Source organism: Bufo bufo, chromosome 2, assembly GCF_905171765.1.
Source record: "Bufo bufo chromosome 2, aBufBuf1.1, whole genome shotgun sequence".
Lineage (NCBI taxonomy): Eukaryota > Metazoa > Chordata > Amphibia > Anura > Bufonidae > Bufo > Bufo bufo.
This window is the reverse complement of record NC_053390.1, coordinates 92,938,216-93,010,304: the sequence shown is the minus strand read 5'-3', so window position 1 is coordinate 93,010,304 and position 72,089 is coordinate 92,938,216. Positions and strand designations below refer to the sequence as shown.

The 72,089-nt window shown below is 45.3% G+C and overlaps 1 long non-coding RNA gene across 1 annotated transcript; it reads right to left on the bottom strand.

Annotated features, from left to right (window-relative positions):
* Positions 1-53,977: 53,977 nt before the first annotated feature.
* Positions 53,978-69,133, bottom strand: LOC120991345. The gene is made up of 2 exons (XR_005776635.1): positions 68,989-69,133; positions 53,978-54,008 (listed from the first exon to the last, which is right to left on the bottom strand). It is a non-coding gene; the product is annotated as an uncharacterized LOC120991345 (long non-coding RNA).
* Positions 69,134-72,089: the final 2,956 nt, after the last annotated feature.

Genomic DNA, 72,089 nt, shown 5'->3' with positions numbered 1-72,089 from the left:
AATATACTGCAAAATCTGGGATAAGACGTGCATAAGTGACTGTCACATTTTGGCCAGAAATGCGGCTTTTTGGTTACTGGGGTGAAAAAACCCTCTAATATATACTGCACATCTGGGATTCGACATACATAAGTGACTGTCACATTTAGGCCAGAAATACGGCTTTTTGGTTACTGGGGTGAAAAAACCCTGTAATATATACTGCACATCTGGGATTAGACGTGCATAAGTGACTGTCACATTTAGGCCGGAAATATGGATTTTTGGTTACTGGGGTGAAAAAACCCTCTAATATATACTGCACATCTGGGATTAGACATGCATAAGTGACTGTCACATTTAGGCCAGAAATACAGCTTTTTGGTTACTGGGGTGAAAAAACCCTCTAATATACTGCACAACTGGGATTAGACGTGCATAAGTGACTGTCACATTTAGGCCAGAAATACAGCTTTTTGGTTACTGGGGTGAAAAAACCCTCTGATATACTGCACTTCTGGGATTAGACATGCATAAGGTACTGTGAAATTTAGGCCACAAATTCTGCTGTCATATAGAGTTAAAAAAATAATAATACTACCCTACATCAGGGTTTTTATTGGCGGTTAATTATTTTAAACAGACTTAACCACTTTTTACTTTGCTTTGTGAACGCTAACTATGAGGCAAAGATCTAATAAGGGACGCTGTCATGGTCGTGGTGGTGGTGGTGTTGGTGGAGCCTCTGGTGGAGCCGTTCTGCCACAGCTATACGTCCTACTGAACCTACTACCTCAGGTCTCAGTAGCCGCCAGAATCTACAGCGATATTTGGTCGGGCCTAATGCCGTTCTAAGGATGGTATGGCCTGAGCAAGTACAGGCGCTAGTCAATTGGGTGGCCGACAGTGTATCCAGCACGTTCACATTATCTCCCACCCAGTCTTCTGCAGAAAGCGCACAGGTGGCGCCTGAAACCCATGCCCATCAGTCTGTCACATCACCCCCATGCATATCAGGGAACTTGTCTGAGCCTCAAGTCATGCAGCAGTCTCTTATGCTGTTTGAAGACTCTGCTGGCAGGGTTTCCCAAGGGCATCCACCTAGCCCTTCCCCAGGGGTGGAAGGCATAGAATGCACTGACGCACAACTACTTATGTTTCCTGATGAGGACATGGGAATACCACCTCAGCACGTCTCTGATGATGACGAAACACAGGTGCCAACTGCTGCGTCTTTCTGCAGTGTGCAGACCGAAAAGGAGGTCAGGGAGGAAGACTGGGTGGAAGACGATGCAGGGGACGATGAGGTCCTAGACCCCACATGGAATGAAGGTCGTGCCACTGACTTTCAGAGTTTGGAGGAAGAGGCAGTGGTGAGACCGAGCCAACAGCGTAGCAAAAGCGGGAGCAGGGTGCAAAAGCAGAGCAGCCGTCACCAAAACAGTTTGCCTGCTACTGGCCACCGTCACCAGGAACCGAGCACACCAAAGGCAGCTTCAAGGAGTTCCCTGGCATGGCACTTCTTCACACAATGTGCTGACGACAAGACCCAAGTGGTTTGCACGCTGTGCCATCAGAGCCTGAAGCGAGGCATTAACCTTCTGAACCTTAGCACAACCTGCATGACCAGGCATCTACATGCGAGACACGGGCTGCAAAGGAGTAAGCACCTTCAAAACCAAGAAAGGGCTCAGGCCCCTCCTGCTCCCTCTTCTGCTGCTGCCTCGGCCTCTTCCTCCGCCTCTGGAGGAACATTGGCACCTGCCGCCCAGCAAACAGAGGATGTGCCACCAACAACACCACCTCCATCACCAAGCATCTCCACCATGTCACACGGAAGCGTTCAGCTCTCCATCTCACAAACCTTTGAGAGAAAGCGTAAATTCCCACCTAGCCACCCTCGATCCCTGGCCCTGAATGCCAGCATTTCTAAACTACTGGCCTTTGAAATGCTGTCATTCAGGCTGGTGGAGACGGACAGCTTCAAACAGCTCATGTTGCTTGCTGTCCCACAGTACGTCGTTCCCAGCCACCACTACTTCTCCAGGAGAGCCGTGCCCTCCCTGCACAACCAAGTATCGGATAAAATCAAATGTGCACTGCACAACGCCATCTGTGGCAAGGTCCACCTAACCACAGATACGTGGACCAGTAAGCACTGCCAGGGACGCTATATCTCTCTAACTGCACACTGGGTAAATGTAGTGGCGGCTGGGCCCCAGGCGGAGAGCTGTTTGGCACACGTCCTTCCGCCGCCAAGGATCGCAGGGCATCATTCTTTGCCTCCTGTTGCCTCCTCTTCCTACTAGGCTTCCTCCTCCTCTTCTACTACCTCCTCATCCGGTCAGCGACAGACCTTCACCACCAACTTCAGCACAGCCAGGGGTAAACGTCAGCAGGCCGTTCTGAAACTGATGTGTTTGGGGGACAGGCCCACACCGCGCAGGAGTTTTGGCGGGGTATAGAACAACAGACCGACGAGTGGTTGCTGCCAGTGAGCCTCAAGCCCGGCCTGGTGGTGTGCGATAATGGGCGAAATCTCGTTGCAGCTCTGGGACTAGCCGGTTTGACGCACATCCCTTGCCTGGCGCATGTGCTGAATTTGGTGGTGCAGAAATTCATTCACAACTACTGATCGCCCCTGATCACCCCTGATCACCCCATATAGACTCCCTGATCACCCCCCTGTCATTGATTACCCCCCTGTCATTGATCACCCCCCTGTAAAGCTCCATTCAGATGTCCGCATGATTTTTACGGATCCACTGATAGACTGATCGGATCCGTAAAAATCATACGGACGTCTGAATGGAGCCTTACAGGGGAGTGATCAATGACTGTGGTGATCACCCCATATAGACTCCCTGATCACCCCCCTGTCATTGATTACCCCCCTGTCATTGATCACCCCCCTGTAAAGCTCCATTCAGATGTCCGCATGATTTTTACGGATCCACTGATAGACTGATCGGATCCGTAAAAATCATACGGACGTCTGAATGGAGCCTTACAGGGGAGTGATCAATGACTGTGGTGATCACCCCATATAGACTCCCTGATCACCCCCCTGTCATTGATTACCCCCCTGTCATTGATCACCCCCCTGTAAAGCTCCATTCAGATGTCCGCATGATTTTTACGGATCCACTGATAGACTGATCGGATCCGTAAAAATCATACGGACGTCTGAATGGAGCCTTACAGGGGGGTGATCAATGACTGTGGTGATCACCCCATATAGACTCCCTGATCACCCCCCTGTCATTGATTACCCCCCTGTCATTGATCACCCCCCTGTAAAGCTCCATTCAGATGTCCGCATGATTTTTACGGATCCACTGATAGACTGATCGGATCCGTAAAAACCATACGGACGTCTGAATGGAGCCTTACAGGGGAGTGATCAATGACTGTGGTGATCACCCCATATAGACTCCCTGATCACCCCCCTGTCATTGATTACCCCCCTGTCATTGATCACCCCCCTGTAAAGCTCCATTCAGATGTCCGCATGATTTTTACGGATCCACTGATAGACTGATCGGATCCGTAAAAATCATACGGACGTCTGAATGGAGCCTTACAGGGGAGTGATCAATGACTGTGGTGATCACCCCATATAGACTCCCTGATCACCCCCCTGTCATTGATTACCCCCCTGTCATTGATCACCCCCCTGTAAAGCTCCATTCAGATGTCCGCATGATTTTTACGGATCCACGGATACATGGATCGGTTCCGCAAAACACATACGGACATCTGAATGGAGCCTTACAGGGGGGTGATCAATGACAGGGGGGTGATCACCCCATATAGACTCCCTGATCACCCCCCTGTCATTGATCACCCCCCTGTCATTGATCCCCCCCCTGTAAGGCTCCATTCAGACATTTTTTTGGCCCAAGTTAGCGAAAAAAAAATAATAATTTCTTACAAACTCTCATATTCCACTAACTTGTGTCAAAAAATAAAATCTCACATGAACTCACCATACCCCTCACGGAATCCAAATGCGTAAAAATGTTTAGACATTTATATTCCAGACTTCTTCTCACGCTTTAGGGCCCCTAGAATGCCAGGGCAGTATAAATACCCCACATGTGACCCCATTTTGGAAAGAAGACACCCCAAGGTATTCCGTGAGGGGAATATTGAGTCCATGAAAGATTGAAATTTTTGTCCCAAGTTAGCGGAAAGGGAGACTTTGTGAGAACAAAATAAAAAAATAAAAAAAAATCAATTTCCGCTAACTTGTGCCAAATTTTTTTTTTCTATGAACTCGCCATGCCCCTCATTGAATACCTTGGGGTGTCTTCTTTCCAAAATGGGGTCACATGTGGGGTATTTATACTGCCCTGGCATTTTAGGGGCCCCAAAGCGTGAGAAGAAGTCTGGTATCCAAATGTCTAAAAATGCCCTCCTAAAAGGAATTTGGGCACCTTTGCCCACCTAGGCTGCAAAAAAGTGTCACACATGTGGTATCTCCGTATTCAGGAGAAGTTGGGGAATGTGTTTTGGGGTGTCATTTTACATATACCCATGCAGGGTGAGATAAATATCTTAGTCAAATGCCAACTATGTATAAAAAAATGGGAAAAGTTGTCTTTTGCCAAGATATTTCTCTCACCCAGCATGGGTATATGTAAAAAGACACCCCAAAACACATTCCTCAACTTCTCCTGAATACGGAGATACCAGATGTGTGACACTTTTTGCAGCCTAGGTGGGCAAAGGGGCCCATATTCCAAAGAGCACCTTTCGGATTTCACTGGTCATTTTTTACAGAATTTGATTTCAAACTCCTTACCACACATTTGGGCCCCTAGAATGCCAGGGCAGTATAACTACCCCACAAGTGACCCCATTTTGGAAAGAAGAGACCCCAAGGTATTTTGTGATGGGCATAGTGAGTTCATAGATCTTTTTATTTTTTGTCACAAGTTAGTGGAATATGAGACTTTGTAAGAAAAAAAAAAAATCATCATTTTCCGCTAACTTGTGACAAAAAATAAAAAGTTCTATGAACTCACTATGCCCATCAGCGAATACCTTAGGGTGTGTACTTTCCGAAATGGGGTCATTTGTGGGGTGTTTGTACTGTCTGGGCATTGTAGAACCTCAGGAAACATGACAGGTGCTCAGAAAGTCAGAGCTGCTTCAAAAAGCGGAAATTCACATTTTTGTACCATAGTTTGTAAACGCTATAACATTTACCCAAACCATTTTTTTTTTACCCAAACATTTTTTTTTTATCAAAGACATGTAGAACAATAAATTTAGAGCAAAATTTATATATGGATGTCGTTTTTTTTGCAAAATTTTACAACTGAAAGTGAAAAATGTCATTTTTTTGCAAAAAAATCGTTAAATTTCGATTAATAACAAAAAAAGTAAAAATGTCAGCAGCAATGAAATACCACCAAATGAAATCTCTATTAGTGAGAAGAAAAGGAGGTAAAATTCATTTGGGTGGTAAGTTGCATGACCGAGCAATAAACGGTGAAAGTAGTGTAGGTCAGAAGTGTAAAAAGTGGCCTGGTCTTTCAGGGTGTTCAAGCACTGGGGGCTGAGATGGTTAAACAACATGGTGTAACAGTACCTGTGCACACGCCTACACGTACTGACTGATGGTTCTGCCCCATTCAACTTCTGGGTCTCAAAATTGTCCACATGGCCAGAGCTTGCCCTGTATGCCTTAGAGGTGCTGGCCTGCCCTGCAGCCAGTGTACTCTCTGAACGTGTATTTAGCACGGCAGGAGGCGTCATTACAGACAGACGCAGCCGCCTGTTCACAGCCAACGTGGACAAGCTCACGTTGATTAACCCCTTAAGGACTCAGCCCTATTTCACCTTAAGGACCAGGCCATTTTTTGCAAATATGACCAGTGTCATTTTAAGTGCTGATAACTTTAAAACGCTTTGACTTATCCAGGCCATTCTGAGATAATTTTTTCGTCACATATTGTACTTCATGACACTGGTAAAATGAAGTAAAAAAAAAACATTTTTATTTATAAAAAAATACAAAATTTACACAAAATTTGTAAAACATTGCAAATTTCCAAGTTTCAATTTCTCTACTTCTATAATACATAGTAATACCTCCAAAAATAGTTATTACTTTACATTACCCATATGTCTACTTCATGTTTGGATCATTTTGGTAATGATATTTAATTTTTTGGGGATGTTACAAGGCTTAGAAGTTTAGAAGCAAATCTTGAAATTTTCCAGAAATTTTCAAAAACACAATTTTTAGGGACCAGTTCAGGTCTGAAGTCACTTTGCGAGGCTTAAATAATAGAAACCACCCAAAAATGACCCCATTCTATAAACTACACCCCTCAAGGTATACAAAACTGGTTTTACAAACTTTGTTAACCCTTTAGGTGTTCCACAAGAATTAATGGAAAATAGAGATACAATTTCAAAATTTCACATTTTTGGCAGATTTTCCATTTTAATAATTTTTTTCCAGTTACAAAGCAAGGGTTAACAGCCAAACCAAACTCAATATTTATGGCCCTGATTCTGTAGTTTACAGAAACACCCCATATGTGGTCGTAAACCGCTGTACGGGCACACGGCAGGGCGCTGAAGGAAAGGAATGGCATACGGTTTTTGGAAGGCAGGTTTTGCTGGACTGTTTTTTTTGACACCATGTCCCATTTGAAGCCCCCCTGATGCACCCCTAGAGTAGAAACTCCAAAAAAGTGTCCCCATTTTAGAAACTACGGGATAGGGTGGCAGTATTGTTGGTACTAGTTTAGGGTACATATGATTTTTGGTTGCTCTATATTACACTTTTTGTGAGGCAAGATAACAAGAAATAGCTGTTTTGGCACAGTTTTAATTTTTTGTTATTTACAACATTCATCTGACAGGTTAGATCATGTGATATTTTTATAGACCAGGTTGTCACGGATGCGGCGATACCTAATATGTATACTTTTTTTTTATTTATGTAAGTTTTACACAATGATTTCATTTTTGAAGAAAAAAAATCATGTTTTAGTGTTTCCATAGTCTGAGAGCCATAGTTTTTTCAGTTTTTGGGCGATTACCTTGGGTAGGGTATGATTTTTGCGGGATGAGATGACAGTTTTATTGGCACTATTTTGGGGTGCGTGTGACTTTTTGATCGCTTGCTATTACACTTTTTGTGATGTAAGGTGACAAAAAATGGTTTATTTAGCACAGTTTTTATTTTAAAATTTTTACGATGTTCATCTGAGGGGTTAGGTCATGTGATATTTTTATAGAGCCGGTCGATACGGACGCGGCGATACCTAATATGTATACTTTTTTTATTTATGTAAGTTTTACACAATAATATAATTTTTGAAACAAAAAAAAAATCATGTTTTAGTGTCTCCATATTCTGAGAGCCATAGTTTTTTCAGTTTTTAGGCGATTATCTTAGGTAGGGTCTCATTTTTTGCGAGATGAGATGACGGTTTGATTGTCACTATTTTGGGGTGCATATGACTTTTTGATTGCTTGCTATTACACTTTTTGTGATGTAAGGTGACAAAAAATGGTTTATTTAGCTCAGTTTTTATTTTTTATTTTTTACGGTGTTCATCTGAGAGGTTAGGTCATGCGATATTTTTATAGAGTCGGTCGATACGAACGCGGCAATACCAAATATGTATACTTTTTATTTATTTATGTAAGTTTTACACAATAACAGCTTTTTTAAAACAAAAAAAATTATGTTTTAGTGTCTCCATATTCTGAGCCATAGTTTTTTTTTTTTTTGGGAGATTGTCTCAAGTAGGGGCTCATTTTTTGCGGGATGAGGCGACAGTTAGATTGGTACTATTTTTATGGGGAAAAGCCTTTTTGATCGCTTGCTGTTGTACTTTTTGTGATGTAAGGTGACAAAAAAATTGTTTATTTAGCACAGTTTTTATTTTTTACGGTGTTCATCTGAGGGGTTAGGTCATGTGATATGTTTATAGAGCCGGTTGATACGGATGCGGCGATACCTAATATGTATATATTTTTTTTTCCCTATTTTTTACCAATTTTTTTTAACTTTATTTGGGGAAAATTACATTTTTGTTTATTTTTACTTGAAACTTTTAATTTGGGGGGGGGGGGGGAACTTTATTTTTTCAATTTTTTTTCACTTTATTTTTTGTCCCACTTTGGGACTTGAATTTTTGGGGGTATATTCCATTACAAGGCATTCCAGTACTTGTGTGTATTACTCACACAGCTTCCGGGGCCTGTGAGATCCAGGGGGCTGGATCTCACAGGCTCTTCACCGGAAGGCAGCGCAGATGCCTCAGGAAGGCATCGCGCTGCCTTCCATGCCATCGGGTCCCCCCCACAGCCCCATGGGGACCCGATGGTACCGCCGCCGCACCAGGTAAAAGCCGCAAACTGCAGGTCTGAATTGACCTGCGGTTTGCGGCGATCGCCGACACGGGGGGGTCACGGGACCCCCCCCCCGCGCGCATTTAGCCGAGGTGCCTGCTCAATGATTTGAGCAGGCACCTTGTTCCGATCACCGCCTGCCGGGCGGCAATGATCGGAACAACACATGACATACCGGTACGTGGATCCCTCAGGACTTGTCTGTACCTTGTGCAGAATAGACAGTTCTAACAGCCTCAACTATCCATCCTCCTGGCTACCTATTCCTCCTTCGCTGCCGCTTCCACCTAGACCGCCACGTGAGTCTACACGGCCACATCCACCCATTCACTACCTCCTCAACTTCTTCCTCCTACATCATTCCTAATTTTTATTTTTTTAAGGTCTTTTATGTTTTTTTATTCATTTCCCTATCCACATTTGTTTGCAGAGCATTTGCCATGCTCTTAAGCACATTTTGCTGCCTTTTGCAGCCCTCTAGCTGTTTCCAGGGCTATTTTAGAGCCATTTTAGTGGCCAAAAGTTCGGGTCCCCATTGACTTCAATGGGGTTCGGGGTCAAGTTCGGGTCAAGTTTGGGTCCCGAACCCAAACTTTTTTTTTTAAGTTCGGCCGAACCCGAACATCCAGGTGTCCGGTCAACTCTACCTATGACCAATGAGCAAGATTGTAGACGAATGAACCTGATGCCTGGGTTAGGCCACCAGGAGGACAGATGAACATGGATAAGAGAACAAAGTGCGGCCTGACTAACGTGACAGGCGTGAGACCAAGGATGACAGGGGCGTTACCAGAATAAAAACCAGGCCGTGTGCGTGAAACGGAGTAGCCTGAATGACAGATGCAGACGGGATACATGGATGATGAATATGGCTTGAAAGGAAGACAGGCCGTGAACATGACCGAGGTGGCCAGACATGGATGACAAGATATGACCTGGATGACGTAACAGGCGTGAGACATGAAAGCGACAAGATGTGGCTTGAATAACGTAAACAGATGAGGGACATGAAAGAGACAAAACGTGGCCTGAATAACGTAAACAGGCATGGGACGTGAAAGAGACAAGACGTGGCCTGAATAACGTAAACAGGCGTGAGACGTAAATGACAGACGTGGCCTGAATAACGTAAACAGGCGTGAGACGTAAATGACAGACGTGGCCTGAATCACGTAAACAGGCGTGAGGCGTAAATGACAGACATGGCCTGAATAACTTAAACAGGCGTGAGACGTAAAGGACAAACGTGGCCTGAGTAACGAAAACAGGCGTGAGACATGGGTGACCAGACGTGGCCTGACTTCCGTAACCAGGGCGTGATTGCAGACAATATGGTGAATGTAAAGCAAAATTACCAACCTTATGTTATTGAATTTGACGGGCAAGTTTCAAATAAAGTTTGGGAAATTCCGCTTTGTTTGTCCTTGGAGCGCAACAGCCCAGCCAGAACAAAACCAGCAAGGTATTTCTAAAATGTAAAATGAGCGACATTGCAACGTTTTGTTTTTTGTTTTGTTTTTTTATACACTGCTCAAAAAAATAAAGGGAACACTTAAACAACACAATGTAACTCCAAGTCAATCACACTTCTGTGAAATCAAACTGTCCACTTAGGAAGCAACACTGAGTGACAATCAATTTCACATGCTGTTGTGCAAATGGGATAGACAACAGGTGGAAATTATAGGCAATTAGCAAGACACCCCCAATAAAGGAGTGGTTCTGCAGGTGGTGACCTGACCACTTCTCAGTTCCTATGCTTCCTGGCTGATGTTTTGGTCACTTTTGAATGCTGCCGGTGCTTTCACTCTAGTGGTAGCATGAGACGGAGTCTACAACCCACACAAGTGGCTCAGGTAGTGCAGCTTATCCAGGATGGCACATCAATGTGAGCTGTGGCAAGAAAGTTTGCTATGTCTGTCAGCGTAGTGTCCAGAGCATGGAGGCGCTACCAGGAGACAGGCCAGTACATCAGGAGACGTGGAGGAGGCCGTAGGAGGGCAACAACCCAGCAGCAGGACCGCTACCTCCGCCTTTGTGCAAGGAGGAACAGGAGGAGCACTGCCAGAGCCCTGCAAAATGATCTCCAGCAGGCCACAAGTGTGCATGTGTCTGCTCAAACGATCAGAAACAGACTCCATGAGTGTGATATGAGGGCCCGACGTCCACAGGTGGGGGTTGTGCTTACAGCCCAACACCGTTCAGGACGTTTGGCATTTGCCAGAAAACACCAAGATTGGCAAATTCGCCAAATTCATCACAGATGAAAGCAGGTTCACACTGAGCACATGTGACAGACGTGACAGAGTCTGGAGACGCTGTGGAGAACATTCTGCTGCCTGCAACATCCTCCAGCATGACCAGTTTGGCATTAGGTCAGTAATGGTGTGGGGTGGCATTACTTTGGAGGGCCGCACAGCCCTCCATGTGCTCGCCAGAGGTAGCCTGACGGCCATTAGGTACCGAGATGAGATCCTCAGACCCCTTGTGAGACCATATGCTGGTGCGGTTGGCCCTGGGTTCCTCCTAATGCAAGACAATGCTAGACCTCATGTGGCTGGAGTGTGTCAGCAGTTCCTGCAAGACGAAGGCATTGATGCTATGGACTGGCCCGCCCGTTCCCCAGACCTGAATCCAATTGAGCACATCTGGGACATCACGTCTCGCTCTATCCACCAACGTCACGTTGCACCACAGACTGTCCAGGAGTTGGCAGATGCTTTAGTCCAGGTCTGGGAGGAGATCCCTCAGGAGACCGTCCGCCACCTCATCAGGAGCATGCACAGGCATTGTAGGGAGGTCATACAGGCACGTGGAGGCCACACACACTACTGAGCCTCATTTGACTTGTTTTAAGGACATTACATCAAAGTTGGATCAGCCTGTAGTGTGTTTTTCCACTTTAATTTTGAGGGTGACTCCAAATCCAGACCTCCATGGGTTAAAAAATTTGATTTCCATTTTTTTTTTTGCGTGATTTGTTGTCAGCACATTCAACTATGTAAAGAACAAAGTATTTCAGAAGAATATTTAATTAATTCAGCTCTAGGATGTGTTATTTTTGTGTTCCCTTTATTTTTTTGAGCAGTGTATAAAACAGAAGTTAACATGGTTTATTTTTATTTTTTTTAACAGAAGTTAACGTGGGTTTTTTTTATTTTCTTTTTTTATTGCAGTTAACATGACGTTTTTTTTTTTACCTCTGATAACATGGATTGCAGCAAATTTGGAGTGTCTGTAAAACTGATTTATGAGGAGCTGGTGGCCAATACTTGAAGAAAACTCGACTTGTATAACAGTGCTGGGAAATGTGGAGGGGAGCGTGAGCAGTGTGTCGCCTGCGTCTCCCCTGAGGCCTGTGACGCAGAAGGGGCGTAGACGGGGAGGAGCCTGTACCGCCCCCCCCCACCCACCCTGGATTGCATGGGACGCAAGAACCGGGTGCTGGGAAGTCGGGCGCTGCGTCTGCCGGGCCGGTCGGTCCCTGGAGCGCCGCAGCCAGAGGTTGGATGGGACAAGAGGGTACGGAGGACGGGATGCGTGCCGGAAGGTGAGCGGTGTCGGGGAGGCGGAGGCAGGTAGGCGCTGGAACGTGAATGGGCATGGAGGGGGCGGAACCTGAACCAACCTCCCCTCGCCCTGAATGGCCACGGAGATGAGAGCCAGGCGACCGGGAAGCCGGTGCCTGCCCGGCAGGCGGAACCCGCAAGCGCCGCGGCCGGTTTGTGGGGTAAAACAAGCGGATGTCCGAACCGGCCCTTGCTGGATAGTAAACAAGGTGGCGGGGACACGGCGTGGAAGGTAAGAGCCAGCGAACATACTTACCTGGCTGATGCCGTGTGCGTGAGGGACGGGCGTAACCGGATGCACAGAGAGAGAGCACAGGATGACGCCAGCGCTGGATGACTGTAGGAGGGGAGCTTATAAAGCCTACGCCCCTCCCACAATAACAGGCTGCAACAGTCTTGACAATTATTTGATCTTCCCTCACTAAACTCTGCAATCATCCAGCAGCCAAGCTTATCTATCTGTCCAACTGCTACTCTGATGCCGTGTATTGAATACAATTTAAACTCTCAACCACAAAGCTCTTCAAAGAGTTGCACCTCTGACTTCCGTACAACATATATTGTCTTCCGTACAACATAATCTGAACCTCACAACTCCGGTCTCCGAGACTCTTCTGCTGCACCAGTCTTCTAGAATAACATGCACAGCTTTACATGGAATCTGTCATCAACCTTATGTTGACCTCACTGAGGGCAGCATAAAGTAGTGATAGACACTCTGATTTCGATGGTGTGTCAGCTAAGGCTCATGCACACGACAGTGAAAAAAAACGTCCGTTAAAAACGGACACACTCAGTTTTTCATGGCCATTTTGCATCAGTGTGTGCATCCATTTTCTGGCCGTGTGTCAGTTTTTAATGTCCGTTTTGCATTTGTTTTGCATTGCTAAAAACGGACATGAAAAATGGATGAATTTGATTTGCAGTTTTTTCTACACCCACCCTTCAGAGAACACCCACAGGATGGTAGGCCCCCAGCTAAAATAATGTCCCCCATACTGTAGGATTTTTTTTTATGCTGCCCCAGCTTTAATAATGCCCCCATGTACGCCCCCAGCTAAATAAATGTCCCCCATAGTGTAGGATTTTTTTTTATGCTGCCCCAGTTTTAATAATGCCCCCAATGTAGGGCCCCATCTTAAATAATGTCCCCCATAGTGTGTTTCTTTTTGTTTTGTTTTTAGGGCCCCCAGCTTTATAATGTCCCCCATTGTTTATATAATGCCCCCATAATGTCCCACAACAACAAAAAACAAAAACAACAAACCCTCACCCTATCCACTTGCTCGCGTTGAAGCAGTCTCTTCTCTCTTCACAGAACGGGACCTGCCGAAGGTGCGCGGTGACGTCACTGCGTGCTCCCACGTGGTTAAGTCAACACGCAGATCGCAGGTCCTTCAGCAGGTCCTGCTTAATGAAGAGAGAAGAGACTGCCAAACCGCGAGCAAGTGGATGAGGTGAGTTTTTTTTTTTTTTTTCCTAAATGGCCTGTGTACCCGTTTTTACCCCTAAATGTCCTATTTTTGGACGGACGCTATTCACTGGCCGTTAAAAGAACGGCCATGTGAATAGCCCTATAGACTTTCATTGGTGCTAAAAATGGCCGTGTGATGGCCGTTACATAGACGGCCGTCACACGGCCATTTTTCACGTGCATGTAGCTGCTACTTTCACACTGGCGTTTTGGCTTTCCGTTTGCGAGATCCGTCATGGGCTCTCACAAGCGGTCCAAAACTGATCAGTTTTGCCCTAATGCATTCTGAATAAAAAAAGATCCGCTCAGAATGCATCAGTTTACCTCCGATCAGTCTCCATTCCGCTCTGGAGGCGGACACCAAAACGCTGCAGGTTTTGCTGTCCGCTTGACGAAACTGAGCCAAACGGATCTGTCCTGGCACACAATGTAAGTCAATGGGGACGGATTCGTTTTCTCGGACACAATCTGGCACAATAGAAAACGGATCCGTCTCCCATTGACTTTCAATGGAGTTCATGATGGATCCGTCTTGGCTACGTTACAGATGATACAAACGGATCCGTTCATGACGGATGCATGCGGTTGTATCATTGTAACGTATCCGTTTTTGCAGATCCATGACGGATCCGCCCAAAACGCGAGTGTGAAAGTAGCCTAATAGTAGGTGGTTGCCAAGAACCGGCGGCATTATAATCATTGCAGCCCAGGCAAAGATTTCAAAGAAGGCCATATTTTTTACTCTAACGTTAAGATGGCTACTGCCCTCGATGTGGAATCAAAGTAGTATAGTTAGAGTGCATCGTTCTAGTCCTTGTCCGTTAGATCACTCAATGGGTATTGGAGTGATGGTCGATAGTGACACATAGGAATGTATTCTTGGGACAATGGTGACTGTACTGGTTAAATACACCAGCTGAGAGGCGGTCGGTACAGCCATTCTAGTGCCTAAGGCTTGGCTGCCTGCACACCATCAGCACATTCTCTTCGTAGCATAGAAATTGCTGTGTTCTGGCTCCTGATGAAATTATGCAACACAGCGTGGCATAGAAACACATTGAACATTAAGCTAGTGAGCTACAGTGGATCTTAACGAGCCAGTCAGGAATGCGAAACATAGCGAAGTTGTGTTGGCGAGAGTTACCCCAATACAAATCTTGAGGTGCAATTTGTGGTTTGTGTAGATAGTTGACTTCCACTCTAAAATTCATTGTTTGAGTGGTTTAGGAGTAACATGGACTTTACCAGCATGGCAATACCCTCAGTAGGCAGTCCTGATCTAAATTACTTTGGGGCAAGCTGTCCAGTAACAATATTAAAACATGTATCGAAATAAAATATTTATATTTTTAATGTTTTCTTCGGTAGTTAATACATTCTGCCCCTTTTGTTATATTTTTTCCTTTCGGTCAACCAGTCTAAACTCTTTTAATGAATCAACCATTACTGTGTAATATGGCAGAGATTACCATAGTTTTGCTGCTCTTGCCGTCTCTGTCTATGCTGATGATGAAACCTTCTTTCTTCTAGACATAGTGGATGACCCTTTTTCATAGTTACATGCTTAGGTTTTAAAAGATCATTAGAAAGCACTCTGTACTGTCCAGTCATATATCTGCACTCTATTAAGTTCTTTTTCCAAACTAAATACCCTTAATAACCGTCTTTCTTAGTACTGCAATCCACTCATTCCCTTAGAGCAGGGATCAGCAACTTCCGGCACTCCAGTTATTCTGAAACTACAACTCCCAGAATGCTTCATTCACTTCTATGGGAGTCAGACGAACAGTCAAGTATGTTTGCCTGCTGGAAGTTGTAGTTTCACAGCAGCTGGAGTGCCAAAAGTTGCTGATCCCTGCGTTAGAGAGTAACGGTACTTTGTAAAATGTTATTACGTATCAAAGGTTTTGATCGCTGGGGTCTGAGCGCTGAGATCACTTCTGATTGCTAAGCAGAGGTGTTAGGAGTGCTCAGCTGCGGCCTATCTCTCCTCACACAACTGAAGATGGCCTCATAGACTGTCCATTGCAAACATCTTAATTTCCATTTTTTAAGTAGTTAGGAGAGATAGCCCTCTCTGAGCACTTCTAACTCCACGCGTTAGCAATCAGCGAGGGTCTCAGCACTCGGAAAGTTTTTACAAAGTTTAGTTACTCTTTAGCCTCTTCAGGACACATGACGTACTGGTACGGCATGTTATCCTGGTACTTAAGGACACATGACGTACCGGTACGTCATGTGTATTTCCGATCACCGCCAGCTGGCGGGCAGTGATCGGAACCCGGTGCCTGCTCAAATCATTGAGCAGGCACCTTGGCTAAATGCGCGGGAGGGGGGGTCCCGCAAACCTCAGGTCAATTCAGACCTGCGGTTTGCGGCGGCGATCGGCGGTGCCATCGGGTCCCCATGCGGCTGTAGGGGGGACCCGATGGCATGGAAGGCAGCGCGATGCCTAAGGAAGGCATCGCGCTGCCTTCCGGTGACGAGCCTGTGAGATCCAGCCCCCTGGGTCTCACAGGCCGGAATCTGTATGAGTAATACTCACTGTATTACTCATACAGCCAATGCATTCCAATACAGAAGTATTGGAATGCATTGTAAAGGGATTAGACCCCCAAAAGTTCAAGTCCCAAAGTGGGACAAAAAATAAAGTGAAAAAAAAGTTGAAAAAAATAAAGTTTCCCCCCCCCAAAAATTTAAAGTTTCAAGTAAAAATAAACAAAAACTTAATTTTCCCCAAATAAAGTAAAAAAAAATTGGTAAAAAATAGGGAAAAAAGAAAAAGTATACATATTAGGTATCGCCGTGTCCGTATCAACCGGCTCTATAAACATATCACATGACCTAACCCCTCAGATGAACACCGAAAAAAATAAAAAATAAAAACTGTGCTAAATAAACCATTCTTTTGTCACCTTACATCACAAAAAGTACAACAGCAAGCGATAAAAAATGTGTTTGCCCACCAAAATAGTACCAATCTAACCGTCACCTCATCCCGCAAAAAATGAGCCCCTACCTGAGACAATCGCCCAAAAAATATAAAAACTATGGCTCAGAATATGGAGACACTAAAACATAATTTTTTTTGTTTAAAAAAAGCTGTTATTGTGTAAAACTTACATAAATAAAAAAAATGTATACATATTAGGTATCGCCGCGTCCGTATCGACCGGCTCTATAAAAATATCACATGACCTAACCCCTCAGATGAACACCATAAAAAATAAAAAATAAAAACTGTGCTAAATAAACCATTTTTTGTCACCTTACATCACAAAAAGTGTAAAAGCAAGCGATCAAAAAGTCATATGCACCCCAAAATAGTGCCAATCAAACCGTCATCTCATCTCGCAAAAATCATACCCTACCCAAGGTAATCGCCCAAAAACTGAAAAAATTATGGCTCTCAGACTATGGAAACACTAAAACATGATTTTTTTTTGTTTCAAAAAACTTACATAAATAAAAAAAAGTATACATATTAGGTATCGCCGTGTCCGTGACAACCTGGTCTATAAAAATACCACATATACCCTGTCAGATGAATGTTGTGAATAACAAAAAATAAAAACGGTGCCAAAACAGCTATTTCTTGTTAACTTGCCTCACAAAAAGTGTAATATAGAGCAACCAAAAATCATATGTACCCTAATATAGTACCAACAAAACTTCCACCCTACCCCGTAGTTTCTAAAATGGGGTCACTTTTTTGGAGTTTCTACTCTAGGGGTGCATCAGGGGGGCTTCAAATGGGACACCAACTTGCTTTGGTGAAAATGACCATGACGGACAGATTTTATTATTCCACACATTATAAGCAACATCTTACACCATATAACATGAATAGTAATAATAACAGGCACTTTAACACATCCGTCAACGTTATCACCTACTGCACCGTGACCAAGGATCCTGGAGGGCAACCCAAACAAGCTGTATCCTCCTTAACCGTCTCACCTTATACTTCAAACTTACCCTTGGCCGCACTCACCGACCCAAGGGCACCAAATCGTTGAAGTATACAAGTATCTCCCCTTGTAGGCCTTTTAGCCCAAACAGGAGCCCCATCCTCGGCATTAACAAACCACATGAGATGCAGGCTCCAACATGTCATGCATCTCTTAACCATTGTATTGCTCCCCAGGATCCCATATCAAGCAGCCCTTTATAAGCTGCCATCAAGTACCTAACCACTACCAGGCTGGGAGGGTGGGAAACTCACGCGCTCTCAACTGGCAACTGCCCAAAACCCCTCCCTCTACACCTTATATACAGCCCGCCAACCTTGCTAACTCCACCCTTCTTTAGTTTAAACCAGCCCTTTCAATACCATTCCCAACCACATTAACCCTAGCCTAGCCTACAGTCTTCCCCCCAAGTCAATCCGCACTACGCTATGTCTGCGCCTCGCTCCATTGCTATTCGAATCAGGGCCATAAATATTGAGTTTTGTTTGGCTGTTAACCCTTGCTTTGTAAAAGTAAAAAAAAATTTAAATTAATTATTAAAAAGTGAAATTTTGAAATTGTATCTCTATTTTCCATTAATTCTTGTGGAACACCTAAAGGGTTAACAAAGTTTGTAAAATCAGTTTTGAATACTTGTAGTTTCTAAAATGGGGTCACTTTTTGTGGAGTTTCTACTCTAGGGGTGCATCAGGGGGGCTTCAAATGGGACAAGGTGTCAAAAAAACCAGTCCAGCAAAACCTGCCTTCCAAAAAACGTATGGCATTCCTTTCCTTCTCTCACAAGCGGTCCAAAACGGATCAGTTTTGCCCTAATGCATTCTGAATGCAGGCTAGGCTAGTTTCTACTCTAGGGGTGCATCAGGGGGGCTTCAAATGGGACATGGTGTCAAAAAAACCAGTTCAGCAAAACCTGCCTTCCAAAAACCGTATGGCATTCCTTTCCTTCTGCGCCCTGCCGTGTGCCCGTACAGCGATTTACAACCACATATGGGGTGTTTCTGTAAACTAAGGGTTAACAAAGTTTGTAAAATCAGTTTTGAATACCTTGAGGGGTGTAGTTTCTAGAATGGGCTCATTTTTGGGTGGTTTCTATTATGTAAGCCTCGCAATGTGACTTCAGACCTGAACTGGTCCCTAAAATTTCTGAAAAATTTCAAGATTTGCTTCTAAACTTCTAAGCCTTGTAACATCCCCAAAAAATAAAATATCATTCCCAAAATGATCCAAAAATGAAGTAGACATATGGGGAATGTAAAGTAATAACTATTTTTGGAGGTATTACTATGTATTATAGAAGTAGAGACATTGAAACTTGGAAATTTGCCATTTTAAATTTTTTTTGGGTAAATTTGGTATTTTTTTATAAATAAAAAAAAATAATTTTTACTTCATTTTACCAGTGTCATGAAGTACAATATGTGACAAAAAAAACTATCTCAGAATGGCTTGGATAAGTCAAAGCGTTTTAAAGTTATCACCACTTAAAGTGACACTGGTCAGATTTGCCAAAAATGGCCTGGTCCTTAAGGTGTTAAAGGGACAATACCATTAAACGTTTTATTACATATTAACAGCATATATGTGAATATTCTATGTAATCTATTTTTTACAACAACAAAAAAACGGGTGGATAATTTTCTTGATAGAATTTTTTTTAAGTCACTCCATGTATTTTACTTCTTGTTCTGGCTCTTTAACTTTCTCTTTTAGCACAGCAGACAGCCTCGCTTAACTTTTTCAGTCAGGATATCACTGGGGCCAGATAGAGCCATTCTGTAGTGACTGAGAACATCACACATTAGGCCTCATGCACACGACCGTTGTTCTGGTCCGTATCCGAGCCACAGTTTTTGCGGCTCAGGTGCGGACCCATTCACTTCAATGAGGCCGCAAAAGATGCAGACAGCACTCCGTGTGCTGTCTGCATCCGTTGCTCAGTTCCGTGGCCCTGCAAAAAAAATATAACATGTCCTATTCTTGTCCGTTTTGCAGACAAGAATAGGCATTTCTACAATGGGCCGCCTGTTCCGTTCCGCACGGGTGGCTTACGTGTTTTGCGGATTCACAATTTGCTTCTGTGGGCATCTTTATCTTGGCCTATCAGAAAAACTGTTATATAGTTATCCCAAGTCTACACCTACTACTATCATGAGGATTACCTTTCAGATTGTTATCCCAAGTCTACACCTACTACCATCATGAGGATTACTTTTCAGATAACATCTTCCCTCTCACAACAGCAGTTAATTGACAATGGATTACCTGTCTATATAGGAGGATGTCTTAATTGTCCTGACTTCTACAGAAGGACAATATTTTGTATTTCATTTTCAATGGTATGGTACTGCCGAAATAAAAAACAACCAAAAAACATTTTCTATGAATATTGAGCTAGACATTTACCTCTTTGAGAGAGGAAAACTATAGCAGGTGCAGAGAAAAGACACCAAGATATTTTGAGGGTCACATCTGTCAGAAAGAAGCTCTCTCTGACAGGTGTCTCTTTATATATCTTGGTGGCTCTCCTCTGCACCTGCCCTAGTTCTACAGTCGTGGCCAAAAGTTTTGAGAATGACTTTTCACAAAGTTTGCTGATAAACTGCTTTTAGATCTTTGTTTCAGTTGTTTCTATGATGTAGTAAAATATAATTACACGCACTTCATACGTTTCAAAGGCTTTTATCGACAATTACATGACATTTATGCAAAGAGTCAGTATTTGCAGTGTTGGCCCTTCTTTTTCAGGACCACTGCAATTCGACTGGGCATGCTCTCAATCAACTTCTGGGCCTATTCCTGACTGATAGCAACCCATTCTTTCATAATCACTTCTTGGAGTTTGTCAGAATTAGTGGGTTTTTGTTTGTCCACCCGCCTCTTGAGGATTGACCACAAGTTCTCAATGGGATTAAGATCTGGGGAGTTTCCAGGCCATGGACCCAAAATGTCAACGTTTTGGTCCCCGAGCCACTTAGTTATCACTTTTGCCTTATGGGACGGTGCTCCATCATGCTGGAAAATGCATTGTTCTTCACCAAACTGTTGTTGGATTGTTGGAAGAAGTTGCTGTTGGAGGGTGTTTTGGTACCATTCTTTATTCATGGCTGTGTTTTTGGTCAAAATTGTGAGTTTTTGGTCAAAATTCTTGGATGAGAAGCAACCCCACACATGAATGGTCTCAGGATGCTTTACTGTTGGCATGACACAGGACTGATGGTAGCGCTCACCTTTTCTTCTCTGGACAAGCCTTTTTCCAGATGCCCCAAACAATCGGAAAGAGGCTTGATCGGAGAATATGACTTTGCCCCAGTCCTCAGCAGTCCATTCACCAAACTTTCTGCAGAAGAGCAATCTGTCCCTGATGTTTTTTTTGGAGAGAAGTGACTTCTTTGCTGCCCTTCTTGACACCAGGCCATCTTCCAAAAGTCTTCACCTCACTGTGCGCGCAGATGCGCTCACACCTGCCTGCTGCCATTCCTGAGCAAGCTCTGCACTGGTGGCACTCCGATCCCGCAGCTGAATCCTCTTTAGGAGACAATCCTGGCGCTTGCTGGACTTTCGTGGATGCCCTGAAGCCTTCTTAACAAGAAATGAACCTCTTTCCTTGAAGTTCTTGATGATCCTATAAATTGCTGAGTGAGGTGCAATCTTAGTAGCCACAATATCATTGCCTGTGAAGCCATTTTTATGCAACGCAATGATGGCTGCATGCGTTTCTTTGCAGGTCACTATGGTTAACAATGGAAGAACAATGATTTCAAGCATCACCCTCCTTTTATCATGTCAGGTCTGCCATTTTACCCAATCAGCCTGACATAATGATCTCCAGCCTTGTGCTCGTCTTGAGTTAACAAGTAATCGTCTTGAGTTAACAATACGATTACTGAAATGATCTCAGCAGGTCCTTTAATGACAGCAATGAAATGCAGTGGAAATTTTTTTTTTGGGATTAAGTTAATTTTCATGGCAAAGAAGGACTATGCAATTCATCTGCTCACTCTTCATAACATTCTGGAGTATATGCAAATTGCTATTATAAAAACTTAAGCAGCAACTTTTCCAATTTCCAATATTTATGTAATTCTCAAAACTTTTGGGCACGACTTGTACATTGTCTGTTAGAAAGTGAGCTCATTACTTATTATGTATTACTGATTTATGTAATTTGTCGTTTGTGTGAGAATTTGCTATAGTTTACGGTAACTGGATGGAAACATGAGCACATAAGAGCTTATTCTCTACCCAACACCCTCACCCTGAATCGTATACATCTAAAAAATGCATATGAAGCAAGAACAAATACAGTATTGAGCTCCCAAGATAATCTTCATTCAGGGACAGAAAAACCTTCTATCACCTGTAGATATGGCTTTTTCATTTGTGTAGAATATTTCTCGAATTATTTGCAAACAGATATTGCTATTGTGTCGCAGTCACCGCAGCAATTCTAGCTATTCATAGAAACAACACAAGGACTCAGCATTTGAAGTCTTCGCGTGCTGTATACGCAGTGGAGGCGTGAGGCTGCATTCATCAGTAATGTCACTAGGAGCTGGAGACATTACTGATGAATGCTGCACAACGTTTAGATGGCTTCATATGTAGTGTGCTGGCAACAAATCCTAAAAAAAAAATACAATTCTTCAACGTCCAAGAAGCAGATGGAAGGACGTGGAGCCCACTCTGATTTGTGGGTGACAAGAGCAAATGTATGGTTCATCTAGGTATTGTCACAATGCTTTGGGTCGGGTTGAGGACATGTAAGTATCACAGATATCTGGTTAAACCATGAAACGTCTTAGTTGACAAAATAGGATAAAGCTCTCTAACAGCCATTGCTAAATGTCAGTATCTACAGTAGCTAAAAATTGAAAAAAAGCAGCAATTTCGCAGTATCTATATCTAAGTTTTCCCAGGTGGACATTCTCGTTTCTGAGATCCTCAAGAAGGGGCTGTTGGTTTGGAAGAATACCTTGCTTATATTTCCTGCAGCCCTGTTCCACTCTGCAGACTAGGGGGAGATTTATCAAAACTGGAGTAAAGGAAAACTGTCTTGGTTCCCCATAGGAACCCATCAGATTCCACCTTTTATTTTTCAGGGCTCCTTTGGAAAATGAAGGGTGGAATCTGATTGGTTGCCATGGGCAATTAACCGGTTTTCCTTTACACTAATTTGAATAAATCTACCCCTAGGTGCGTATTTTATTATGCATACACTAGAGATGCAGGAGGGGCATTATGGAACTTACTTTAGCTTTAGTGTAAAGCACATTTACATGCGCCAACTGTGCAGGCAATCATCAGGAAGGGACCATTCCTGATAATTGCTGCTCATCATTCGAGGAAAGAGCTGCATTTACATGTAGCAATCTTCTCCACTGTATGACGATAAGCGATCACTACTGCCATCACTTGTCCTCCTACACATTTATTGTTTCTGGTTAGTAGATCCCTGTACACACAGCAGGATCTGCTGCCCAGAAATGATGATTTAATATGCTGCATGAAACATCATTTCACCTGATGAACGAGCGTGCTGCTCATTCATCGGGAGATCAGCAGCACATTTACACAGGACTATTATAGGGAACAAGCATGCATAGCGACATTCATTCCCAATAATCAGCCCAACAATTGTGTGGTGTAAGGCGTCACGTTGGGAGAATATGTGCAGTTTTTCCTCGTGGATTGCTGTGTGGGAAAACCGCAGCATAGTACAGTACCAGCAAAGTGTACGAGATTACACAAATCTCATCTACACTGTACGGATTTTTTATGTCTGGAAATTGACCTGCCATGCGGATGTCTATAATGTTTGAATTTTTTTGCTGCGGATTTAACCCTTTTCTCATGAAGTGTGAGATCTGCAGCAAAACAGCATTAAATCCACAACAAGAACCACTGTTGCGGATTTTGGTGTTGAAAAGCACAGAAATTCGCGCAGATCTTATCTGTGTTTACCTCTACTTGTCGGCAGGCGGCTTAGGCTACTTTCACACTAGCGGCACGGACCTCCGGCAGCCTGTTCCGTCGGATCCGTCCTGCCGCTAGTGAACGTGTCCCCCAGGACTGCCCCTCCGTCCTCATTGACTATAATGGGGGCGGGGGCGGAGTTCCGGTGGAGACACGGCAGTGCACGGCGAGAGGCTGCCGGAATAAAACTACGACATGTCCGACATTTATTCCGGCAGCCTCTCGCCGTGCGCTGCTGTGTCTCCACCGGAACTCCGCCCCGCCCCCATTATAGTCAATGAGGACAGAGCGGCAGTCCGGGGGCACACGTTCACTAGCGGCAGGACGGATCCGACAGGCTGTTCACCCAACAGAACAGCCTGCCGGAGGTCCGTGCCGCTAATGTGAAAGTAGCCTTAGGGTACTTTCACACTTGCGTTGTTTGATTCCGTCAGGCAGTTCCGTTGCCTGAACTGCCTACCTGACTGATCAGGCATTTGGCATTTTTCAGACTGTTCAGGATCCTGATAAGTCTGAAAAATGCCTGATCCGTCAGAAAAAATGACACACGTTTGCATACAGTTTGCCTGATAAGGCAACGGAACTGCCTGCCGGAATCAAACAACGCAAGTGTGAAAGTACCCATAAATCCGCCTTTACTCCCTAATGCTAGCACAATTGACTTCTATGCAAGAGCAGAACCAACACTCATCCATGTTTGATAGCTTTTGGACCTTTTAGCCTGGGACTATACCTAGACTTTTTGTAGCACTTTTGATAGCCGTTACTTTTGGGAGATAGGCACAAGATTGCACACTAGTCAAATTACTGCTTTGGACTACAGTTGTCAGTCAAACAAGTAGGTGAAGCTCCATCACCTAGACACACGGTCAGGTTTTCTGATGCAGTCTTTGAAGCCAAAAGCAGGAGTGGACTAAAAAATAATGGAGACGTTGTATCTGCCCTTAATACTTTCACTCCTGTCATGATCCACAACTCCATTTTGGTTTCAAAAATTTAGTTAAAAAAAACCTGAGCGCGTGGCAGCACCCTCACAACGCTGAAAGAGAAATGACAAAGAACTGGTTTAGAAAAGGTGATAGTCAAAGTGAATGAGAAACACAGACATGTAAATATAAAGGGCTAGGAGATAAAACCATATGGCACATTACTGTATTTTATTCTTTTATATTGCGGCAACATATTTTGTAGTTGTACAGAGATTGTCTCTGTCCCCATTGGGGCTCACAACCTAAATTCCAAATTACCAAAAAGAGAGAAAAAAGCATGGATCGCACATCCCCATGCCTTGTATTGCTCTATTATTGCCTCTCAGCGTAAATAGTAGTATACCAAGCCCTGATCTACCTAGGCCACCTTGACGTGGTGAGTGGGCCTATGCATTTTGATCAAAACATATAGTAATGCCTCATGTACATTATGTAGATTAGGGCTTGGAGTACTATTATTTATGCTGAGAAGCAATAATACAACCATACTTTTTTCTCTTTTTTGGAATTTTATTATAGTCTGTCTCTTTCCTGTGGTATCAGCACTCCTCCTATTGGCCCCAGTTACATTTAATTAGCAGGAGACTGCATAAGGGTTAATAAACTCCTACTAGGTCCCAGTTTGTAGTTCCTGAGACCACATGGAAAGGTGAGCTTTTGACATCCGTTCATATGGTGCGACGCTGAATGGCGGCTGTTGTTGCTGTGGTGCAGTGCTTGTGGGTTGGTGCTGCCCAGTGCTATGGTGGGCTTAGTCTGGCAGCAGGGGTGCTGTTGGACTGCTGGGCGTGGTGTTGCGGCAGTGGTGGTCACCATGTAGCGCTGCACCAATTTAGAGTAGGTACCACTTGTAGAAGCAACCTTGACATGGTGAGTGGGCCAATGCATTTTGATCAAAACGTGTTCTAATGCCTTGTGTACGGTATGTATATCAGGGGGCTGTATACTATTATTTACGCTGAGAAGTGATATGAATTGTGCTGAAAGGTAATAGATCAATGCATGGCGATCCATTTTTCTCTCACTTTTTTGGGGGGGAACAAAATTCAAAATTAACTAATCAGTACGTTTTTGGAGTAACTCAGTGCAGGTGTTGCCCTTGTTCAAAATCAAACCCAGCACTCCAAGACAATACTGCTAACCACTGAGCCACTGGACAGCCCATATTTACACCATAACAATCTCAGAAATTGCATGTAATGATCAATGTGGTAGAGATTATAGAGGAATCAAGTTTCGTCTGTAAATTCGTCTGTAAAGGGAACCTGTCATCATGAAAATGCAAAATAATCTGCAGGCAGCAAGTTATAGAGCAGGAGGAGCTGAGCAGATTGATTATACTTTTTGGGAAAAGATTCAGTATGTATTTGTATTTCATTCATTTTCTGTCATAGGAAAAATCGTTATGTAGCTGACTGACATTAGCGATGTGCTAATGTCAGCAGTACATAACAGTATATTTGTAAACTCCCTGCCTGCCGCCATTCTATTAGATAACAGACTTTTATAATATGCTAATGAAGCCTCTAGGTGGTGCTATGAGGGCGTTGCTGCAGCACCTAGAGGCTCGGTCTACTCGCCTTTTGGCACACCCAGGTCCACTTGATTGACATCCTTCTCCGCATCATCCTCATAATCCCACGCCTGCGCCGTCCCGTTTAGTATTCAGCGCAGGCGCAGTGAGTGAAGGACGCTCGGGTGCTGCCAGCTTCCTCACTGCGCCTGCGCCAATTAGATCACAGGCTTCATTAGCATATTATAAAAGTCAGTTTTTTTATAGAATGGCGGCAGGCAGGGAGTTAACAAACCTACTGTTATGTACTGCTGACATTAGCACCTAATGTCAGTCAGATACATAACGATTTTTCCCATAACAGAAACCCTTTAACCCCTTAAGGACTCAGCCCTATTTCACCTTAAGGACCAGGCCATTTTTTGCAAATCTGACCAGTGTCACTTTAAGTGGTGATAACTTTAAAAACGCTTTGACTTATCCAGGCCATTCTGAGATAGTTTTTTCGTCACATATTGTACTTCATGACACTGGTTTATAAAAAAAATACCAAATTTACCCCAATTTTTTTTTAAAATTGCAAATTTCCAAGTTCAATTTCTCTACTTCTATAATACATAGTAATACCTCCAAAAATAGCTATTACTTTACATTCCCCATATGTCTACTTCATGTTTGGATCATTTGGGATGATATTTTATTTTTGGGGGATGTTACAAGGCTTAGAAGTTTAGAAGCAAATCTTGAAATTTTTCAGAAATTTTCAAAAAACCCAATTTTTAGGGACCAGTTCAGGTCTGAAGTCACCTTTGCGAGGCTTACATAATAGAAACCACCCAAAAATGACCCCATTCTATAACGAGAGTAAAACTCCATAAAAGTGACCCCATCTAAGAACTACACCCCTCAAGTATTCAAAACAGATTTTACAAACGTCATTAAACTTTAGGTGTTCCACAAGAATTCATGGAATTTAGAGATACAATTTCAAAATTTCACTTTTTTGGCAAATTTTTCCATTTTAATATTTTTTCTCTCGGTTACGAAGCAAGGGTTAACAGCCAAACCCAACTCAATATTTATGGCCCTGATGCTGTAGTTTTCAGAAACACCCCATATGTGGTCGTAACAGCTGTACGGGCACACGGCAGGGCGCAGAAGGAAAGGAATGCCATACGGTTTTTGGAAGGCAGATTTTGCTGGACTGTTTTTTTTGACACCATGGTCCCATTTGAAGCCCCCCTGATGCACCCCTAGAGTAGAAACTCAAAAAATGTGGCCCATTTTAGAAACTATGGGATAGGGTGGCAGTATTGTTGGTACTAGTTTAGGGTACATTAGATTTTTGGTTGCTCTATATTACACTTTTTGTGAGGCAAGATAACAAGAAATTTTTGGCACCGTTTTTTTCAATTTTTATTTACAACATTCATCTGACAGGTTAGGTCATGTGATATTTTTATAGACCAGGTTGTCACGGATGCGGCGATACCTAATATGTATACTTTTTTATTATTTATGTAAGTTTTACACAATGATTTCATTTTTGAAGCAAAAAAGATCATTTTTTAGTGTTTCTATAGTCTGAGAGCCATAATTTTTTCAGTTTTTGGGCGATTACCTTGGGTAGGGTATGATTTTTGCGGGATGAGATGACGGTTTTATTGGCACTATTTTGGGGTGCGTGTGACTTTTTGATCGCTTGCTATTACACTTTTTGTGGTGTAAGGTGACCAAAAATGGTTTATTTTGCACAGTTTTTATTTAAAAAAAATTTCGGTGTTCATCTGAGGGGTTATGTCATGTGATATTTTTATAGAGCTGGTCGATACGGACGCGGCGATACCTAATATGTATACTTTTTATTTATTTATGTAGGTTTTACACAATAATATAATTTTTGAAACAAAAAAAATATCATGTTTTAGTGTCTCCATATTCTGAGAGCCATATTTTTTTTCAGTTTTTGGGCGATTATCTTAGGTAGGGTCTCATTTTTTGCAGGATGAGATTACTGTTTTGGCACTATTTTGGGGTGCATATGACTTTTTGATCGCTTGCTATTACACTTTTTGTGATGTAAGGTGACAAAAAATTGTTTATTTAGCACAGTTTTTATTTTTTATTTTTTACGGTATTCATCTGAGAGGTTAGGTCATGTGATATTTTTATAGAGCCGGTCGATACGGATGCGGCGATACCAAATATGTATACTTTTTATTTATTTATGTAAGTTTTACACAATAACAGCTTTTTTCCAACAAAAAAAATGATGTTTTAGTGTCTCCATATTCTGAGCCAAATTTTTTTTATTTTTTGGGCGATTGTCTCAGGTAGGGGCTCATTTTTTGCGGGATGAGGTGTAGGTTAGATTGGTACTATTTTGGTGGGCAAACGCCTTTTTGATCGCTTGCTGTTGTACTTTTTGTGAAGTAAGGTGACCAAAAAATTGTTTATTTAGCACAGTTTTTATTTTTTATTTTTTACGGTGTTCATCTGAGGGGTTAGGTCATGTGATATGTTTTTATAGAGCTGGTCGATACGGACGCGGAGATACTTTAATATGTATAATTTTTTTTTTCCCCTATGTTTTACCAATTTTTTTTTACTTTATTTGGGGAAAATTACGTTTTTTTTTTTTTTTTTTACTTGAAACTTTTAATTTTTTTGGGGGAAAACTTTATTTTTTCAACTTTTTTTTCACTTTATTTTTTGTCCCACTTTGGGACTTGAACTTTTGGGGGTATATTCCTTTACAATGCATTCCAATACTTCTGTATTGGAATGCATTGGCTGTATGAGTAATACTGTGTGTATTACTCATCCAGGGGGCTGGATCTCACAGGCTCTTCACCGGAAGGCATCGCGCTGCCTTCCATGCCATCGGGTCCCCCCCACAGCCCCATGGGGACCCGATGGCACCGCTGCCGCACCAGGTAAAAGCCGCAAACCGCAGGTCTGAATTGAATCGCCGACACGGGGGGGTCACGGGACTATGATCTAATTTGTTTTTCTTTTGTTGTATTTAGGAGCCAATAGATTTTTGAGGACATTGATAGTCAGGGCTGTGACAAGAGGCAGTTGGCTGTCCAGCACACTAGACAGATAGGGGAGGGGTTGCAAATCTTTGGGAAAAATAAAAAGTGTTCTACCTTGAAAATTGTGAAGCAGAAGTAACAGCTCACATTTTTTTATATGGTCATACTTAGTGGCACATGATTGGGGGCATCTATGGGGCACTTGTTATTGGCACATGATTTGGGGGCATCTATGGTGGTACTTGTTACTGGCACATGATTGGAGTCATCTATGGGGGTACTTGTTACTGGCATACAGTATGATTGGGGGGCATCTATGGGGGTACTTGTTACTGGAACATGATTGGGGGGCATCTATGGAGGCACTTGCTACTGGCACATGATTGGGGGGCATCAATGGGGGCACATCTTACTGGCACATTATTGGGGGGCACTGTGGGGGCATCTATGGGGGCACTTCTTACTGGCACATTATTGGGGGCATTATGGTGGCATCTACTGATGCCACAAAGAAGGAGTATGGAATACTATGGGGGTTTCTACTGAGGTCACAACATTTTTTATATGGGGGCTCTGTATAGGGGTATTTTATACCGGGGCACATTATGGTGGGTACTATGGGGCAGGGGAGAGAGGAGTACTATGGGCTCATCTATGGGGGGCACGAAGAAGGGGTATTTTATACTTGCAAATTTTAGAGGACACTGAGGGCATCTACTGGGGCACTATATATGGGGAATTTTATACTGGTACATTATGGGGGGCACTAGGAAGAAGAGGGGAGAAGAGCACTATGGGAGCACTATATAGGGGTATTTTATACTGGCACATTATGGGGGCACTATGGGAACATTAGCTTAACTGGGGGCATTAAAAGGGGGTATTTTTTGCACTGGCACATTATAAACAGAAATATTACTACTGGGGGCATTATGATGGGCTTTATTACTACTGGGGTCTATGGGGAACATGATTACTAGTATGGGCACTATGGGAGCATTATTACTTCTGGGGCACAGTGGGGACATGTTGGGGGCAATGTAGGAGCACTATTACTACCATGTGTGCTCTAGCAGAGAATTATTCCTATTGGTGGTACTTTTGGGAGCACTATTACTGTGGGGGCACCTTGGCACAGTATCAGCTTACCACAATTATTTTTGGGGGACGTTATGTTTACACTATTAGTGTCAGGGGCACTATTTGCTGGGAGCAGTTATTTTAGGGCACTGTGTGCCAATAATTATTGAAGGGCACTATCTGCATGGTACTACTATTATCAGGGGGTTTATCTGTTTCTGTAGTACAGTATTGGGGAGCACAGTGGCACAGTATTGGGGTGGTAGGATAATTTGTCCAGAAGATGGGAGGATGATGGAAAAGAAGTAAACTAAGATTTTGTTTGTCAAACTGCAGAGACGAGAAATGGCTGAAAAATGGTGGTCTGGTCTGAAGGTCTGAAACGCAGTATTTACATTACTGCCAAGGAACACCTCTAGTGGCCACTCATCATTATTAAAGTTTACTACTCTACGAGGTGTGTGGATTTTTTTGTGTATGTGTGTGTTGTGGTGGCGGGCGTGATTGCATGCTAGGGTGTGGGAAAGCAGGATCCAGGGGGCCCAAGTAAATGGAGCAAGCAATAGGAAGGACCTGTCCACGTGTCACTGGAGGTGAGGAGCTTCATTCAGGCTACATGCACACTAGAGTGAATAAAAGTCTGTTAAAAACGGACAAACTGTTTAGTTTTTCACTGCCATTTTTTAATCATTTGTGCGTCCATTTTCTGTCTGTTTTTAGTGGTCCTTTTGCATCCGTTTTTGATGGCCATCAAAAACGGATGCATTTCATTGGCTTTTTTTTAAATAAAGATCCCAACCCCTACAGTGCCCTCAGTACACATAATGTCCCCCATAGTGGTCCCCATCTGTAATAAGGTTCCCCATAGTGGCCTCCATCTGTAATAATGTCCCCTATAGTGGCCCTCATCTGTAATAAGGTTCCCCATAGTGGCCCCCATCTGTAATAAGGTCCCCCACAGTGGCCCCCATCTGTAATAATGTCCCCCATAGTGGCCCCCATCTGTAATAATGTCCCCCATAGTGGCCCCCATCTGTAATAATGTCCCCCATAGGTAATAATGTCCCCCAGATGTAATGTTTCGATTTAGCAAAAAATAAAAATAAAAATACAGATTTTTTTTTACTCATGCTCCCAGCATGAGCTCATAGTGACGTCATCACGGACAGGTCCTTTTCAATGAAGAGAGGAGCGACTGCCTCTGTGCATACAAGTGGATGAGTTTTTTTTTTTGTTAACCCCTAAAAGGCCACATTGTCCTAGTGTACCCGTTTTTAGACGGTGCACTCCTGTCTTAGCGGATAGTAAGCTATGAATTTGTTGTCATTGGCCTAGGAAAAGCTGTAGAAGGCTGCAGTGCTCACTGGAGTGTTGGTGCCTTCTTAAACAGCTGATCGGCGGGGAATCCTGGGTGTCGAACCCCCATCACAAAGCGCATTTCTTTGTATTTAGCGAGCACAATGATGGGGAATGGCGATCACACTCTACCCTCCAACATTGAACACCTCATGTGCCACGTTTAGTGATGAGCGAAGCGCGCATTGGATGCTACGTCCAAAGTCACTTTGTTCAAAATTTCGGAATAATACTATACAGAGATCCGTCTCTGTACAGTATTAAAATCTATGGGCTCTGATGAGCCGAAGTTAGTTAGTTACGAGCGTGACTTTGTTGAAAAACTTCGGTAGTTGATTTTTAAAGTGGAAAACCACTTTAAAACTTAAAACCGAACTCTGCTTTGATTCAGACTGCCAAGATTAGGGTTAATCCGGTAAAAATAAAAAAAAATACTCACCTTATACATTTGATCGCATAGAGGCCACTGTGGCCACCTTGATTGAAGACACCACGCAAAATCTCATGCGGTGACGTGATGACTAGTGTTGGGCGAGCATGCTTGGCCGAACACCAGTTTGGCTCGAGCATCGCTATGCTCAGCACATTGCGTGTGCTCGAGCGCGATGCTCGAGTCTCCTCCCCTCACGTTTGTTGGCTGCTATGCAGCCAATAAACGTACAGGTAAGTACTGCCGTTCACTGTAATGCCGTAGCCATGTTGGCTACTGGCATTACAGTGATTGGCTGGCCGGGACGCGTCATCGGGTGCTATATAGCACCTGAATACATGTATTCGGCTAAGTCTTAGTCAGGGAGAGCTGTGCTGAAGAAGGGGCAGATAGTGTAGGGAGTAAAATACTAATATTTTTAAAGAAAAAACTTGTTGTACCTGGCAGCAATATAATTATTAGCGCAACCTGCGCTAAATTTCATGGAATTGTTAGAGACTTAAAAGTCATTTTAAGGACTATTGTTGTATCTGGCAGCAATATATATTTTTAGCGCAACCTGCACTAAATAGCTTGCAATTGTTTTGCCGCTGCAAACAGCGACATTATTTGCGCTACATCTCCTGTGTAACGTGTGCGCAGACTAAAATATCTGTGACATCCAGTGTACTTTTCCCGTAGATGGTGTCCGCTGAGGACAGTTACATTACCTGCGCTACATCTCCTGTATAACTTTTGCGAATCCGTACTGTACCTCCTGTATAACTTTTGTGCAACCTATATATCAGTGACATTAATTCAGTGTAATTTTTTATTAGCTGGTGGTGACAGAGACATTACTTGCGCTATACCTCCTGTATAACGTTTGTGCATCCTAAAATTATCTGTGACATTCAGAGTTATTTTTTCATAGACGCTGAGGACAGCGACATTATCTGTGCTACATCTCCTGTTTAACGTGTGCGCATCCTAAAAATATCTGTGACTTAATAGGATGGAAGATAATTTCAGTCATCCACTAAACCTTCCCAACTAACTACCCTTCCCCAATAATACACATGAATACCTACTTGGATAAAGAGGCCTACTCGGCCCAATTTATTAAACATTTACATAATTCACCAAATAATAAAACACAGGAAAAACATATCAAAACATATCAAAATAAATGACAACATTCCAAACTTTGAAAGACTAATAGGATCCTAGAAGGCAACAAGGCAAGCCATTCTCCTCACTCTTCCCTCCATTTTCATACCACCTTACCCTTGGCCGCGGTCACCGACCCAAGGGCACGAATCCGCCAATTATAATTACATCTACCCTTGTGGGCCCATTTTGCCAAACAGGGGCCCCAACCACCAGCTTACCGATCCTCATGCGATGCACGCTCCAACTTGTCATGCACCTATTAAGCCTTGAATTGCCTTCCAGGACCCTCCGTTATCCTGCCCATAAGAATGCTCCCCTAACATAATAATAGGGAGGGTGGGCGGGAACCGTGACAAATCCCTGCACGCCGGTGAGAGGTGACTCCTCCCCCAGGCATATATAATGCCCGCGAAATTCCTAACCCAACCCCTAACCCAACATAAACCTTAACCCTTTATCTGCCTTCAACTTCCCCCTAAGTCAAGTTGCACTACACTATGCTGCGCCCCGCTCCGTTGCTCTCGTGACTTAATAGGATGGAAGATAATTTCAGTCATCCACTAAACCTTCCCAACTAACTACCCTTCCCCAATAATACACATGAATACCTACTTGGATAAAGAGGCCTACTCGGCCCAATTTATTAAACATTTACATAATTCATCAAATAATAAAACACAGGAAAAACATATCAAAACATATCAAAATAAATGACAACATTCCAAACTTTGAAAGACTAATAGGATCGTAGAAGGCAACAAGGCAAGCCATTCTCCTCACTCTTCCCTCCATTTTCATACCACCTTACCCTTGGCCGCGGTCACCGACCCAAGGGCACGAATCCGCCAATTGTAATTCCATCTACCCCTGTGGGCCCATTTTGCCAAACAGGGGCCCCAACCACCAGCTTACCGAACCTCATGCGATGCACACTCCAACTTGTCGTGCACCTATTAAGCCTTGAATTGCCTTCCAGGACCCTCTGTTATCCTGCCACACCCTCAAAGCTGTCTCCAATCCCTCCTGAAGCCCCAGGGCACACATGTCGATACCCACATCATTGAGATGAACCCCGTCATCCCTAAGGAACTGAGGCGAAGCCGCCTCCAATTCTCGGTGACGCACCACAATGCCGCCATGCCGCCGCACAAAGCGGCCCACTTCCTTATTCAGCTTCGCCCTAGCCTTATTAATCCGGACAACCGACCGCGCCAATCGCCAAACCCTCCGAGCAACCACCTCCGACCACACCACCAACAGCCCCGGAAAATCACACCACAACCGCAACAAATCCAACTTTATATCCCGAATAACTTCCCTAGAACTACGCACCCCCAAGTCATTGCCCCTCACATGTAAAACCAAAATATCCGGTGCCCTGTACAAAGCAACTGACGCATGGAATTCTTGAAGAACCCGTCCCCATAATAACCCCCGCAAACCAATCCACCGAATTTGCAACTCATCTGGTAGAAAACCCAACTGCCTGCCGTTCCTTCTCACATCGGCTCGCATGGCTCCCCAATGAACGTAGGAGTGTCCAAGAATCCACGCCAAACACGGTGAAGCACCTAAAAAACAAGACGATCAGACTTGCTGACTGGGAAACAACATGACAAATGCCAACAATCACAACCACAAGTTACAACATGTGAGGACGAATATACGAACGATAACACGCAGATTCCCACCTCCCTATCCGCTTGATAGCCTCCTCGCCCAAACCCCACCTAGCCGCCTCAGTCGCCGCGCCAATCCTGAAAGAATGAGACGCAAACTCCTGAGCCGGGAAACCCGTGGCTGACAAACATTTTCGAAAAACAGCCACAAATTGAAAACGTGACAACGCCGAACCATCCCTATGCATCAATAAAGATCCCGGCACATCAGGCCGAACCCGCAAAAACTCCTCCACACACTTCAACGGACACAAAACCGACCCCCTCAATGCATGCAACACGTTCCTCACCCCTTTGCCCTCCTGGTCAGTCTTAGACCTGCGCAACACGCAACACAGCCCATCCTCACAAAAGAAAATGTCTTCGCGTAACAAACCACCCCCTACCAACCGACTTCTAGACACCAACTCCGAGACCCGAAAAGCACCAAAAAAGGCCAAAGAAAAAGCAGCTCTAAACAAACTCACTTCAAAAACAGACGAACACACCACCCCCGCCTGTTCCCACAATTTCTGCAACACAGCAAACGAAACCGGACGACGAGAATCCCGCCTCGTAACACTACGCCGGTAACCTTTCAAAGCCTGGCGCACCAAAAAACTCTTAGACACATCCGGCTGACCCCGCAAACGCAACCAAAACGCTACTGCCGCCACCCGTTTAGAGGCTACTGAAAAAGACACACCTGAACTGAACAACACCCCCACATAATACAACAATAAGGAGTGAAAATCCTCCACCTCCCCACAACCACCCACTTGCTCAATTAGCCTCTCCCACTGAGACCACACAGACGCATATGCCGACCACGTACCCCTACTCACAGACCGCCCGATCAAATCTGAGGAGACCCCAAGGCCACGCTCCAGAGCCACTGAGGACAAGACAGACCCTCCGCATCCGCGTCCGGCACCAGCCTGCGAAAACGATCCCACTGAAACCGAGAAAGTGAGTCAGCAATAGAATTTTCAACACCAGGAACATGTACAGCAACAAAACAGGCATTCAGCCGCAAACCCTGCAGGACCAAATGACGCAGCAAACGCAACACTGGAGGGGAATTAGCCGACTGCCTATTAACCGCTTGCACTACGCTCAAATTATCGCACCAAAATCGCACTCGTTTATTCAAGAGCAAGTCCCCCCACAATTCCGTAGCCAACACAATTGGGAACAATTCTAACAAAGCTAAATTGCCCAAATAACCTGCCGCTCTCCACTCCTCAGGCCAAGGACCCGCACTCCACTGCCCCTGGAAAAATGCTCCATAACCACATGACCCTGACGGATCTGTAAACAGTTCCAAATCAGCATTAGACACAGGGGCCTCCATCCACACCGACCGACCATTGAACTCGCCCAAAAAACGCTCCCAAACCGCTAAATCCGCCCTCACGTCAGCTGACAAACGCAAGAAATGAAAAGGCACCGAGACACCCGCCGTAGCCATGGCCAAGCGTCTACAAAAAACACGACCCATTGGTAGGATTCTACAAGCGAAGTTCAACTTACCTAATACGGACTGCACAATCCCCAAAAACTTGACCGTCGTAGCCGGCCCTTCAGTTTTTTCAGGCGCTAACGGCACACCAAACTTGGCCGCCACCCGCTCCATCGTCCGCAACAACATCGAGCAAACCCTTGACCCTGCCGGTCCCAAAAATAAAAAGTCATCAAGGTAATGCAACACTGAATTCCAACCCGCTTCCTGCTTAACTACCCACTCCAAAAAGGAGCTAAACGTCTCAAACAACGAACATGAAATAGCGCAACCCATCGGCAAGCAACAATCAACATAAAAGTGTCCCTCCCACTTAAAACCCAGCAAATGAAAACTATCCGGATGAATGAGCAACAAACGAAAAGCAGCCTCAATATCCGTTTTTTGCCAACAAAGCCCCTTGACCGAAGCGACGTACCCACCGGACTGCCTCATCAAAAGAGGTATATGACACTGAACATAACTCCTCGCTAATACCATCATTGACTGAACCCCCCGCGGGAAACGACAGGTGATGAATAAGCCTGAACTTGCCCGGCTCCTTCTTAGGGACCAACCCGAGAGAGGACACCCACAAATCCCGCAAAGGACATTCAGAAAACAGGCCAGCAATCCTCCCCGCAGCCACTTCCTTACCAATCTTCTCCGCAACCACCTCCGGTCGCCGCAAGGCAGAAGACAAATTGCGAGCCGCAACCTCAACCTGAACTGAAGCACACGGGATTACAAAACCATCCCTAAAACCCCTCAACAACACCTCCGCAGCCTCCCTATTTGGGTATATCTTTAGCCACGGCTCCATCTCTATCACCATCACGGGAGTCGCCCCCCTTATGCGCAGCTTCAAACCCTCTGCCCCTCCCGCGCTTAAAACACTGAGACAGACTGTGGGACCCCCCCGCAACCTGAACACTCGTGCTTGAACTTGCAATTGGCAAGGTACCTACAGAAACCCTCGTTGTACTGCCAACAACACCCCTTCCTATTCCCACTAGAGACCTCTGACGCCGAGGAACCCCCGGCGCCGGACCGAAAGGGCTGGCCAACACCTTTCGGAGCCGACATAAGCCGCATCCACAGACCAATATCTTTATGGTCCCACCTGATACTCGATCGCACCGCCTTTCTCTGCCTAAACTGCTCGTCATAGCGGAGCTAAGCCACCCCGCCATACGTCCTATAAGCCTCCCCAATCGCATCCATGTAACAAAATAAAGCCGAACAATTCTCCGGCGCCTTCTCCCCCACCACACTCGCGAAGATCGCAAAAGCCTGAAGCCAGTTCAAAAACGTCCGCGGAATCAGCCTATACCGCCGCTTCTCCTCCTCCTCCTTTTTGCTTTCATCCGGCTTACCCCTCTCTAAATTAAACTTCTCCAACGGCAGCAACGAGAATATCTCAACATACTCCCCTTGCCAAATGACCTCAACCTTCAAATGCGCCCCCAAAGGCCCTTCAAAGCAAACATACACTTCCCCTTTTGCCGAATCCGCCATTCTGACGTCATCGCACGCCCGGCCTCTGCTACTCCCACACACCACCGTCTCCCCCACCACAGCACCCGCCGTGACAGCCGGCGTGCTCTCAACGGCCTCTGCCCTAGCACACACACCCCCTCCCACCACCGGCGCAGGTGACCACACCGCCGCCGGGGACGTGTCAGCACCCGAACCCAAGCGCGCCATCAGTGATAGCATCCCTGACATAAAATCCTGCACTAAACCCTCAGACCCAGACAGCCCCCCCCGAATCACCCCCCAACCCGCAAAGGGTCCGTTGTTGACACGAAGTTCGCTCACCTGGCTGTCCCTGGGACGTCCCCCCAGCAGCCGCCGACCGTCCTGTAGATCCTCCCGTCCACGATCCGCTCGGCGCCAATGCTGAGGAAGGACCGGCACCCACCGCAACGTCAAGGCCGCCGTCCGCATCCCCTTCGTCCAAACTCACTTCGCCCTCCTCAAAGGCACCATAATCCTGGGGGCCACGGCCAGCGTCCACCTGGCCTGGCCGCAAGTCACCATCCTCACAGCCGCCCGGCCCACCTCCTGATGGCCGCCTGCCCAGCGCACCTCTACCAACAGGAAATATTTCCGCCATTCCAGGCTCGCCGGAAGGAAAACCGGCAGCCGCACTAAGTCCAGAAGCCGCTGTCACACACCTCTGCTGCACCATGGGGGATTCGAACCCAGAATCCACAGCCAGCGCTTGGGAAACTTCTTGACCTGCAGTATCGCTGTTCCTCTCCTCGAGCTCCTCAGCTGTGCAGACGCAGACTGCCGCCGGCCAGAGGATGCAGGCCGCGGCGTTCCTAGATCTCTCACTGCAGCTGCGCTCCCGGACAGGCCCTCACCAACCGCCGATGAGGCCGCACACTCCGCCGCTCTCCCAGATCGGACCCTACCCGCGTGCTGAGCAGGTAAGATCCGACCGCCGGCTCGCTCCCCTCCAGAAGGCACTGGAGAGGGAGACACCGCTCCAGACCTTCTCCCCCTCTGTCGCGCCGAGGACGAGAGACGCAGCGCAGCACGTCCCTCTCCCGCTGGTGCCTGGCGCTGCGCAGGATTCCTCCCGCTGCGCCGGCAAGGGGTAACAGCCTCAGCCCCAGCCAGCGGCAGCGGAGGGTGCCTGACAGGGCACCTTAAGCGCCGCCGCACCCGGGGAGTAGCCTCAGGGCTCAGGCGCTCAGGAGGCACTGATCTCCTGGCCCTGAGCCTGGCTGCAGGTGCCGCAGGGGGCCTGGCCGGACCCGATAAAGCCACCCTTAAACAATCCTGCAGCCAGTCTTGCCCATGCCGCTCAGCAGCAGCCCTCACAGCCAAAACTAAATCTTCCACAGAAGCCATAATGCGACTAACCGTGACAAATCCCTGCACGCCGGTGAGAGGTGACTCCTCCCCCAGGCATATATAATGCCCGCAAAATCCTAACCCAACCCCTAACCCCTAACTTCAACTTCCCCCTAAGTCAAGTTGCACTACGCTATGCTGCGTCCCGCTCCGTTGCTCTCGTGACATTCTGTGTACTTTATTTGCGCATACACTTACAAAACCTGCGCTACTGTACATGTGACATACTTGCAAGTATATATACCATTTAATATGCGCAAGGCGAGCAGTAAGGGACAGGAAAGTGGCTGTGCTGCTGATGGTGCACGCAGAGGCCGTGGCCCTGGGCGCAATGAAACTGTGCCTGCTGCTAGAGCACAAGAAACACACTCATCCACGATACCTAGCTTCATGTCCCAGTTTGCAGGGCGGCACAGGACACCACTCTCGAAGTCAGACCAGTGCGACCAGGTAGTCAATTGCAGCAGATAATGCTTCCAGTCGGTTAAGCACCACCCTGTCTTAAACAAAGTCCAGTCTCAGTAGCCAAGAGTCTGGTCAACAGAATCCTCACCCTGATCCTCCTTCCTCCTACCATGTAGAGTCTTGGCAAACAAGTGATCCCACACTCGGATAATCGAGGAGCTCTTTTCAGCGCCATTACTTGATTTGGCCCTCTCGCCAAGGCCGCTTGAACAGGGACATGAGAAGATCTTGTTCCCTGATTCCCAAACTCTTGAGCATCCACAGTCACAAGAAGATGACGGAGGGGAACGGCAATTAGTGTTTTACAAAGTGGATGATGATGATGAGACACAGTTGCCAATAAGTCAACCGCTTTTAGTGTCTCAATAGGTTGATGATGAGGATGAGACACAGTTGTCAATAACTGAGGTTGTTGTTAGGTCAACAAGTCAGGAGGATAACCAGAGTGAGGAAGTGGAAGAGGAGGAGGTGGACGCCGAAGTCACTGACCCAACCTGGGAAGGTGGCAAGCCAAGCGAGGACAGCAGTACAGAGGGGGAGGGATCCGCAGCACCGCAACAGGATGAAAGAGGCAGTGGGGTGGCAAAAGGGAGAAGGCGGGCCACACCAAAAAGGCACTCAACTGTTCCCCGGAGCATCTCCATTGCCAAAGGGTACAAAATGAGCAGGGGCGTGAACACTAGCAACCTCACCACCACCAGCATGATCCTCCACATGGCATCAAAGCACCCTAATAGGTGGGCCGAATGCCTGGGTCCACAATCAGTGTCTGCGGGTCACAACACTGCCTCCTCTTCCCCTGTATTACGTGCTGGCCAATCCCCTGTCCAAGACGCAGGCCTGGATGCCTCCTGCCATGTACCTGGATCTTCGCAAGCACTATCAGTTAGCACATCCACTTCTGTGTCCCAGCGCAGCATACAGATGTCTATACCCCAGGCCTTTGAACGAAAGCGCAAATACCCAGCCACCCACCCACAGGCCATAGCATTAAATGCGCACCTTTCCAAATTGCTGGCCCTGGAAATGTTGCCATTTAGGCTTGTGGACACTGAGGCTTTCCACAGCCTGATAGCGGTGGCCTTCCCGCGTTACTCTGACCCCAGCCGCCAATATTTTTCTCGTGTGCAGTCCTAGCCTTACACCAGCATGTGTTCTGTAACATCACCCGTGCCCTGACCAATGCAGTTATTGGGAAGGTCCACTTAATGACTGACACATGCACAAGTGCTTTTGGCCAGGGATGCTGCATTTCCCTGACGGCACACTGGGTGAACATTGAGGAGGCCAGGAGCGAGTCGTACCCTGGGATGGCACAGGTGCTACCGATGCCAAGGATTGCGGGCCCTACTTCCATCAGGGTTTCCGCAACCACCTACGTTAGTGGCTGCAACACCCCCTTCTCCTCCTCCGCCTCCTCCTCCACTTCCACCTTTGAATTATTATCATGCAGCACCAGTCAGACATCAGTCAGTAGCTGGAAGCAGTGTAGCACTACAGTGGGGAAGCGGCAACAGGCCGTGCTTAAACTGATCTGCTTAGGTGATAAACAGCACACCGCCACAGAGCTGTGGCAGGGGATAAGGGACCAGACTGAGCTGTGGCTCTCGCCACTCAACCTACAACCAGGCATTGTTGTGTCTGATAATGGCCATAACTTGTGGGCGGCTTTGGAGCTCGGCAAGCTAACACACATCCCATGCCTAGCCCACGTGTTCAACCTAATGGTTCAGTGGTTTCTCAAAACCTACCCCAACGCCTGAGCTACTGGTGAAGGTACACCGCGTGTGTGCCCATTTCCACAAGTCATCGACAGCTTCCAGTTTACCGACTGTTGTGCGACGTGAGCACGTGCTGGAAATCCACGTTCCACATGTTGGCCAGGCTTTGTGAGCAGCAGAGGGCAGTAGTGGAATACCAGCTGCAACATGGTCGTCGCCTTTCCAGTCAGCTTCCGCTCTTCACAAGCGATGAGTGGGCATTGATGTCTGACCTCTGTGAGGTTTTACGCAACTTTGAGGAATCAACACAGATGGTGAGCGGCGATAACACTATTATCAGCGTAACCATCCCACTTCTGTGTCTACTCAAGCGCTCGCTGCTTACAATTAAGGCGGACGCTTTGCATGTGGAAGAGGTGGAAATGGGGGAAGACAGTACACAAGGTGATAGCCAGACCACCATCAGTTCGTCTCTCTCAGTGCGAATTGGATGAGGAGGAGAAGGAGGAGGAGCAGGAGACGGTTGCCTCCGCTACAGAGGGTAGTACCCATAGAAGTTTTATTTCATCTGTTTAGCGTGGATAGGTAGAAGAGGAGTAAGAGGATGAGGAGATTGAGAGTCATCCTCCTGATGAGGACAGTGACAAGACGTTGGGACTCTGTTGGGACTCTGGCACACATGGCTGACTTTATGTTAGGATGCCTTTTCCGTGACCCTCGCGTTGTACGCATTTTGGCCAACACTGATTACTGGTTGATCACCCTTCTCGACCCCCGCTACAAAGAGAACTTTTCATCTCTCATTCCTGTGGTGGAGAGGACGAGCAAAAAGGTGCAATACCAGGAGGTCCTTGTGGAAAAATTGCTCCAAAAATTTCCAGCTGACAATGCTGGCTGCAGAGTACATAGTTACTTGGCCAACCGAGGAGGGGATCACACAGCAGTTCTAACAGAGGCAGGGCAACACTCTCCAAGGCCTGGGACAGTTTTATGACACCCCGCCAGCCCCCTCAACCTGATGCTTGGCCTAGTGTCACAAGGAAGGAAAAATTTTGGAAGATGTGAAGGAGTACATAGCAGACCGTGTTAGTGTCCTCAGTGATCCCTCTGTTCCTTACAACTATTGAGTGTCCAAGCTGGACATGTGGCACAAACTGGCGCTCTACGCCTTGGAGGTGCTGGCCTGCCCCGCTGCCAGCATTTTGTCAGAGCGTGTATTTAGTGCTGCTAGGGGCATAATAACTGATAAGCGCATCTGCCTGTCAACTGAAAATGCTGACCGGTTGACTCTTATAAAAATGAACAAGGCCTGGATTGCCCCTTCTCTATTCCACCAGAGGAAAGTGGCTGAACATAAAGGCACTTTAAATGTGGCTTTTATGGTGTATTAAATACACTGTATTCCCATGCACCCCTTCCACCACTAAAAAGGGTATGTGGTTCAATCTCCCTTTTCTTGTCCTCCTTCTCCTCCTCCATCTTATCAACATGCTTATTAGGCTGCCCTCGCTCCTAATGTTTTAGAGGGTTAGTTCAGCAGCAGGCCCTCACCCATAATGTTTTAGAGGGTCAGCTCAGCAGCAGGCCCTCGCCCATAATGTTTTTGAGGGTCACCAGCAGGCCCTCACCCCTAATGTTTTAGATAGTCAGATCAGCAGCAGGCACTTGCCTCTAGTGTTTTAGATGGTCAGATCAGCAGCAGACCCTCACCCCCTGTTTTAGATGGTCAGATCAGCAGCAGGCCCTCGCCCCTAATGTTTTAGAGGGTCACCAGCAGGCCCTTGCTCCTAATGTTTTAGAGCGTTACCAGCAGGCCATCAATCATAATTTTTCAAGGGTGTGTATGATGCCCTCCTTTATGTGTAATAAAGGGTGTGCCGGTTCCTTGTAATTTTTGGCAGCCCTTTCACTTAGTGCATAGGCTTTATGAGTGTAGGAGTCCCACTACCTGAATAATTGTACCACAATGTGAATGAGGCCCTCCTTTATGTGATATACAGGTTGTTTTGGAGTGCCCCTTCCTTGTAATTTTTGGCAGCACTTGCACTTTATATACAAGTAAATATACAGGAAAGAATGTTTCCTAACATTTTTCCTCTAAAATCGATTTTATCTTCGTTTTTGTGCGTATCATTGTCAGTCTGTAAAAGTGGCATACTACTCGGACAACATCGTTCCCAGCAGCGACCTGGGAGTACAACATGCATCCAGACATCCTCCCCATGCTGTTCCCGAACCATTTCAGTGATGTTTCCATAAATTTCTGACCTTTTCAAGTGAACTAGACACCCTCCCCTCTTCAGAGCAGGGGGATCCTGGTTTAATGCTCGGGTTCTCCCATTGACTTCCATTGTGCACTTTGGTGCTCGACCAACACTAGTGATGACGTCATACGTTACCGAGAAAGATTTTGCGCTGTATCTTCAATCAAGATGGCCACGGCGGCCTCTTCGCACATAAATGGATGGTGAGTATGTATTTTTTCCCCCTCCATTTCAGGCAAAATTGATTCATTACCACGAAGGGTGAGGAAATTCAGCTTTGCGGCGAATCAAATTGTTCCTGAAATTTGGATTGAAGTCAATTCATTTGACTTTGATTCACTCATCACTAGTAGGGATTAGTGGGCAAGGTAGTGAACAAGAGCGACTAAATGGTAAAATGATGTTCCAGCAGCTATCATGCTGAATTTCAGGGGCTAAGACTCCTGTTTTGGGCATTATGAGATACCGTAGAATCAAGAATAAGGATATCTGTAAATGAGCCAGAGCTCTCACAATGCCATCGAAATTGCACTAGACAATGAATGTAGGCAGATAACAAAGAGAATTAATTATATCAAAGGTATTAAGCAAAAAAAAAAAATATGGTGATTAGCACTTGGTAAGAATTCTATGGCTCCTTCAGACCATCTGTGGAATAACCACAACACTGGTATTCCCAGGAGATATTAACATGGCAAAGAGGAATAGCAAGATCAATTAAAACGTAACCTTGCCTTGTTAATCAAATCTCAAGCGTTGCACTTTACTGGTAAATACAGGAAAGACATTGTAACCTATGACTCTCCTTCAAGCACAGCCAAAGGATGAAAAACAACGCGCGCTGTTCCCTGGATTGCCGAGGGGAGCATTTAGACTGCTTTGATAACAAAATAAAAGTCAATTAGAATGATGGATCACCCTCTAGTATTCTGGATTCCTTGCTGCAGTTTTATATTGCACACGTAATGTTTATTATAACCTAATGGGAGATTTTACACCGAGATGCGAAGAAATCCTATATGAACTAATTTCGCCACTATAGTCACATTTCCGCTTTACACGTGTCTTTCAATGATTTTCTTAATCTACAGGTATATTTTGTGTCTTTTATTTCTTGTAGGAGACATAAATCAAGGTATAAACCATCATCAAGTGAAATGATTCCATGACCTTTTAGGATTTTGGATAATGCCAATGCTGGAAGAGAAATGATAGGGAAGAAGGAGAAATATGTTGTGTAGGAAAGGTGGTATTTAACGTAATTGAGAAATATAGACAGGGGGATACATAGAGCAATGCAAGTGAATACATGGGAATTCCTTATTGCAGTCTCTAGCATAAATCATTGGTTTTTTTAATGTATTTTTGCCTTTGCATGCAGATTGGTTGGAGTTCCTTTTTTGAGACCCTCACCATTGCTATAAGGCTACATGCACACGAACGTATATTTTTTTCTGTTCCCCACGGACCACCACGGTGTCAGTCTACACTGATCCTGGCAGGTTGGTTATCTCTGGCCTTAGTTGGGTAGGGAAGGAGTTAATCCTTCACTATGCTCGGTGGGTGTGGTCTGCCTGCTACACCCAGGGCTGTGAATATAGGTTTGATGCTCACTGAATGTGGGGCTGATGAAGTGTGGTCTCCTGTCTCACTGCAGGGAGCTGTACGGGAGGCTGACCGCACGGTCGGGCTGAGCTCTGTAGTCCGCTCGTCTAACAAAGGTTGCCTAATTGCTGCAGGCTCAGCGAAGGACCAAAAGAAGGGATCCTGTGGCCGGAGCCAATCCCTTGTCCAGGCCGACACGTGGCCTGTCTAACTTGCACGAACTTGGACAAACCCGCCCCACAACAAGGTGCCGTACTGATCACGTATGTGAGAGACTGTGTGAACAGGCACCAAGACGCCTGCAGCGTTTGGGGCTCCGTTGTGGGAGGTGGGGTTTATGAACATTGCTGTTGTGTGAATTGCACAGTTTTGATGTGATGCACTGGAGTGAATAAAAGAGCACGGTTTGGACACAAAGTCTGTCTCCTGAGCCTCTATACTGCCACCACTACCACCTGCCTACCAGAGCGATCCCCACACCCCGCAAAAACATATAGAGCATGTCCTAGTCTTGTCCGTTTTGCCGACAAGGATTGGCATTGTTACAATGGATCTGCAATAAAACAGATGCCAGACGGATGCCAACAGGACTTCATCCGTATTTTTTGCAGATCAGTGTTTTGCGGACCGCAAAATACATAGTCGTGTGAATGTAGCCTAAGGGCTCATGCATACGACCGTATGTATTTTGTGGTCCGCAAAAAACGGATCCGCCAAAAATACGGATGATGGAACAACTGGCCCCAATAGAACATACTGTCATGCCCCACTCTGACGATGTGCGGAGGTCGGCCAGGATAGCAGCACGAGTTTAGTATTTGTTTTGGTGCCGTGCTGGATCCGCCTCTCATCAGGTGCACTAGGTGGAGTCATCAGTTTAAATGATCTCCAGCTAAGTGCTCTGAGCGGATTATACTGATCATTTTGGTCTGGGAAGTTTGGAGGGAAGGTTGGCTGTCAGTTCCTGCTCTCAGAAGATAAGTGTCATTTCTAGTTTGGTTGTTTGTGTCATCTATCCCATCCAGGTTCTGTGCGAGCAGGCTGCTCCTATCTCCCTACTTCACCATCTTAGGGAGTTCAGGGTTTTGTCAGTCCAGGCTGGAGGACACAGCACACCTACCTTCAAGGTCTGTCTGTGGGCTGAGCAGTGCAGGGAAATAGGTCAGGGATAAACTAGGAGGTGACCCTTCCCCTGTCTCTCGTCCAGAGCCTGGTTGGTATGTTATCTTTTATACTGAGTGCACGTCCGCCGTGACATTATAATCCGCCATACTGTGACTGCCTTTGCTCAGCGTTTATGTGATGGTGTCAATTGATGCACTGGTTGACCGCATGCAGGGTTTGTCCCTGGAGGTTGCGGATCTGCGTAGTACGGTCACACAGTGTCAGAGGGTGTTAGCTTCAGGTACATGTCAAATTGTTGGAGAGCCTAAAGTCGCTCTCCTGAGAAATTTGCAGGGGGTACTGATGATTTTTTCAGCTTCAAAGAGTCATGTAATTTGTACTTTCGATTGTGCCCATTTTTATCAGGTAATGAGGATCAGAGGGTGGGTATCATCATGTCGTTGCTTAAAGGGGACGCGCAATCCTGGGCTTTTTCTCTGCGGCCCGGTTCCCTGGCCCTCCGGTCGGTGGAGGAATTTTTTAAAGCCCTGGGATTGATTTACGATGACCCAGATCGAGTTTCGATGGCAGAATCAAAATTACGTAACTTACTACAGGGTAAACATACTGCTGAGGTTTACTGCACAGAGTTTAGGAGGTGGGCTACTGAGTCGGGGTGGAACGACCCCGCGTTACGTAGTCAGTTTTGTCAGGGGTTATCTGAAAGGTTGAAAGATGCTCTGGCTTTTCATGAATACCCAGATACTTTGGAGAACGCAATGTCTTTGGCTATACGTTTGGATAGACGTATCAGAGAGAGGTGTAAGGGTCCCTCCGTGCAGGGGATTCCTCCCGCGTGTGGTTTTGTTTCACCAGCTGCCCAGGGTGATATTGCTTGTTACTCTGGGGTAGGGGAGGAGCCCATGCAGTTAGGTCAGATATCTTTCCATTCGGATAGTAGAGACTTTCGAAAAGTGCACAATCTATGTTTCTATTGTGGGAAGAGGGGTCATTTTGTTTTTTCTTGTCCGTATGTTGAACCACAGGGGGAAGAGATAAAGAAAAAAGAGAAGAAAAAAAACTCCCCTCACACTTGGTAGTATGAATGGTGTGGTGGAGCAGACTGGTATGCAAGTTCCCTGCAGTTCCCGTTTTCTCCTTTCAGCTATGGTGGCGCTAGAGTCTAGAAATGTGTTTGTTGATGTTTTTCTTGATTGTGGTGCTGGGGTAAATTTAATTGACTTTCTGTTTCTTCAGGGCCTGGGACTAAGTACTTGCACGTTAGAGAACGAGATTCGTGTTTTTGCTATTGAGTCTTCCCCTCTTTCTCAAGGGAGCCTTACTCACGTTGTTCATGGTATTCATTTAAGGGTGGGTGATTCACATGCTGAGATTATTTCCTGTTTCGTCATGAAGGATTTGCCAGCTCCAATAGTTTTGGGGTTGCCATGGTTGTCTAGACATAACCCAATTATAGACTGGCAAGCGAGACAAATCATTGGTTGGAGCAAGTTTTGTTCGGATAATTGTCTTGTCACATCTATTTCTGAAGTGTCCGTTACGGCCTTGCCTCAGTATCTCTCGGATTTTTCGGACGTCTTTTCAGAGGGTGGGGCTCAGGAATTGCCCCCTCATCGTGACTATGATTGTCCAGTGAATCTCATTCCGGGGCTAAGTTGCCTAAGTCTCGGCTCTACAACCTCTCACAACCCGAGAGAGAGGTCATGCGAAAGTATGTCGCCGAGAGTTTGGCAAAGGGTCCAATTAGACCATCTAAGTCTCCAGTGGCTGTAGGTTTGTTCTTCGTGAAGAAGAAAGATGGATCACTGAGAGCGTGTTTGGATTTCCGGGAGCTGAATCGTATTACAGTCCGGGATCCATATCCCCTGCCTTTGATCTGTGATCTTTTTGATCAGATTGTTGGAGCCAAGGTGTTCTCCAAGTTGGATTTGAGAGGAGCATAGAATCTGATCAGGATCAAGGAGGGGGATGAGTGGAAAACGGCCTTCAATACGCACGAGGGTCATTTTGAGAACCTGGTAATGCCTTTTGGGTTGACGAATGCGCCAGCGGTATTTCAGCAATTCGTCAATGATATTTTTCATCACTTGGTGGGGAGGTTCGTAGTAGTCTACCTAGATGACATTCTAATTTATTCTCCTGATCTGAAGACCCATCAGGATCATGTGAGACAGGTTTTGACGATCCTTCGGGAGAATAAGTTATATGCCAAATTGGAGAAATGTTTGTTTGCGGTGCAAGAGCTTCCATTCTTGGGATACATGCTTTCTGATTCCGGTTTTCGTATGGACCCCGAAAAGGTCCGGGCGGTTCTGGAGTGGGACCGACCGGAGAATCAGAAAGCTTTGATGCGGTTTTTGGGGTTTACGAATTATTATAGAAAATCTATTTTGAATTATTCCACGTTAGTCAAACCTCTTACTGATATGACCAAGAAGGGCGCTGATGTCTCTGTCTGGTCGGATGAGGCATTACAGGCCTCTTCGGCTATTAAGGAGCGTTTTGCGTCTGCTCCCATTCTGGTGCAGCCGGATGTATCTCAGCCATTCGTAGTCGAGGTTGATGCATCAGAGGTGGGGGTTGGGGCGGTGCTTTCGCAGGGTCCTTCTCCTGGCAAGTGGGTCCCGTGTGCCTTCTTCTCCAGGAAGCTCTCGGTCGCCGAGATGAATTATGATGTTGGAGATAGGGAGTTGTTGGCTATCAAGTTGGCCTTTGAAGAATGGCGTCACTGGTTAGAGGGGGCTTCTCACCCCGTTACTGTGTATACAGACCATAAGAATTTGGCTTACCTGCAATCTGCCAAGCGTCTGAACCCTAGACAGGCCAGATGGTCATTGTTTTTTACCAGGTTCAATTTCGTGGTTACCTTTCGCCCAGGGGTCAAGAACGTCAAGGCAGATGCCTTGTCTCGCAGCTTCCCCGGGGGAGGTGATTCAGAAGATCCAGCGCCGATTTTGGCAGATGGAGTGGTGGTCTCCGCTCTGTACCCTGAATTAGAGATGGAGGTATTGGGAGCTCAGGAGGGGGCTCCTGGTTCGTGTCCCCCAGGGAGGTTGTTTGTTCCTAAGGGCCTACCATACAAGGTGTTCAAGGAACATCACGATACTGTTCTCGCTGGACATCCTGGTGGTAAGTCCACCTGTGATCTGGTGTCCCGGAGGTTCTGGTGGCCTGGGTTGCGTAAGAGTATTGAGAATTACGTGACAGCTTGTGAAACCTGCGCTCGGTCAAAGGTTGCTCATACTCGACCGCCTGGTTCACTTTTTCCATTGTCTATTCCATCTCGTCCATGGACGCATTTGTCCATGGACTTTATTACGGACCTGCCGAGTTCCTCCGGGAGAACAGTGATTTTGGTGGTAGTCGACCGTTTCAGTAAAATGGCTCACTTTATACCACTAACAAGTCTGCCTAACGCTAAGACTCTTGCGCAGATTTTTGTGGATAATATTGTGAAATTGCACGGTATTCCTTCGGATGTGGTCTCTGATAGGGGCATGCAGTTTGTCTCCAGGTTTTGGAGGGCGTTCTGCTCTCGACTTGGCATTCAACTTTCTTTCTCGTCGGCTTTTCATCCACAGTCGAATGGTCAGACGGAGCGTACCAATCAAAACCTGGAGACCTACTTGAGGTGCTTTGTGGCTGAGAATCAGGAGGACTGGTCCTCATTCTTGTCCTTAGCAGAATTTGCATTGAATAACCGTAGGCAGGAGTCCACGGGTAAGTCACCATTTTTTGGCGCATACGGTTTCCATCCTCAACTTGGTACCTTTTCTGGGTCTGGTTCCTCCGGGATGCCAGAGGAGGAGAGATTCTCTTCTGCCTTGTCCTCTATCTGGCGGAGGATTCAAGGGAATTTGGAGAGGATGGGTGAGAGGTATAAACGAATGGCTGACAGGAGACGTGTGACTGGTCCGGACCTGTGTGTGGGTGATCTGGTGTGGTTGTCCACTAGGAATATCAAGTTGAGAGTGCCATCTTGGAAACTGGGTCTAAGATTTGTTGGTCCGTATAAAATTTCTGCGGTGATCAATCCTGTGGCGTTTCGACTGGATCTGCCGCAGACTTGGAGTATCCATGATGTCTTCCACAAGTCTTTACTAAAAAAATATGTTAAACCGGTGGTACCATCGCCATTGCCTCCTCCTCCTGTTCTAGTCGAGGGAAACTTGGAGTTCGAGATCTCCAGGATTCTCAACTCGAGAGTTGTGCGGGGTTCCCTCCAGTACCTGGTGCACTGGAGGGGATACGGTCCTGAGGAGAGGGCCTTTCATAGGTCCCATCCGGATTGGTCCAGGGTGTCCGGAAGTCACCCGTAGAAGGGGGGGTACTGTCATGCCCCACTCTGACGATGTGCGGAGGTCGGCCAGGATAGCAGCACGAGTTTAGCATTTGTTTTGGTGCCGTGCTGGATCCGCCTCTCATCAGGTGCACTGGGTGGAGTCATTAGTTTAAATGATCTCCAGCTAAGTGCTCTGAGCAGATTATACTGATCATTTTGGTCTGGGAAGTTTGAAGGGAATGTTGGCTGTCAGTTCCTGCTCTCAGAAGATAAGTGTCATTTCTAGTTTGGTTGTTTGTGTCATCTATCCCATCCAGGTTCTGTGCGAGCAGGCTGCTCCTATCTCCCCACTTCACCATCTCAGGGAGTTCAGGGTTTTGTCAGTCCAGGCTGGAGGACACAGCACACCTACCTTCAAGGTCTGTCTGTGGGCTGAGCAGTGCAGGGAAAGAGGTCAGGGATAAACTAGGAGGTGACCCTTCCCCTGTCTCTCGTCCAGAGCCTGGTTGGTGTATTATCTTTTATACTGCGTGCACGTCCGCCGTGACGCATACCTATCCTTGTCAGTAATGCGGACAATAATAGAACATGTTCTATTTTTTTGTGGAACGGACACGTGGACATACGTAAATGGAATGCACGCGGAGTAACTTCCTTTTTTTAAGCGGACACATTGAAGTGAATGGTTTCGCGTACAGTCCGCAAAAAAAAAGAACGGAACGGACACGGAAAGAAAATACGTTCATGCGCATGAGCTCTAACTCTGGGTACCTCTGGCACTCCAGCTGTTGTGGATTCCCAGCATGCACATTTCCTTGCCTATTCTCAGAAAACTCCCATGTAAAAGAATGGAGCATGCTGGGAGTTATCATTCCACAACAGCTGGTGTGCCGGAGGTTACTGACCCCTCCTCAGAGTAAAGTTAAGTCTCCTTTGCACAGGCCAATGATCTGGCAATTATTGGGAAGGAGCATTGCTCAAAATTCCTGTTCCTAATAACTGCCCTGTGTAAAGGTGCCACCAATCACCCAATGAATGACCAAATGCTTTTTCATCTGGGTGAAGAATTGCTGAATTAATGTGTATGCAGTTGAGCAATTACTCTAGCGATCAGGGGCGTAACTACCATAGCGGCAGACCAGGCGACTGCTAAGGGGCCCAGGGCAAGAGGGGGCCCAGTCTAGGGATTATCTCCTCTTCTACTGGAGGTGAAAACTTGATATGGACTCTACCCTCTAAAGAAACTTTTGCCAAATGATGCAGTGGAAAAATGGCCCATGGGTCATTGAAAAGGGTTTAGGCAGAAACCCTTCTGTCCTGTGTGGGAGGCCTGGTTTGATTCTTGCTATGGGGCCCTTACTTTTCTATGTACGCCACTGCTAGCGATCACTTGTTCTCATACCATGGAGGTGATTGCTACATATAAATGCAGCTTTCAACTCCTGGAACAGGCAGGCAGTTGGTTTGTTCCGAATCATTGCCTACTGTAGACAGGCCTTGAAATCTAAGGTACGTTTGAAACCGTTGTACCCTCAATAGTAAAGCCCCAGGTACATGGCAAGCTTTTGTGATTCCCAATACATTGATGTATGAAACAAGAATAAAATGTGGGATAGAACAAGAAGATCAAATATAAAGAGGATGGCTCTGTTTTTTGAAGCCATAAGCATTCTATCTGTCTCCGTCTAGTGACTTCATACAGCACCATATTATGAACAGAGAAGTCGCTAGGACTTCCTTCACCCAAGGCAAAGTCTCTTTTCACCTGGTCCAGGTGAAGTGACTTGTTGGCACTCACTGGAAACTAGCACCTGGGGCACATTCCCTTCTAGTTACACCCCGATTATGAAGGTATTGTTCTCTAGAAGAAATGGTTCTACAGAAGAATATCTCTATTGTATAACAACTGAGGTTGGCACATTATTTTTCTTCCTATGGGATTCAACAGAAAACCATATGAAATCATAAGCAGGTACAGCCTACAGCTCTGTAGGACTTGGAGCTATACAGTTGTGTGCTCTTTAAAGAGTAACTAAACCTTTGTGTAAATTTTAATAAGATGTCCCTAATGAAAGTTTTTCTAATATACTTTATTAATCAATTTTGTATTTTTATTATACTTTTTCCTCCCTAAAGCGCACCATTCACTGTGCGCTTAAAACTTAGTTCTCTGTACACCGCTGACAGCTCAGCGGTGTACAGAGTATAGACTGTGAAATTTATGAATGGGGCCGCAGAAAAGTGAGTATGGGCAGGAGGATTACTAACTCCTTGCATAGCACATGGGTACCCTGTACCCATATACTATGCCAGGATTAGCTGAGCGGAGCTGGCTCCTGCTTCGCTAAGCTAAGAGCGGACATACGCTTTAGGGAGAAAAAAGTATAATAAAAATACAAAATTGATTAATAAAATATATAAGAAAAACTTTTATTAGGGCATTAGGGACATCTTATTAAAATTGTACACAAAGGTTTAATTACTCTTTAATGATAATTTTAAAAAGCACCGGCTGGTCCGCAGCATCTCCTACAAATAAATCCATGGACATTACTGGAAAGAGAAAAGAGAACACAGGCTGTATAAACGTGACCCCTGTTTTCTGAGATGGTATTTTCAAATTTTATTGGGGAACTAAGAGAATTTATTCTTCTCAAGCTGAAGCCAACAATGAATTCTGAAACTGGTAACCTCTCATCCAAACTATCAATGCCTCAGAGTCCATGACCAAGGAGAACAGCTAAATGTTATCAGAGAAATCCTCGTCTAAATCATGATTTTGTCATTTGCAAAATTTGCATTTTTGATGTGTACAACCCAACAGGCCAGTTGATATACTGAATAGGCTTGAGAATACAATTCCATATCGCTCATGTCCTAAACACAGAAAAGACAATACATGCATTCACTGTTACAGATGTGAAATGTCTATACTCTGCTTGTGACCATGTACTGTAGATGAGTGCCCCAGATTAGGGAAGTCCCTTCTTCCTTCTGTAGAAGATCAACAAAAACGACACAGGCAACAGGCCAAGAGTCATTACTAGACAGGAGGAGGCCAAAAAGGTGTTATAGGATTACTTATTAGTATTATGACATATTACATGTTAGCATTACATTGTGGTAGACTAAGACTCTTATAATGTAATCTTTTATCCAGCACTAGCCTCCTGACATATCTGTTCCTGCTTCTTATGCATTTATAGTATATTTCCTCAGCGTGCACAACTTTAATAGTGGGCCACACAATCACACATAGGACTTTGTGACTGGATAGTAAAGGTCAGCAGTTTCGCAGGGGAAAGAACAAGCTTCAAAGTACTAATGACCATAAATGTCTTTGATGTAATAAACGTTGGTCTGAGGGAACCTCGCGCTTTGTGGCAGACCCTCAGCTTCCCAGCCTTAGAGATGTCTGCTCTAGAAATGCCACAGAAGTCATTTTAGAGCTTGCTGAGGAGATGGACGGGCCCACGGGACTAAGTAAAAACGAAAGACTAACTTGGCTTCTCAATGATGGCGACGTCTGTATTATACATTCTGTATCCAATGCTTCTCGGTCTTCATTTTAGATTTTCACTATCCTTCATCTTGAAATGTAAATATCATTCTAAAAAATAAAACATTTAAAAGCAAATACTAAACTACTATAAATGACAGAGGACATAGCAAAGTCAAAGTGGATAGAAGGACTAGTTATTCAAATATTAAAGATGCAGCTGATGAAGTAGTCCATGTTCTTACAGGTATAAATCACATAATTCCCATCACTATTAGATTAGATCTATTGGTACCTATCGCTCTCTAAAGCCAGGCCCGGCTCCAGGTTCATGTGGGCCCTTGGGCGATAAATCTTAGTGGGCCCCTTTGTGGCATTTTTTTACATTTACATGTACCTCTGTGGCTCCCACACCGTATAATGACCCCCAGTGGCCCCCATACAGTATAATGACCACTAGTGGCCCTTCGCACAGTATAATGACCCCCCCAATGCCCCCAAACACACAGTATAATAACCCCCAGTGGCCCCCACACAGTATAATAATCCCCCAGTGGCCGCCCATACAGTATAATGACCCCACAGTGGCCCTCCATTCAGTATAATGACCCCACAGTGGCCCTCCATTCAGAATAATGACCTTCAGTCGCCCCCATTCAGAATAATGACCCCCAGTGACCCCCACACTGGGGGTTATACTGTATGGAGGGGGCACTGGGGGTCATTGTACTGCATGGGGTCATTATACTGTAAGGGATCACTGGAGGTCATTATACTGAAGGGAGGGTCATTGGGGATCATTATACTAAATGGGGGGCACTGGGGTCATTATACTGTGTACTCACTAGCTAGAACTGACTGGGCCTCACAGCAAAAGTTTTGTACGAACCCTCCTCCCCCCCGGTGGGTGCACATCATCATCATTTCTGACAAAGATTGTGGCGCAAAGGTCCTTTGCGCCGCAATCTGCAACTTTTCCCCACTCATAGCAGGTCTAAAAAAGGTGGCGTGGGCAGGGAAGGGGATACAGTTATTGCCATACAGTTATTGGATAACACCACCATACAGTGACTGGATACTTCCATACAGTGACCAGATAAAACCGCCATATAGTAACTGGATAACACTGCTATGCAGTAACTGGATACCACCGCCATACAGTTACTGGATAACACCTCCATACAGTAAAGGGTATAAGAGGGAACAGTACAGGGAATGACTAGGGGCACTGTACAGGGTATGGTAAGAGGGCACAATGCAGGGTATAAAGGGGCACAGTACGGGGTGGAGGGCACAGTGACGTGACCCTGTAACGTTAGAAGGTCCTTATGGTGCATGCGGTTTAGACACCACCTTAATGAGAGGCAGAGGAGTGAGACAGGGGCCCGGGGCCCTGGATGGACAGGAGGGGTGGACATAGCAAGTAAGTGGAAGGGGCTTTGAGGGGGATTCATACAAGAAGTAGTGGCAGGAGGTCTGTGCAGGGCAGCAATAGGAGGGTGGAACAGGAGCTCTGGATACATGTGGGAGGAAAGGAGACAGCAGGGGCTCCATGAGGATGAGATAGGACAGGATGGGGGGGAGACAGGTGTCATGGAGGCAAACTGCTTAGGCTACTTTCACACTAGCATTTATATTTTCAGGTATTGAGATCCATCATAGGGTCTCAATACCGGAAAAAAAACGCTTCCGTTTTGTCCCCATTCAGTATCAATGGGGACAAAACGTAACTGAACAGAACTGCTCAGAGTGCTCCAAAATGCATTTCATTTCATTCTCATACAGCATGCTGCGGTTTGCTTTCCTTCCTGGGATGCAGAGCAAGACGGATCCGTCCTGGCACACAATGTAAGTCAATGGGGACAGATCCGTTTTCTCTGACACAATCTGACACAATAGAAAACGGATCCGTCCCCCATTGACTTTCAATGGAGTTTATGACGGATCTGTCTTGGCTATGTTACAGATAATACCAGCGGATCCGTTCATAACGGATGCAGGTGGTTGTATTATCAGTAACGGAAGCGTTTTTGCTGAACCCTGCCGGATCCAACAAAAACAGTGGTGTGAAAGTAGCCTTAATGAGGCAGTAAAACAACTAAATAGCATGAAGCTGCTGGTCTACTAGAGCATCCAGCAGCAGCTTGAAGAGTTCCCTGACCCCCCGTCCCATCCCGTCCCACAGAGAAGAGACAGTCACAGTGCAGAAGACTCACTCTCAGGGACTGTCTCCACACTGCTGCTCCAGCCATGCAGTCTCTCTCCTCCTCAGGCTGCACGTCCTGTGTAGAGGTGGCGTGTCTAATACTTATTAGGCAAAATGTCCTGCTCTGCTCTGTCTGAAGCTCCACAGCCCAGGAGCTTGTAAGGGGGACAGCAGCAGCCGGCTTCTGCATGCTGTTGATGCTCCTTTGCTCCATTCTGATGCTGCCGCCCTGCTACTGCTCCTGGGCCCCTTCTGCCCTCAGGGCCTAAAGCAGTGGCTATCATGATAGCTACACCCAGTGGCGTAACTACCAGGGAAGCAGGGGAAGCGGCTGCTTCGGGGCCCGGGCTGACAAGGGGCCCTGGAGTGGTGTCTCACACACACACACACTACACACACACACACATGTACATAATTTTACATTTTCACCCCGCCCATCTATCCTATATCCCCATTCATTAAAGGGTTTCTATCACTTCATATCACATATTTAGGTGTCAGACACTAGCGATCCGCTAGTGTCTGCTCTAACAAACCATCCTAATATGATATGTTTTGGGGCAGCCGTTTTGCTAAAATAACAACTTATATCTCTATGCTAATGAGCCTCTAGGTGCTATGGGGGCGTCATTAGCACCTAGAGGCTCCGTCTACCTTTCTAAACTGCCGCCGCCCAGCGCGTCCCTCCAGCCCGCCCATCTCCTGCTGAATGCGATCCTCTCCGTGCGCGTCTCTGTTCTGCGCATGCGCAGTGAATGTCTGACCGCTTCCCTGCTCAGACATCTCCACTGCGCCTGTTCCTCGGAGCACTATGAGGTCATCGGCACAGGCGCAGTGGAGATGTCTGAGCAGGGAAGCGGTCAGACATTCACTGCGCATGCGCAGAACAGAGACGTGCACGGGGAGGATCGCATTCAGCAGGAGATGGGCGGGCTGGAGGGATGCGCTGGGCGGCGGCAGTTTATGAAGGTAGACGGAGCCTCTAGGTGCTAATGACGCCCCCATAGCACCTAGAGGCTCATTAGCATATAGATATAAGTTGTTATTTTAGCAAAACGGCTGCCCCAAAACATATCATATTAGGATGGTTTGTTAGAGCAGACACTAGCGGATCGCTAGTGTCTGACACCTAAATATGTGATATGAAGTGATAGAAACCCTTTAACACAGGGCCCGCTTCGGCGGGCATCTGCCCGCCTCCATCCATGATTATCTGCTAAACTGAGCTGCCTCTTCTGCCTGCATAGCGTGCCACCTGCCAGAGAACAAGTCGGCAGCGTGATATGCAAATTAATCTCTTCAGGCAGCATAGTGGCAGCCTGCCCACCAAATGAAGTCCTCCTCAAGGGGCGTGGAGGGTGGGAGAAGCAGCGCATCATGACAGAGTGCGCAGGGAGGCACAACAGGCATGCACAGCACTCATTTTTTCAGGTTTGTGCCTGGGCCCCCCTGTTACCCTCCCTTGCCTGCTGCTGCTGCACTAGTACACAGTGGTTCTGGGCATGAGGAAAGAAGAGGAGGGCAGGGCACTGTCAAAGTGGTTCACCCTTTCCTCCTCTCCCAGTCTGTCAAGTTCACAGACTGGGAGAGGAGAGGAGGTAAGGCCAGGTACAACAGCAGGCAAAGTTCTGAGTGTGCAGCCATGGCAGGCTGCAGCATGTAGCTGCCACAGGCTGCCATCCCAGTCCAACCAGCCTCCTATATAATAAAATGCATACATCTGCTTCTGTTATAGTACAGGAGGCTGGCAGAGGCTGGGATGGCCACTTGGCAGCTGCATGCTGAAGCCTTCAGCAGGTAGCTGCCAGGTAGCCAGATCGCAACCTCTGCCCACGCTTCCTCTGCCAGCCTCCTGTACTATAACATACGATACGTGGCAGCCTCCCCTCTCTGCTTCTTGTTCCGCCATCTACTAGTGCTTATTATGGCACGCTTAAGTTACATATACACAAATGTGATGCCAGGATAATTCTGGGGTGGCATCGGGTGCATGCATATGTGTGCCATAATAAGCACTAGTACATGGCAGAGCAGCGGAGGCAGAGAGGGGAGGCTGCCACGTACCGCATGCTATAGTACAGGAGGCTGGCAGAGAAAGGAGTGGGCAGAAGTTGGGATGAGAGTTCCAATCACCCCCTTTCACAGTGTTTTCAAATATACAGTTGCAAGAAAAATTATTCTGAACCCTTTGGAATGATATGGATTTCTGCACAAATTGGTCATAAAATGTGATCTGATCTTTATCTAAGTCACAACAATAGACAATCACAGTCTGCTTAAACTAATAACGCACAAAGAATTAAATGTTACCATGTTTTTATTGAACACACCATGAAAACATTCACAGTGCAGGTGGAAAAAGTATGTGAACCCCTAGACTAATGACATCTCCAAGAGCTAATTGGAGTGAGGTGTCAGCCAACTGGAGTCCAATCAATGAGATGAGATTGGAGGTGTTTGTTACAGCTGCCCTGCCCTATAACAAAAACACACCAGTTCTGGGTTTGCTTTTCACAAGAAGCATTGCCTGATGTGAATGATGCCTCACACAAAAGAGCTCTCAGAAGACCTACGATTAAGAATTGTTGACTTGCATAAAGCTGGAAAGGGTTATAAAAGTATCTCCAAAAGCCTTGCTGTTCATCAGTCTACGGTAAGACAAATTGTCTATAAATGGCAAAAGTTCAGCACTGCTGTTACTCTCCCTAGGAGTGGCCGTCCTGTAAATATGACTGCAAGAGCACAGCGCGGACTGCTCAATGAGGTGAAGAAGAATCCTAGAGTGTCAGCTAAAGACTTACAAAAGTCTCTGGCATATGCTAACATCCCTGTTAACGAATCTACGATACGGAAAACACTAAACAAGAATGGATTTCATGGGAGGATACCACTGAGGAAGCCACTGCTGTCCAAAAAAAACATTGCTGCACGTTTACAGTTTGCACAAGAGCACCTGGATGTTCCACAGCAGTACTGGCAAAATATTCTGTGGACAGATGAAACCAAAGTGGAGTTGTTTGGAAGAAACACACAACACTATGGGCTAGATTTATCATTAGCTCAAGTCAGAATAAGGGAGTGAAAAAGTCAAAATATTTTGCGCAATCGCTAAAACTGCGCAAAAATTTGCGACTTTTTTCTGCTCTGCACTATGCTCGCCAGTTTTCTGAAAGTGGGCGTGTTTTCTTATGCAAATGAATCTCTAGACATATTTACTATTGCTACTATTTAAAAAGTCGCAAAAAAGTCACCAAAAAAATGCGCAATTTCACTCCAGTGAGGACCATGCTTATCTTATGAGACTTTTTAATAGAACATGCGACTTTTTCATAAAGACGTGCGACTTTTGTAAAGCTGCTTACTGACGGATAAACTACTGTCAAACCACATTTTTTACAGTCTTAAAGGGCCGATCATAAATCTGACTTAGCTAAAACTGACTTTAGCCATATGTGAAAGTGGAGTGAGCTGTCATAGTAATGATAAATCTGGCCCTATGTGTGGAGAAAAAGAGGCACATCCCACCAACATCAAAACCTCATTCCAACTGTGAAGTATGGTGGTGGGGGCATCATGGTTTGGGGCTGCTTTGCTGCGTCAGGGCCTGGACGGATTGCTATCATCGAAGGAAAAATGAATTCCCAAGTTCATTAAGACATTTTGCAGGAGAACTTAAGGCCAACTGTCCACCAGCTGAAGCTCAACAGAAGATGGGTGTTGCAACAGGACAACGACCCAAAGCATAGAAGTAAATCAACAACAGAATGGCTTAAACAGAAGAAAATATGCTTTCTGGAGTGGCCCAGTCAGAGTCCTGATCTCAACCCGAGTGAGATGCTGTGGTATGACCTCAAGAAAGCGATTCACACCAGACATCCCAAGAATATAGCTGAACTGAAACAGTTCTGTAAAGAGGTATGGTCAAGAATTACTCCTGACCGTTGTGCATGTCTGATCTGCAACTACAGGAGACGTTTGGTTGAAGTTATTGCTGCCAAAGGAGGTTCAACCAGTTATTAAATCCAAGGGTTCACATACTTTTGGTGTGTGTTCAATAAAAACATGGTAACATTTAATTATTTGTGTGTTATTAGTTTAAGCAGACTGTGATTGTCTATTGTTGTGACTTAGATGAAGATCAGATCACATTTTATGACCAATTTGTGCAGAAATCCATATAATTCCAAAGGGTTCATATACTTTTTCTTGCAACTGTAGGTAAATAAACATAAAAAAAGCATTTACATGTCCAAAAATGTCTTCACTATTAAAAAATATAAATAATTTTCATCCAAAAAGGGTACCAATAAAAACTACAATTCATCCACCTGAAAAAAAGCTTCAGCTCTTTAGGCAGAAATAAAAAAAAAGTTTTAGCTGTCAAAATATGGTGATACAAAGACAGATAGGTTTTTTCAAAGGTTTTATTTTAAGTAAGGGTCCATTCACACGTTCATTGTTCTGGGTCCGCATCTGTTCCACAATTTTGCGGAACAGGTGCGGACCCATTAATTTCAATAGGGCCGCCAAAGATGCGGACAGCACACCATGTGCTGTCCGCATCCGTAGTTCCGTTCAGCAGCCCCCGCAAAATAAGATGGAACATGTCCTATTCTTGTCTACATTTGCTGACAAGAATAGGCATTTCTATCATAGGGAACTTTCAAAATGCGGAACGCACACAGCTGGTATTGGTGTTTTGCGGATCCGCATTTTGTGGACCGCAAAACACTTGCGGACGTCTGAATGGACCCTTAGTGAGGGAGGCCCTGTAAAAAAATTGCTGTGGGGCCCAGTCAGTTCTAGCTATGCCCCTGGCTACACCCCTGGAGCTGCGGTTAGTGAATGAAATGACCGCAGCTCCCTGCGCTCCAGCAATGAGTGCTTCCATCTGTATTGATAGAAGCACTCATAGCAGCGCAATGGGCCTCGGGTATGCTGGGTGCTGACGCCGGCCCTGTCTAAAGGTCTGTATTACACCAGAAACCCCTACAAAGACCATACACTAGACCAGGGGTCAGCAACCTCTGGCACTCCAGCTACTATGAAACAACTCCCAGTATGCATGATAGCTTATAGTATACATAATTCAGTCCCAATATCCAGTGTAGCACAACCCTTCTGTTCTGGAGAAGATTAATTACCAGAGCACATTGGGAGGCTCTGTGGTTGCTACTTGGGCACTGCATTTAAAATGTCCCCAGTTTTTGCATAATTTTTTACTGCCAGTGTGGCCCAGTTATCTCTATGATTTGGCCAGAGAGGGCCTAGAATAAAAAAAATGTCAGATGAAGTGAATAACATTGATTATCTCATTACAATGTCATGGGGTGGGATGTATTAGGAACTAGCGGAACGGTCAGCTCTTGAATATGATGTGTTGCAGGTAAAATGGGCCAGTGTAAGGGTCTGAGTGACTGTGGCCATGGGCGTAGGAAGCGGGGGGGACGGATCCCCCCCAGGAAATAATGCGGGGGGGGACAGGTTTGGTCAAATCCCCCCCAGCGGCAGTGTGTGCGGCGGCGGCAGGGCAGGCACTGAGATGAGCGCTTCCATTGTGGAAGCGAAGCACTCATCTCCATAGTGATCTGACTGTTTGTATCGCCGTCCTCAGGACAGCGATACAAACAGAAGGCTGCGGAGGAGCAGGGCAGGGAGGTGTGTCCCTTTCCTGTTCCTCTGATAGGCTGCCGGCACTACTAGGCCGGCAGCCTATCAGAGGCCGGCGCAGGCGGCGCGATGACGTCATCGCGCCGCCTGAGCCGTACAGCGCTGGAGTCGGAACACAGGCCGGAAGAGTCCTGCATCGCATCGCTCCAAAGAGGTAAGTATAAGTGTTAATTATTTTTTTACTGGCACATAATGGGGGGGCCCTATTACTGGCACATGATTGGGGGGGGGCGGCCTGTTATTACTGGCACATAATGGGGGGGCCTGGTTATTACTGGCACATAATGGGGGGGCCTGGTTATTACTGGCACATAATGGGGGGGCCTGGTTATTACTGGCACATAATGGGGGGGCCTGGTTATTACTGGCACATAATGGGGGGGCCTGGTTATTACTGGCACATAATGGGGGGGCCTAGTTATTACTGGCACATAATGGGGGGCCTGGTTATTACTGCCACATAATGGGGGGCCTGGTTATTACTGGCACATAATGGGGGGGCCCTGTTATTGCTGGCACATGATTGGGGGGGCCCTGTTATTACTGGCACATAATGGGGGGGCCCTGTTATTGCTGGCACATGATTGGGGGGGCTCTGTTATTACTGGCACATGATTGGGGGGGGGCTGTTATTACTGGCACATGATTGGGGGGGGCTCTGTTATTACTGGCACATGATTGGGGGGGGCTGTTATTACTGGCACATGATTGGGGGGGCTGTTATTACTGGCACATGATTGGGGGTGGCCTGTTATTACTGGCACATGATTGGGGGGGGGCCTGTTATTACTGGCACATGATTGGGGGGCCCTGTTATTACTGGCACATGATTGGGGGGGCCCTGTTATTACTGGCACATGATTGGGGGGGGCTTGTTATTACTGGCACATGATTGGGGGGGCCCTGTTATTACTGGCACATGATTGGGGGGGCCCTGTTATTACTGGCACATGATTGAGGGGGGGCTGTTATTACTGGTTGATGAGAGGCACTGGGGGGGCTGATGAGAGGCACTGGGGGGCTGATGAGAGGCACTGGGGGCTGCTGGAGAGGCACTGGGGGCTGCTATGAGGCATGGGGCTCTTATCTGAGGTCTGATTGGGGGTCATTCATATTGGGGTCTGAGCTGAGGTGTGATCTGATGTCTTATTAACATTGGGGATCTTATTGGGGCTGTTAGCTGAGGTCTGATTAACATTGGGGGTCTGATTGGTGGTCTGACCTGAGGTTTAATGAAAAATATTTTTTTCTTATTGTGCCCACTTCCAGCCCGGAGCCCAGAGCACTGATCCGGAGCAGCTTGGAGAAAAAGGCCCCACAGTCTCCCACACTCCTTCTGCCCGGCCAAGCCAGCACCCCTGAGTCTTCAGAACTGTAAGTTTATACCCGGCGAGCAAAAATGCTGTCCCCCCCAGATTTTTGGGGGTTCCTACACCCATGACTGTGGCAACCACAAAACAGCAGGTCCTAACTATCATTATTATTTATTCTAAATCACTATTAAATCCAGGACACTGTACATATTGTGGGGATTCGCTCTGGTAAACAGGATAAGCGGACACAGTATAGAGGCATCAACCAATTTGTAAACCAAAAGTTCAGTGTTTATTCACACGTTAGAAAGTTCACAGAACAAAAAAAAACACTTTCAAGCAAAAAAGTCACCTTGCAGTATTGGTGCCAGTTCACACCATGCGGCCTGTTCTGCCAACAAGAGTCCATCAGTAGGCTTTAGTCTGCCTGTTTCCCCTCACATGGGTCTCAGCCCTCCTCCCCGGCACAAGCCTCGGATCCCAATACAGAGATCCCCTCTGCATGAACCCAGCTGTCTTTTAAAGCATAGAAACATAGAATGTGTCTGCAGATAAGAACCATTTGGCCCATCTAGTCTGCCCAATATACTAAATACTATGGATAGCCCCCGGCCCTATCTTATATGAAGTATAGCCTTATGCCTATCTCATGCATGCTTAAACTCCTCCACTGTATTTGCAGCTACCACTTCTGCAGGAAGGCGATTCCATGCATCCACTACTCTCTCAGTAAAGTAATACTTCCTGATATTACTTTTAAACCTTTGCCCCTCTACTATAACACTATGTCCTCTTGTAGCAGTTTTTCTTCTTTTAAATATTCTTTCCTCTTTTACCTTGTTGATTCCCTTTATGTATTTAAAAGTTTCTATCATATCCCCTCTGTCTCGTCTTTCTTCCAAGCTATACATGTTAAGCTTGGAAGAAAGCCAGCTAGGTGTTAACAAAAACCCGGACCGGAACCTGCGATCCAGTCCGGTGTTTGACCTTACCTGACTGCTAATTAGTCCAGCAGCACACACTGTGAGGAAAATACCTGCCTCCACATACAACTCCCTTTACTGTGTCACAATATAAAAAGGGTTTACGTACATAATATAAAACAACAGACTGGTTACATGTCCTCCTGTCTGCGAGGACTTGTAATCTATAAGGGAAGGGAAAGGAGACAGTAGATAAGAGTAGAAGCTGCTCATCTGGCTGAGTAATGGCAGCAGTTATTGTAGGTTTTCCAGAAGACGTGAGTTTTCAGGTTGTCTTTGAAAGTGTGGGTGGTGAGGGAGAGTCTGATGTACTGAAGTAGTATGGGGGATGCATATGAGAAATCTTGGAGACAACTACTTGAGCAAACAAGATAAAAGCAAAGAAGGAGGTGTTAGAAGATCTCTTGGGGGATCAGAGATTGCATGTCAGGATGTATAGGAAGATTAGGTCAAAGATGTGTGGAGGGGACAAGTTTCAGATGGCCTAGTATCAGTGTGGTCAGTTCGCTAGTCAATAGGGAGACAGGGAAGGGACTGGCAGAGAGGAACTGTGGAGGGAAAATGGGAGGAGAGGCAGAATAAATGGACAGTAGCGTTTAGGATAGATTGAAAGGGTGCAACCATGTTAGATTACAGTAGGTGGAATTGGAGGTGGCAGAAAGTGTTCTTATGGGGTGTTCCCAGTATACAGCAGTTGGTCCCTACCAAAAGTGGTTCAAGAAAGAACAAACTGTGAACCGGCGACAGGTTCATGGCGCTCAAGGGTCACTGATGTCATGGAGAGCAAAAGCTAGCCCATCTGGCCTGATCTCATAGCAGAGCTACTGTAATACAAATTGGCTTTACTGCATATATAGTATCCAGTCTATAGTGGGGTAGGTAGGTAAAAAATTCTCTAGAGGATACAAGTGCCATTGATTGGGAGAATTCGACACTTAACATCTTAATTGCTTACGCAAGCAATTTTCCAACTTCTGCTCTGAACTCCAGGAGATAAAGAAGAGTTTAGAGGACAGGAAACTAAATGCTGGCAGCCTATAACTGAGACTGATAACATTTAGTTTCACAACCTGTGCAGAATTCCACTGCTATAATTGAATGTTGGAGAGAAAATTGAACTTCTGTCAGCCAAAAATTGTGTAGTAGCTCTACAGCTCATCATGCATATTCAGCGGGCTGGTGGGGCCTTCAGAACTGGATGGAGATATGCCAAGGAATGTACCATAAACAAAAAAATATATGAAATGATTGAATCAATATATAATACAATCTATTCAGAGGATCTTGAGGGAGGGCTGCACAAAAATCAATAAAATCCACATTACATTTTGTACAGAGGAGTGTGCAGCCTCCGAATTATATATCTAAGCAACCCATATTTAGAGATATGATACAACATACAACGCAAAACTAGACCATAGCTGTACAAATAATCCAGCTAAATAATATTGTAAAATAATACATAATACATGATATATCTATCCATCTAGGTGCTCAAGTACTTTAATCCATGGGAAGAACGCAGGAGAACAACCTAAGATCTCTGCAATAGAATCCATGATACATCCAATTGTGGTGGGTAATCAAACTTCTTAGCAGACAGAAATAATAATTTATAGGAACCTAGTCCTCATCCTCAAAGAGGACCTGTCACCTCTCCTGACAGGTCTTTTTTTTTTACTAAATAATTATATTTCTCATGCAATAACAATTCTGGAGTATCTTTTTTATATGACTCCATGTTCTAGGTTTATTCCTTGTTTTTTGCTACTAGAAGTTTAGAAATGAATCTGCAATTGGGTGTTACCAGTAGGGCGTGTGTCCCTGCACAGTCCCACATTGCCCAATCCATGCTGTCAGTGTCAGACTGTGCAGGGGCATACACCCCCCACTGGTAACACCAAGGTGCAGGTTCACTAATAAACTTCTAGTAGCAATAACTGAGGAACAGACATGTGGCAGTACAATCCTTGTAGCGGAGTACTCCCTACATTGTGGGCTTCAGGATAGTTTGTGATTGGTGGTAATTGCACAAAATGAACCATTAAGCAAGGTCGATTTGTAACTAATGTGTAATATTTAATTATGATGGGCGGGGAACAAGGGTAGTTGGAGTAGGACACTACCTAAAGTGTCATTGAGGCATGGGGTGCATATTACGGTGTAAAAAAAACAATACTTTATGAGCAAGTGACAATGGTGTAGTATTTCCTGTTTGCGCCATAGTGTGTGATACAATTCTTTCCTAGTAGCAGCTGTGGATGAAGAGCGCGACCATTGGGTGACAGTTATATGTCACACTCTCTGTCTGCTCTGCTATCTTTGCTCACTGATACTTCTGTTACTTTACCACATCCAGTTCAGCAACTAAACAGTCTTTAACTCTTTCTATACTGGTCTATATGGCTATTTAATGACCCCCTCCCCCATTGCTCTTTGCCTAAGCAAAAGCTGTATTAGTTTCTTGAATTTATCAGGATTTTCCTGGCTTTGAATATCTGATGCTGGCCTTTGGCCTTGTCTGCTTGAATAATTGTATTGCAGGAAATCTGCCAGGCCTTACATTTTGCTTGATTGACTACAAATTCTGTCTCCTGATTTTCTACTATGAATTTGTTTCTACCCACGTCAGCTATTGCCAAAGATTCAACACCAGAATCACTGACCTCCATCCGTGGCAACCCAGAGGATCCACTATCTAGGTAGACCTCGTATCAGTAAATTATAGCCAGAAAATGAGGCGCAAAATGCCGATGACCCTTTTACTTATGATAGGATGGTTATACAGCCATTCATTGTGTTGGGGGGAGTAAAGGGAATGAAGACCATGTATTATAAATAAGCTTTAGAGAAACATAACACACGGATACGTGAGGAAGGGAAGATTGTACATCCAACATCTGACATGCTGAACTTCAGAGACAAGGAGTGAACATTCCGAGGCAGAGCCTTGAGCTTGTTTGGTCAGGCTATAATAGTATTCATCAAGACATAGCAATGAATTAGAGGTCAGCAGTCAAGGCATCCCAACCAGTCAGGAACAAACAGGAATGCAAGGAATCAGGGTTAGGGAAAAGTACATAGAAAGGCAGTGAGTTTCAAGAAATTTGGGGATCATATACTATTAGATTTATACATATAGGGTTCGAACCGCGCGTGTCATAAATAGACGGTATACAAACAGTTTTTTTCTTTCTCCTTTCAGAAAAATACAGAGGTCTGCAGATGTCCTATTTGTAGATATCCTGCAACTTATAAAAATTATAATAGTGTAAGTCTGTACGGTTGTACTGCCCTGCAGTGTACAGATTGTACTTACACGGCACTCCACCAACAGCAGGCGTATCTAAGATATCATCCGCGGCTTGTTAGGTTCTTCGCGGCGAAGGTCCACGTTCATACGGCACCACACAGGGCTCAACCACAGACTTGATTCCAGCACACACCAGATGAGTCTGCTAGTATTCCCGACTTCTTTTGATTAAAAATTTCTGTAGATACAAGTGGCTTCTACCATAGTGAAGCTCCGATAACTATTTTAAAAGGTTTATTTAGTACATACTTACAAACATGCAATTTAAAATTCGCATTAAAAATCCCAGCGTCTTATTCTTTGCCCGACCCAGGTTTCGCTCCTTAAGCTTAGTCAGGGGCACACCCTGACGAAGCTTAAGGAGCGAAACCTGGGTCGGGCAAAGAATAAGACGCTGGGATTTTTTATGCAAATTTTAAATTGCATGTTTGTAAGTATGTACTAAATAAACCTTTTAAAATAGTTATCGGAGCTTCACTATGGTAGAAGCCACTTGTATCTACAGAAATTTTTAATCAAAAGAAGTCGGGAATACTAGCAGACTCATCTGGTGTGTGCTGGAATCAAGTCCGTGGTTGAGCCCTGTGTGGTGTCGTATGAACGTGGACCTTCGCCGCGAAGAACCTAACAAGCCGCGGATGATATCTTAGATACGCCTGCTGTTGGTGGAGTGCCGTGTAAGTACAATCTGTACACTGCAGGGCAGTACAACCGTACAGATTTACACTATTATAATTTTTATAAGTTGCAGGATATCTACAAATAGGACATCTGCAGACCTCTGTATTTTTCTGAAAGGAGAAGGAGAAAGAAAAAAAATGTTTGTATACCGTCTATTTATGACACGCGCGGTCCGAACCCTATATGTATACTCCATGAAAGTGTGATTGATCCCACAACACTCTTTGGACCTGCAGCGGAACATTGTTGCGGACTGGTGACTGCATACCTTTCTTTCTTTTTGCACTATTAGATTTATGTCTGTTTTTTTATGTGTACAAATGTCCCACAAAAATTTGCGACATTAGCCTAGGTACGGCACTTGAGGCAACTTTTCACACCATCCTATGTTTAGGACAAGGGAATGGTTTTCCAATTGTGTTAGACTACATTTATCTTTTTTCAACATTTTTAAATGTCGCAAAAAAGTGGCAACCTACGCCAGGCAGCCCCTTGGTGTATTTGAGACTAAGTCTAACAAATGCAGTTGTGCCAAATACATGAAAGCTGTGTGCCATTTCATAAATTTGGCGCAACTGCACAATGTAAAGCCAAACTTAAAAGTGACAAAAAAGGATAAGTGTCTCTCTTAGGTTTTAAATCCTATGCCCTAGTGAAAGATTCGATGGGCTGCCATGTCAATATAATGTGACCACCTGAGCAGAGAGTAACAGGACAAGAAGTGAGTAAAACAATGTGGACTTTGCGGTTTTGTTCTTGTTTGTCATGATATGTTGATAACAATAGCTTCATATTTTATGTCGGTTATAAACTAGATGTATCTTACACATGAAAACCTAGGCGCAAAATATTTAGATTCTAATTAAGCCTTCTTTGTATGGATTTTTACTCAATCCCCTTCCCGCTCATCTCACTGTGTCTGTACCTGTTATAGAAGGGAGAAGGTATTGTCCTGATAACAGCATTCTGTAAATGACCAGGAGCTTGAATCCCGTCTCCATTACAGAAACCACAATCGCTCTTGCAGGAACAATGCTTGTAAAACGAAATTGTTTGAAGCCTGGTGCTCGACCGGTCAGCTCTCAGAGATTGTCCTTGGGATAAAGCAGGACACCATTAAATTCATATGGATCTGAAACGATGTGATCTCACAGAAATGACAAGGTTATGAGTGACCTTTTGGCTCCACACTTTCTTCTGTCAATGGCATAAAAACGCTTAGCAAGGCAAAGAGAGATGAATGCATATTATATCAGCCTTGTGCTACCAAAGGTGAAAGGATTAATTCGATTGTATGAAAAAAAAAAGACAGAGAAATAATATTTTCAAAGACATCGCAAGCACACTGCAAATATGTAAAGGTGAAGAGGATGAAAACGAAACATAAAAATGTGTAAGGGTAGATTTTCATCTCCACTAATGGTAATCCCGTAGTCTGTCCCGGCAGAGGAACAAACTACTGGAGTTACCGTGTCTGGCATAGCTGGATCTAGCCTGGCATCTCAGATCTCCATTTATTCTAATAGGATCCTATGGCTCTCCAGCATAAAGGCTTTTGAATAGACATATACCATTGCATTTATTCTATTACCCATTTCAGTCATTAGTGTTCTGACGATGCCCCGTGGTGTTCGGCGGTAATCGTCCATGTCCAATACAGTAACTTCGGTAGTCTATTCCTCTGCCAGAATACACTACTGGATTACCTTTAGCAGAGATGTGAACATAGCCAAACCACATGTATAACAGAGTTATAGCTTGAACCTCCATTGTAGGGCGCTCCACCTACAATGTGCCGTCTATATTACTGGTTTCTCCTAATGTGGCAGAGGCACCTCTAGAAAGGCATTGTTATATTTTTTTGGTCAAAATTATCATTAACTCCCAATGCAGCCATTTTTTGCTTTTTACCTTCCAAACGCCATATGTTTTTTTATTTTTCCTTTCACATAGCCATATGAGGGATTGTTTTTGTGGGACAAGTTGTTCTGTTTTGAGTTTCATTCTTACCGGGTTCACTGTTTGGTAAAAATGGCACCTTGCCTTTATTCTGCAGATCAGTGTGATTAGTGATACCAAATTTATATAATTTTTGTTAACTTTGAAAACAAACTTCTTTGCATAAACTTTTTCTCCATATTTTGACACCAATAACATTATTATATATCTGTTTCTGTTTAGAAAGCTGCGTGTGGGCTCTTTTTCTGCAGGCAAGCTTTAGTTTTTATTCATAGAATTTTGGGATATGCATGAATTTTTGATCACTTTGTATTGAATTTTTTGGGGAGGTCAAGTGGCCATTTAGATATTTTTCTGCTACAGCATTCACCATATGGCATCAACACTTTTAATGGTTTGGTTGTAGCAATAATGTCCATATTACTGTTTTGTTTATTGTTATTTATAGAATACGGAAAGAGGTGATCTAAATATTATTTTTCTTTTTTCTCTGTTACCTTTATCCTTTCCCCCCGGGGAACTTGAATATAGCTTATACTATAGACTGCAATAAAATAGTTTTGCAGTCTATTGCATAAAGGCCATGTTCCTATTAAGCCCTGCCTGGGGCAGGACTTAATAGCAACTTTAGAATGGCAGGCAGATTGCTATAAAAAATGAAAAGAGATCGCCTATCCGGGAGAGATGTACCTTGGTACCTCTCCCAGAGTACTTCACAAATTGGGGCAATCAAATTAAATGGGGGGGGCAGTAACGTATATAAAACATAACTTTTAATCAATCTAAATTAGAAAACGGCCCCTAACAAAAGACAAACAGACAAAAACACACACCAAAGGGACCTAGCACTCGGCTCAAGGCACTAATCAGAAGCCAAATGCAGGGCCCGAGGGGTATCTTTGTATCCTCTAACAGTGGCATGGTAATACTTAGGTTCAGACATTTTACTTTAAATGCAATACTGACAATCAATACGAATATTAAGAGTCCTTTCACTTTAAATGCAATACTGACAAATGCAGAAATAAATGACTGTCACTTTAAATACAACAGCGATAAATGCAGGCAATAAATGACTTTCACTTTAAATGCTTTAGAGTCCGTGTACTACAAATTGCCCTTTGTTTTAATTTAAAGTCTCTTATTTCTGAACACAAAAAAATTCTCTTTATGCCAAAGCCTATATGCAATGATAAGTAATAAAAGGAAAGCTCTGACCATATTCGGAAGGAACAAATGTCAATCTTAAGGGAGATGTGTCTTTTCTTGATATGATGTGATGCTTGCGCTGACTTGCAATGCTCTGTGATGACTTGCAATGCTCTGTGCAGATTTGCGATGCGCTGGCTTGGATTCGCTGCTGCAGGCTTTGGGCCTAGTGGCGGGAAACTAACTGGCTGCAGTACGTGGTCTCTCTGTGGCTAGCGGTGCAGGCACTTAAGATCTGGACTTCGGCCTCCCACCATGTGTCTCTTTCTCTCTCTAGGGATGGCAGGAGCTCTTTTTCTGACTATTTTGCCTTTGCCTTTCTGCAACTTTAAGAGTCGGCTGCAGTTTGACTAATGCACACGTTCTATGGCCTTTATGGTAGCTCCGCTGTAACGGATCTCCTGGCACCCCGACCGGGTACCTCTGTCGAATGATGCTCCTAGCGCTTCCTGAGGACTCCAAGCACTCCACTTGACACCATAACCGCCACAGACCCCACGAACCGCCGAAGCTTGGTTGAGGTCTCGCCGTCTCCTACCCACCCTGGACCTATGACAAGGCTCCAGGCTCCAGTGGGTGAACCTCTCCTAAATCCAGAGAGCAAGAACAGCTCTTACAAGAGCTAGTAGTTATAGCCAGGGGAGTATAGCAAATCTTCAGCGTATAGCAATCCCCAGTGTCGATCAGTTACCCAAACACCAGCCTCAACATGATGAAGGGTAAAAACAGGAACTCTTTATTGAACACACAAGCATTGACTTATACACATTTTCCAACAAGGTTACCACCCACACGGTTTTGTAAAAACAACCAATAAACACGTACAATACAGTAAAACACTCCCACACAAAATCCTCC